At 46.6% G+C, this 62,062-nt stretch overlaps 1 pseudogene; it reads left to right on the forward strand.

The window, feature by feature from the left end:
* The first annotated feature begins 20,815 nt into the window (after positions 1–20,815).
* On the forward strand, positions 20,816–59,062 carry LOC141247951 (translation factor GUF1, mitochondrial-like; annotated as a pseudogene).
* The last annotated feature ends 3,000 nt before the right edge of the window (positions 59,063–62,062 follow it).

Raw genomic sequence — 62,062 nt, forward strand, 5'->3', positions numbered from 1 at the left:
AGTTGGACAGACGGGCCATCCATCTCTGCTCTAGGGCACCGAGTCTTGCCGTGTCCAGGTGTGTCAACGGGTTGTTATCCGTGTACACGGTGAACCGGGAAGAAGCGAGGTAGTGCTTAAAGCGTTCGGTGACTGCCCACACCACTGCCAGGAACTCTAGCTTAAATGAGCTGTAATTCTCAGGGTTTCTTTCGGTGGGTCGCAGTTTTCGGCTGGCGTAAGCGATTACTCGTTCTTTCCCCTGCTGGATCTGGGACAGTACGGCTCCTAGCCCGATGTTACTTGCGTCGGTGTAGAGGATAAAGGGCTGGCTGTAATCAGGGTACGCCAGGATTTCATCCCCCGTGAGGGCCATCTTCAGCTGGCGGAAGGACTCTTCTTTTAACTTCTCCCATCTGAAGGGTGGCTTCTGGTTCTTGGCCTTCCGGGACTGACCTATCAGGAGGTCCTGCATAGGAGCTGCCTTTTTGGTGAAACCGGGGATGAATCTGCGGTAATAGCCTACCAACCCGAGGAACTGCCGCACTTCCTTTACACTGGAGGGACTTGGCCATTCCTTAATTGCGGTGATCTTATCAGGGTCGGGAGCCACTCCATCAGCGCTCACCACGTGTCCCAGGTACTGCACCTTTGGTTTCAGGAGGTGACACTTGGAGGGTTTCACCTTTAGGCCGTAGCTTGCCAGAGCTTCGAACACTTCCGCCAGGTGTTTCAGGTGGTCCTCATACGTCTTGGAATATACGATGACATCGTCCAGGTACAACAGGACCGTCTCGAAGTTTCTGTGGCCCAGACAGCACTCCATTAATCGTTGGAAGGTTCCTGGTGCATTGCAGAGTCCGAACGGCATGCAGGTAAACTCGCTAAGTCCCATCGGGGTGGTGAATGCGGTCTTCTCCCGGTCCGCCTCTGCTACAGGAACCTGCCAGTACCCACTAGTGAGATCCAAGGTAGAGAAGAAGTTAGCAGATCTTAAAGCAGCCAAAGACTCCTCTATCCTTGGTAAGGGGTACGCATCCTTGTGTGTGATACGGTTGATTTTCCGGTAATCTACACACATCCTCATGGTGTTGTCTTTCTTTTTGACTAAGACTAGTGGAGCTGCCCAGGGGCTACAGCTATCCCTGATTACCCCAGCCTCCTTCATGTCTCTAAGCATCCCCTTGGCGTGTTGGTAGTATGCAGGGGGTACGGGTCGATACCTCTCTTTTATGGGAGGATGGTCTCCCGTGGGGATGCGGTGTTCTACCCCCTTGACTCGCCCGAAGTCTAACGGGTGTTTACTAAACACTCTCTCGTACTCTTGAACCACCCGATAGACTCCCTGTTTCTGGTGTGAGGGAGTGGAGTCAGTACCCAAATGTAGTTGCTGACACCAGTCCTCCATTGTTTTCTGAGAGCCGTTACCTTCCTCCGGGGAAGATGGAGGCAAGGGTTCTACGGACTGTATGGAATCTTGATTGATGGTATACAATTTGGCTAGCGTGGCATACCGGGGCAGGTACACTTCCCTCTTCCCGATATTTATTATGCGAACGGGCACCCTCCCATGGCGTACATTGACCACCCCCCCGTGCTGTCAAAATGGTGGGCCTACTGTCTGAGTAAACTGGTTCTACCATTGCCTGGTAATCTCTACCTCTCAGACCAATAGCTGCCCGGCACCAAATCATCATTTCACTTTTCGGGGGCATGGCAATAGGGAAAGGGTCACACATTCGCACGCTACCAATCTCACCACCGGAGAGTTCTAGCTGTTGCCGTCGCATCAGTGCCCGGATCTCTTTCTGGAGCACTCGCTGCTGGCCGGAGCTGGCGTTCTTGGCAACCTGCTGTAAAAGGAAAATCACCTCTGCAAGACAATTTTCAATTACATTAGTTCCTAGAGTTATCTTTGGGTGACTCTCGTGTTTGTCAATGTCTACAATGATCAGTCCCTGTGCTGCCAGTTCGACTCTACCGATTTTAATGGTCACCTCTTTAAATCCAATCTGTGGCACGGGCTGACCATTGCTGGCGATGATACTCAAGTCGTCGTCAGGGTAGCGGGTGATATCCGAGTCATTCCAGTACTGCTTGAAGAGCACGTACGGGATGGTGGTGACCTGTGACCCGGTGTCCAGTAGGGCACTCATAGGAATGCCATCCAGTACCACGGGTAAGACTGGACGTCCTCCCACATATTTGTCGCGCCAGTTCGATGGGCCTGGTGATCTTTTTCCTGGGGGTTGGCCCTCTACCCCAGGTTGTGCCAGTTTAAAGGACAGTACCTTGCCATATGTCCGGGTTGATTGCAGCGGCGGCAGATGGGTCGTCCGTCCTCGTTGTATCGGTCGCTGGGTCTTCCTCTGGCCGGTGGGGTCCTCCTTGGTCGACGCCACGGGATGTCCTCCGGTCCGGATGCCAGCTGGATCTTCCCTGGAGTGGAAACCTGTAAAGACTGCACAGTTCGGGTTAGCGCAGCAACGCTTTTAGCTAGCTCTTGGACCTGATGGTGCAGGTCTGGAGCCGGGTCATTGTTCAAAGCCTGCGCATCAGCTCCCACAGGCCCTGCCGACAAGGGCGCCGCCTCCTGGTGGTAAGTGGTAGTGGGGCGTCTGGGGGTCACAACGCCACCTGGTGCCGGTTCTCGAAGCACCCGGATGGCTCTGTCCTTGAACTGTGCAAATCCCAGATGAGGGTCCTGTAAGGCCATTGCCCGCAACTGGGTTCGGTGGGCATTGCAATATAAACCCTCTATAAATTGTTCAGTCAACAGCCTGTCCTCGTCTCCCACGCCGTCAGGGTCGGTCTGCTTAATGGCTCTCAGGGCCTCTTGTAGGTTCAGGGCATAGTCCCTTATACTCTCATGTGCCCGCTGTTTGCACCCGTAGAATCTAAGCTTGATCTCGGCTGAGGTGCGGGTATCAAAGGTGTCCCTCAGCCGGGTTAGTATCCCTGCGACAGTCCTCCCCCCAGGTGGCCAGGACTTTACCTCCCTTTGGGCTGCCCCGGTTAATTGGGCCACCAGGATGCTCACTTTTTGCTCCTCTGTGAGGGGGTACACCTGGAAGAGGCTATCCAGCTTTTCTCTAAAGTCATGCAGGGTATGTGACTCCCCTGAGTACTGGGGTAGCCAGGCTGCCCCCGGGATATAGGGCATGGTGAAAGGCATGACCGCAACAGCGGTGGCGCTGGCGGGGGTTGAAGCGGTGAAGCTCTCCTCCGTATCCGGCATCCTTCTCCCCCCTAGTGGACCGTGGCCTACCTTGCGATGATCCTCTTCCGTAGGCCGCGGCTCCGCAGTGGATCGTCAGGGTTGAGGACCTTCCGTCGCGCTCCTGTGACGTCGGCATCTGCTGGGCTCCTTCCAGGACCTTACGCAACGTCCGGACGTGAGGCGGGGCTTCAGTTCTCGCGCGCTTTCGGAGTCCACGCCCCTCTTCTTCCCGCGCGGCGTCCTCAAGATGGCGTCCAATGGCGGGAAAACTCCACGTATGGCGGGAAGAAGGCTGAAGATGGCGCCGGATGGCGGGAAAACTCCACCGATGGCGGGAAGGAAGCGGAAGATGGCGCCGGATGGCGGGAATCTTCACCACAGGTAAGTTTGAACAGTCTTTTTCAGGCACGCAGTACCCGGTGGTTGCGGGCATGAAATCCTGCCGACTACGCCAAAAGTTGACGCGCCCCTGGGCCTGTGTCGCACTGCGTTGCGCACGCGGGAGCTTACCCGGAGCCGGATCTTTTGAGGGTTGTAGTCTCGTGGCGGTGATCCGGTCCGTGCCCAGGGAGTCAGACTAAGTGGCGCTGTATTAGCGGTAGATGTTGGACGACTACGCCACCCGTTGAGTACAGCTAAGGAGCTGCTGCTGCAGGGCAGACCGCTGAGGCCGGTGGTAGGATTATGCAGCGTGATAGTATAACCCCCAACGGGAGGGGTATGGCCTCAGGGCAGCCGACGTGGATGATGGGGGTAGCAGGAACCACTCGGAGACGGTACGGTGTAGTTCAGGGTCTTTACTGGTGACAAAGATAGACCCTCCCGGAGTACTGGCTAGCGATTGGGGCCTGGTCAGTCCTTGAGCAGATGGGATCTCCCCTGGCCAGGCGGAGTTGTAGGCCTCCCAAACTAACGATACTCTTCTGGCTACCTTGCTAGAGGCGGGTATAAGTAGCCCACGTCCCTGAGTGTACCGTGTGGTGCTCACCCGTATGGCCGGTGACTCGGGGCCTTCTAGTAGCTTCCGCTCCACGACGGCGGTGCTGGTCCCACGCGTGTGACCGTGCCTTCGGGTTTCTGGGCCAGAGGACCTGCAATCCCCTGCCGGTCGGTTTCTGCTGTTGGATAGGAGTTAGTCCCCACAGCCTCGGACTCCGGGTCCGGTGATAACTTCTCAGTCAGGGCGAGCTCTGCAGCTGCCAGCCCCTGACTCCTTGTAGCACTGCTCCCACAGAGCTCCTGATGTTCTTTTCCTATATCTGCTTCTCTGTCTCTACTTCTTCTCTACTCACTAACCCTGCCTCAGCCCAGGTTTATATAGGGGAAGTTCTTCCCCTCCCAGGACTGGGCAGGAGGTGTGGCATACATAGGATTCCTGACCAAGAGACCTCCCACCTGCTCTCAGACATAACATTGCTGTTACTGTGGAAACCAGACCCCTGGGGTGCCACACAACGTTTATGGTTGTGGCCAAAAAGTTCAGTTTTGGTCTCATCACTCCAAATTACCTTGTTCCAGAAGTTTTGAGGCTTGTCTCTGTGCTGTTTGGCGTATTGTAGGTGAGATACTTTGTGGCATTTGCGCAGTAATGGCTTTCTTTTGGTAATGCAGCCCATTCTTCTTCAAGTGCCTCCTTATTGTGCATCTTGAAACCACCACACCGTGAGTTTTCAGAGATTCCTGAATTTCAGCTGATGTTATTTGTGGGTTTTTCTTTGCATCCCGAAAAATTTTCCAGGCAGTTGTGGCCGAAATTTTTGTTGGTCTACCTGTCCGTGGTTTGGTTTTTACAGAGCCCCTTATTTTCCATTTGTTAATCACAGTTTGAACGCTGCTGACTGGCATTATCAATTCCTTGGATATTTTTTTGTACCATTTCCTGTGTTATACAGTTCAACTACCTTTTCCCATAGATCCGTTGACAATTCTTTTGCTTTTCCCCATGACTCAAAATCCAGAAACGTCAGTGGCTGGATTAAGGATGCAAGAGTCTGTCTGGATCCCAGAAACTCACTCAGCTTTTATGCACACACACTGATTACAAGCAAACAGGTCACAGGTGAGGATGTTACCTTTAGTAGCCATTCAAACCCATGTGTGTCAAATTCTGTGCATGTTATCAGGCCAAAATCACCAGGGTATGTGAACTTTTGATCAGGGTCATTAGGATGTTTTTGGTTGTCATTAAGAGAAAACGCAGTAGTTTGACAATAAATGGCTTCACCCAACCAATAACCATGAGTGGAGAAAAGTTTTTTTTTGTTATCATTCATATTCTCTGAAACAAGGCCAAGAAAGCAAAAATTCTGCCGGTGTATGTAAACTTTTGAGCACAACTGTATATGGCTGAAATAATACAGTCGGCCTCTGATACAGGCTGCTCGATACATGAACAGAATGCATCAGCTGTCACGTTCCCTTTAAAGAAACAGGAGCCAGAATCATGTGGTGTATAATTATTTATTAATATATGTTAGGAGAGTAGACAGGTCCCTCCACAAAAAACAAAAAAAAAAAGTAGCATAAATTGCATGAAATCACCACCAACAAACAAGGCCCAAACCATTTACAAGCATCTCAAGTACTTTTACTTAAAGAGAATCTGTCAGCAGGTTTTTGCTATGTAATCAGAGCTGCATGATGTAGAGACAAAGACCCTGATTCCAGGTGTGTCATTTACTGGATTGCTTGGTGCAGTTTTGATAGAATCCCTTTTTTCTCTGCTTTACATGTAGCAGTGCTCAGAATGCTGAGCTAAACAACACCTGCAAACCCCGATTGGCAGTTTCCTGTATACACTATACATTGTCAACAAACGGCCAATCAGTGGTGAGGGTGTGTTTACACAGATTAGCTGGACTGGTTTATGTCCGGCAGTGATAATCTCCTGCTGATAAAACACTGATTGTATTGAAACTTATTAGCGCACAGCCTAATAAGCAACACATCCAAGAATCAGGGTATCTGCTCCCATCATGCTGCTCTCAGATTAAAAAGCAAGAACCTGCAAACTGATTCCCTTTAAAAGGTACTCTTTTACCATAAAATGAATGTTTAAACCAAGTAAAAGGCACTCTGTGCTCCACGGTAGGGACAATAATTTAAATACACTTTCCCACCTGCTTGGATTTTCTCTCTTTCTGTCCTTCTCTGGTTCTATGAAGCCAGAGCTGTCAAAGAAGAGGAAGGGTGGAGATAGATGAAAAACAAGCAGGTGGGAAGGTGCATTTAAAGGATTGGCCTTCGTCATGATGCCCCTAGTGGCGGGACTTTGTCAGCACAGGATGACTGTTCAAACGAAGTCCATTTAAGGGTATGTGCGCACGATCAGGATTTGAAGCAGAAATTTCTTGAGCATTTCTGCATCTCCTTGGCAGGAAAAACGCTGGGTGTTTTTGGTGCGTTTTTGAATGCGTTTTTTAAAGCGTTTTTTGTACATCAATGAATGCTTTTTGGAGCTAAATAAAGTTATATGGTGGGACATTGCTTAAACCTTAGATTACCATCAGAACTGTGGTGAGAATATTGGTTCATTTGAATGATTAAAGAATGTGTCTGTTGTAATTCAGATAAAGTGTTTACTCTGTGTCTGCTTGTGTATTTAAACTCTTTAATTAGGTTTGGTCATGAAAAGGTCTGATTGACACCTTGTCATAACCAAACAAAAGAGCAAGGTGTCAACTAGTCCCATTCACCCAATCTACATTAGCATTTCTAATCATGTAATTTATGCGGCTGCTGTGAGCTGGTATTTTTAGCCTGGGAAGGTACCATTTGCAAACATTTTCCCTGGCCATAATTAACATCTCACAGCTGGTTCGTTAGTCACTACTTCCCCATGAAGAGCAACAAATAGCACTTTGGACACAGCTTATTTTTGTTGTTGGTAAATGTGAATCCACCGCATATGACACTTCAATCAGTCAAAATCTGCAGCGGAGACTAGCGTGTCGGCTACAGAAATTGATGTGCTGTGGGCGAGTTTGGGTACGTGGCAACGGTCAGGAGCCACTGCAGGTTTGACGCTGCGTGGTTATACGGCGTCAAACCCGCAGTGTCCAGATGTTACAGTATAGTGGATGGAATCTCTAGAAATCCCATGTCCACTATGAATGCATCTGAGGCTGTGGATTACCCGTGGACACTGACATGCAGCACGTCTTTCTGGACCGCAGCATGTCAAATTCTCTTGTGGAGTCGCTAGTCTCCGAAACAGAAATTTGACAACTAGAAAGTATAGAATGCGGTAAATCCGCATTGTTCAGTGAACACATGTGGATTTACCTGCGTTCAATAGAATGCAAAGTTTTGGATGCAGCAAAAAAATATGAGTCCAAAGCGCTGCTACATCTGGATCGTGGGCACAGAGCCAAAATAAAAAAAAAAAAAAAAAAAAAGGCGTGTGCTCTCACGTCAATTTTATAACCAGCAGAGGGTAAGCCGACTGCTGGGGACTGATATTAGTAGCCAGGGAAGGGGCCATTAGCCAACAATGTTTACTGGCTATTAATATCAGCCCGCAGCTGTTTGTTTAGCCTTTACTGACTAAATTACAGGGGGACCCCAGAAAAAAATTGACGTGGGGTCCCCCTATAAAATCTAACCAGCAAAGGCTAAACTAGACAGCTGCGGGCTGATATTAATAGCCAGAGAAGGGGCCATGGATACTAGCCCCCTTCGTGGCTATTAATATCACCCCTCAGTAGTCCCAGAATTGGTGTCGCTGTACAGGGGAGTATAGAGGTTTATTTATTTTTTCTTTGATTTTTTACAGTGGGCACGTGGGCTGGGGAAGCAGACCACTGTTCCTCCCATCCACTCCGCTCTCGTTATCAGCGAGAGCGGCGATCGGATGAGAGGAGTTGTAGTCCTCCTCTCCCGACCCGGGTACCACCCGTAGCGCATTTCCAGCGCGAATTTGCGCCCATTGACTTACATTGAAACGCAGCATATTCGCATGTATAGATATTATACCTGCGGGTTTGCTGCGATTCAATGCAAGTCAATGGGCGCGAATTCGCGACGGAAACACCCAAACAACGATCATGCTGAGGTTTTTACTGCAATGTGAATCCGTAGAGGAAATTTCCGCATCATGTGCACAGCACATCCAGATTCACATTGCTATATCTGGCAGACCTATTAAGCATCAAAAATGCATGGTGTGAACTTAACCTAAAAGGGAACCTGTCAGCAAGAAACACATTGTTTACCTGCCATATAGGGAAAACAGATGGTAAATACGGTGTTAAAAAGGAATCTATCAACAGGTTATTGCTATATAATCTGATAGCAGAATGGTATAGGAACATAGACCCAGATTCCAGCAATGTGTCACTTACAGGGCTGCTGGTTTTATAAAAATCAGTTTTCTCTGCTGCAGATTTAGCATTGCTCAAAATGCTAAGCTCTGTAAAACCCTGTCCACACCACTGATTGGCAGCAAACTGTCAGTCAGTAGTGGGGGCAGGGTTACACAGAGCAATTGACTAGGAGGCATGAGGCAGCAGTCCTATAGTGATACTTTCCTGATTTTATTAACACACCACACAAGTGACATTGTGGAATCCGGGTCTTAGCCCCTACGTCATGTTGCTCTCAAATTACATAAGAAAACCTGCTGACAGATTCCCTTTAAATATATACCTTTTTAACTGGAAGTGCAACTTCAGAGAGAAAATTAAGTTATGTTCTCTCTGCAGCCGCTTGCTTCCAGCCTTCGAGGCGGCGCTGGAATGTGAACAGTTAGTGAGCGCACTGTAGTCACTGCTCCTGCTCACACGCTACAGAACAGTAGATCAGTCAAGGGGTATGGGGGAGTGATTACAGTGTGATCACTGTGTACTGAGCACTGACTTTACAGCCCTTATGATAGGAAGTGAGCTGTTTCAAGGAGAATAGATATTTCATTTTCTCCCTGCAACAGCACTTGCAATTACACTGCTACAGGTATTAAAAAAAACAAAACCAATACCTGTAGATTATCACTATGGCTGTAGGTAAATACATTTTGTTATATTAGTTAAACAAGCTCCCTTTAAATCCACTTGTATTTTTATCTATAATGTTGAAGATTTCCTGTCATTAGGTGAAAAGTAAACAGTTTTTGCTCTAATTTTATTCCCACTGCTCCCCTGAAGTATTCAGGGTTTTGTTTTTAATCCGTAGTACGGTTGCAAAGAAATAGGCTTTTATTTTATTTACGGTCTTTACAAGGGGTGTTTCTCACACGATTTTCAGGGACTTGCTTTAGCTTGCTTTGCATAATTCACTCAGCAGCGCCCCCCTTGTAAAGATGATAAAATCAGTACTAAATAATAAGCAGCATCTCTCTGGAACCACATAGCGCTTTTTAAAATAAAAATGCAATGAACCCGGAATCAAATCAGAGCAAAAATTGGAAACTTTGGTGACAGGTCCTCTTTAAGCTACAGTGAATTAAAAACTATGATCCCATATCAAAATAATTACATAAAAGCAAGAGTAGTGGAAACTGGAGAATATAAAATGTTCTTACCAAAAAAGTTTCAGAATTGAGCTCCTGTGCCTTTGTTAAGCCATTCATCCGTGGACTTGAGGGTTCATTATCAGACAAAACTATAGCATCTGGAGAGGGAACACTCTTTTATCTCTTCACTTCACTAAGATTAAGAAAATAACTAAACATTAGCATTTCCACCCAAAAACATTTAAAGTGATGATTCAGCATTGGCATCATAAGCTGCACTTTTAGGCAGTGAAACTTATTCCCTTTGCAATACATACAGTGTGAGCACAAGGGTCTGGAGTCTCAAACTGCTGAATTACCGGTTAAAGCAATAACAGATTCTATCAAATATCACGTAGGCAACGTTCACTTATACAGTGCTCTATGATGAGCACTACATCAAGGTCTTCATCTAAAGTACGGTCTACAACGCTTCTGTGTCCACCTAAATAAAGACGGACCCCGCCACCACTGGAGAGGAGGCCAAAGAGTAAAATGTGACTTCATCTGCTCAATTATCCTGAAGGTTTCTGCTAGGGTTTCATGTTATTGTAACCAATATAATCAGCTCTATTCTATTTATTTTTATACCGTTATACACATACATTTGTAGATGATCCTAAAGCTTTTCAGAGCTAAAGGTGTACAACCTGTATAGAGTCCAATAAAATTCCTGACCCCCATGAGTGCTAATCTCATTGAAAGAGAATGCAGAGTCAAATTCTCCCCAGCCTGGAGTGGCTGGAAAAAGATAATAGTTTATATTAAAAACAACAAAAAAAAAAATGGTGTCACCATTTATTGAGGTCCATAACTTAAATTTTCCTGTCAATGGAGTAGTGTGTTCGCACCTGTGCACATTTTTTATTGATATATGACATTTTGATCATTTTTAGTGTGGTGTGGAGGGGGGAGTGCAACGATCTGAAAAATGCAAATTCTGGGGCTTTGTTTTTTCATTTAGTTGTTTATTTGGGTATGGGATAGATATTTGGTAATGCCGCATGGTTACTCGTCCACACAATAAATATATATAAGTTTTGCTTTGTGCACTTCTACCAGTTACACTTGGGGAAGAGAGGTTAGGGGGGCAGGTGATTTCAAAACTAACATACACTGCTCAAAAAAATAAAGGGAACACTAAAATACCACATCATAGATATCACTGAATGAAATATTCCAGTTGCAAATCTTTATTCATTACATAGTGGAATGCGTTGTGAATAATAAAAATAAAAATGCTCAATGTAGATCAAAATTAATATCCCATAGAGGTCTGGATTTGGAATGATACTCAAAATCAAAGTGCAAAATCAAATTACAGGCTGATCCCACTTCAGTGGAAATGTCTCAAGACAAGGAAATGCTGCTCAGTATTGTGTGTGGCCTCCACGTGCCTGTATGACCTCCCTACAATGCCTGGGCATGCTCCTGATGAGACGGCAGATGTTCTCCTGAGCTATCTCCTCCCAGACCTGGATTAAAGCATCAGTCAACTCCTGTGGTGCAACATGGCGTTGGTGGATGGAACGAGACATGATGTCCCCAGATGATCTCGATTGGATTCAGGTCTGGGGAACAGCCAGGCCAGTCCAAAGCATAAATGCCTTCATCATGCAGGAACCGCTGACACTCCAGTCACATGAGGTCTGGCATTGTTCTGCATCAGAAGGAACTCAGGGCCCACTACACCTGCATATTGTCTCACAATGGGTCTGAGGATCTCATCCCAGTACCTAATCGCAGTCAGACTACCTCTGGCTAGCACATGTAGGGCTGTGCGGCCCTCCAAAGAAATGCCACCCCACACCATTACTCACCCACCGCCAAACCAGTCATGCTGAAGGATGTTGCAGGCAGAGGAATGTTCTCCACGGCATCTCCAGACTGTCTCACGTGCTCAGTGTGAACCTGCTCTCATCCGTTAAGAGCACAGGGCGCCAATGCTGAATCTGCCAATCTTGGTGTTTTCTGGCAAATGCCAATCACCCTGCACAGTATTGGGCTGTAAGCACCCATTTGTGGATGTCGGGCCCTCATACAACCCTCATGGAGTCTGTTCCTGACAGTTTGAGCAGACTCATGGATGTTAGTGGCCTTCTCTAGGTCATTTTGCAGGGCTCTGGCACAGCTACTTCTTGCACAAAGTTTCTGCTGCTGGGTTGTTGCCCTCCTACGGCCCCCTCCACATCTCCTGGGGTCTGCTCCGTGCTCTGGACACGGTGCTGACAGACACAGAAACGGTCTGTGGTCACCACCTGCAGAACCACTCCTTTAAAGGGATTGTCCTGCTAATTGCCTATCATTTCTACTTGTTGTCTGTTCCATTTGTACAACAGCAGGAGAAATTGATTAACAATCAGTGTTGCTTCATAACTGGACAGGTAGATTTCACAGAAGTATGATTGACTTGGAGTTACATTGTGTTGTTTAAGTTTTCCTTTATTTTTTGAGCAGTGCATATACATATATTTAAAAGTGTTTTCTTATTGCATGTTTTACTAGTCCAGGATCTTGAAATCGGCAATCTCTTGATCACTTAGGATTTTCACAATAGAAAAAAAAATAAAATACACTGATGTGTGAAACCGGCCTTTACTCAGGTGCCCGCTATGTAATGTAGCATGTGAGCCCACTTCATATAGTGATAGCACCTTCGCTAAGGGGTTAAATCACATCTAATACTCTACAGATAATAAATCAATAGGTCCAAAATCAATATGGTCATAAATAATCTATAAATCAAAAGAATGACACCCCTCTCCTAATCATAAGGGGGGCAATCAAACCAAGACCACAACCATTATCATTAAAATAAATATTTATTAATACAGAAAATTCATTTGTAAACAACGTTTAAAAAATATATATATGCAGTACCTCAAAAGTGAGGGATAGCGGATAGCACTGCCCAATAGCCACTGTATACTCAGAAAATCAAATTATGTCTAATTTGGAGAAGTTCAATATTGTAAAAAATGGTCTCAACCAGAAATCCATAATACAATAATCCAATAATTAGTACATAAAAAAGAAAACAAAATCACATATAAGGTAAAGAAATAATTATCAAACTCATAACAGGATCTGTGTCTTGGATAAAGTAAAGTGCCATGTGTGTGTGCTGCTAGTATAAAATGGAAAGCAATTCTAAGAATTAAAAAGGCTCTAATAATATGCAGCACACCAGGATAAAGTAACCTATCAAGATCTACCAGTATCCATGAATAATAAAGTGCAGTGTATGAGTGCTGCTAATATAAATTATGGAGCAATTCTCAAAATTAATAAGGCTCTAATAATATACAGCACTCCAAGATTAAGTAATCAAGATCTACCAGTATCCATAATAAGTAAATTGCAGTGTATGCGTGCTGCTATTAATTACCTGAAGTTGTGAAGGAGCTCTGTGTAGGGCATGCACGCGTCCCTCAACCCCAACGCGCGTTTCGTCAACACTTCCTCAGGGGGCATGGAGTAGAAGGAGACTTTCATTACTGTTGCCCCTTACTTCCTCCGTGCTGATAGGAAATGCCATGCTGTTTGCTTGTGTCCTGTGATTACAGCAGCCTGCAACAGTTTTCAAGCGTGCACTCCCCGGCTCAGGCATCAAGCAGTAAATGATAAAATTAAAACGCTACTATCCCTTTGTTAGTCACTTTTTTTATCTCCTTCCCCCTTCTACAAATGCTATAGTCCGTTATTCTAGAACTGCTCTGAAAATGGTTCTCTCTGAAGTGTTGGGATTTGGGTTTAGGGTGGGTTATGGGAATTGAAGTTCAGATACTTTGTTCATGTTTTATACTATGGAATTACTATGCCATGTATGTTATTTGAAAGATGGAAAATTTGTATTTGGAGTTTTTCAATAAAAATTATTTGATTAAAAAAAATTATGAAATTAAAATTCCTCTGTTCTTGAGAAAGAATAGGATTTTTACTAAGAGGTAAATTGCAAGTTCCTTGTGTTACAGGCACTTTACATTTTTGCTAGTTTTGTACGATTATACAACCCCTTTTAAAGGCCAGTGCCAGTTGTACATCTCTCCCTAAACTCTTGTTCAGCACTATATTTTATGCCAGTTTTATTATATGGTTTCTAGATGTTGTCTACCTTTGATAAATAATTAGTATTTATACTTTTGCTTTCAGATAGACTTGAAGAATGCAGATCCGGAGAGGGTGGAGAAACAAATTGAGAAGATGTTTGACATTCCCGCTAGTGACTGTGACGCGCCCCCTGGGCCGCGGTGTACCCGGATCCGGGCCTGTAGACGCTGGGGGTTGTAGTCACCGTGGCGGCGACCCGGTCCATGACCCAGGGCGGTCAAATCAAAGGTAGTCTATGTGTAAAGGTGTTTAATGTCCGACTACGCCACTTGTGGAATGCGGTCAATAGGAACCGCCGCTGCGGAACAGTCCTCTGAAGCTGGTGGTATAGCAGCTAAGGTAGTGTAACTCCCCACAGGAAGAGTGTATCTCCAGGGCAGCGAGTGTAGATGATGGTGGTTATGGTGCAGGTAGTCAGTAATGACACGGAGTCAGATAGTGCAGTCCCAGGGTCTTTACTCGTGGCAATTATACAGGCCCCAACGGGAGTACTGGCTAGTAATAAGGGTCCGGTCGGTCTGGGAGCAAGCATAGAGTCCCCCTGGGCAGGTGGAGTTGTAGGCCTGCCGTTCTCACTATACTCTTTTGGCTATTCTGCTTGAAGCTGTGTTGTAGCCCACGTCCCTGAGTGTAACGTGCTGTGCTCACCCATATGGCTAGCAACTCGGGCCTTGTGGATGTGTGGCACCCCAGGGGTCTGGTTGCCACAGTAATAGAAATATTATGTCTGAGAGCAAGTGGGAGGTTTCTCTGGTCAGGAGCCCTAAGCATGCAACACTGCCCGCCCAGACCTGGGAGGGGAGGAATCTGCCCTTATAAACTGGGTCTGGGGCGGGATTAGGTCAGACAGAGTCTGAGAGTCAGAGTCTGGAAAGGGAGAGTTACAACAGGAGCTCTGTAGGAGCAGGAGCGAGTGCCAGAGGCTGGAAGCTAGATAGCTCGCCTTGGCTGAAGACACTAAACCCGGACACGGAGTCCGAGGCTGTGGGGACATCCAGGTCCAGCAGCAGAATCCAACCGGCAGGGGATTCCATGTCCTCTGGCCATAGAAGCCCGGAGGCACGGTCACAAGCAAGGGACCAGCACTGCCATCGTGAAGCGGAGGCTAACGGAAGGCCCCAAGTCACCGGCCATACGGGTGAGCACCACATGGTATACTCAGGGACGTGGGCTACTTCTACCCGCACACAGCAAGGTAGCCAGGAAAGAGTGCAGAGAGACGGGGAGGACTACAACTCCACCTGGCCAGGGGGAGATCCTGCTAGCTCTCAGACTGACCAGGCCCCTACTGCTAACCAGTACTCCCGGGAGGGTCTGCCTTATACCTTCAGTAAAGACCCTGAACTGCACCACACGTCTCTGTGTTTCATCGCCGCACCAGCACCATCAGCACTGGGACGCTCACACCATCACTCCCATCATCCACACTAGCTGCCCTGAGGCAATACTTCTCCCGTGGGGAGTTATCCCATACTTGGCTGCGCATACAACATCAGCCTCAGCGGTCTGCAGCGCAGCGGCGGTCCCCACTGACCGCAATCCACGGGTGGCGTAGTCGGACATTTGTCACATTACTCAGACTGCCACTGGTTTGACCGCCCTGGGCACGGACCGGGTCACCGCCACGGAGGACTACAACTCCCAGCGATCTGGCTCCGGGTATCCCCTGAACAGCACTGGCCCAGGGGGCGCGTCAGATGCCTCGCTCCTCCGTGGCGGTGCTGGTCCCTCGGTGCTGCTGAGCCTCCGGGCGTCTGATGGGGCCAGGAGACCTGCAATCTCCTGCCCTGCGGTATCTGCTGCTGGGCCTGAAGGGTCCCACAGCCTCGGACTCCGGTGTCTGGTTCCTTGTGTAGTCCAGCTAGGACGAGCTATCTCCAGCTCCAGTCCCTAGCTCCTCTCTCTTCAGTGTCCTAAACTCGACTCCTCACACTGAACTCTACTAACCCCGCCTCCAGATCCAGTTGCCAAGGGGAGGAGCTCCCCTTGCTGGCCTGGAGCCAGGAAAGTGTTGCATGTATAGTGTTCCTGACCAGGAAACCCCCACTTGCCTCCAGACATGGTATTACCTCTTTTAAGGGAAGCAACACCACTGTGGTAACCAGACCCTCTGGGGTGCCACACTCCCCCCTAGTTAATCTCAGTACTCCGGGACTGAGCATATTTTACAAGGAATACAACAGGTAACAATAAAAATAACAAGGTACATTAGAATATTTACAAGGATTACAGTCTTTTACAGGTCACAGTATAGTCTGCAACCAGGTGTCCATTCCACTGAAACAAGGTGTACTTCTTGAGGGACCCGTCTCAAACCCTCCACGGAGGCCCTGGGGTGGCTGCAGGGCATTGATGATCCGGATGTTGGACCACGTCTTCAGCCACCTCCACAGGTTTTTGTTCTGTGGTCTGGCACAAAGGGGCACTTTTATAGGTGCAACTATTCACAGGCAAAGTTTTTGGTTATTCACTGTCCATAACCTAAAAGTCTTTTGGGCCCTTTTTTGGGTAACCGGAAAAAAAACAGGTTAAATGCACCCATATAAAACATATCAAATTTTCTATACTTTAAATTTCTGCAATTTTAAATTCTCCAACGGGCAGGGGGCTGACCTTTTGTATCTCTGGTAGATCTACGGAGTACACTATCTGTCAGTGTTCTATCCTGGTCCCTTGTGTCTACCCCTGGTGTGGTGGGTTCAGTGTGAACTGCATTTTGAGGTGACACTGGTAGGTTGGGCAACTTCCTACGGATTCTCTGGGTTACCGTGGGTAAGACAGGTTCGCTACTAGCAGAGGGTTGATTCTCCTGGTCTGCTGTTGATGAAACTTCTGCCTCCCGGGCCAATTGTTCTTACAACTCTTCTGGGACTTCTGCAGCTTCCTGAGGGGCTGGTTGGAGAAAGGTGAGGACTGGCACAACAATTGCATTGTTCACTTGGGTCCACGACCGGGGAAATTCTCCGAGTACCATTTTGACCATTTCTTCCACTTCCTCTGTGGGTTGAGGGCTATCTTGGTCTTCTTTAGGGTGTTGTAATTGCTCGGGACATTTCTTCAAGTGATCTCTTGCAACTGTTGCTAATGTTTCTCCTCCATCCTTACTAATGAGACACACTTTGGTGTTATCATGACTCGAGGGTAGGATGGTGTACGGCTCTATCTCCCACTGGTCATCCAATTTGTGGAGTTGTCTCTTTCTCTTAAGGACTAGCTCTCCAGGTGACAATGGAACAGCAGGTGCGTGTTGATTGTAAGTCTTCTCTTGCCTTTGTCTTGCTTGGGACAGACTTCTTTCAACACTCTCCTGCACTTTGCGGAACTGTAGCTGCCGCTCAGTGTCCCAGTCTGCATCTGGTGAGGCCGTCTCTGTTGTTAGGACTCCCATGTCCAGGTCGATGGGCAGCTTACCAGGTCTTGCTCTCATCAGGTAAGCAGGCGTGCAGTTGGTAGAGTTCACTGGGATATGGTTGTATAGGTCCACCAGATCCGGTAGCTTTTCTGGCCACAGGCTGCGTTCTTCCAGGGGCAACGTCTTCAACAGGTCTATCACCACCTGGTTCATCTTCTCACACAACCCGTTGGTCTGGGGGTGATAAGGCGTTGTCCTGATTTTCTTGCAGCCGTACAGGTTGCAGAATTCCTGGAACACCTCCGCTTCGAAGGCTGGACCTTGGTCAGTTAGCACACGTTCTGGGTAACCATGCAGGCGGCAGAAGTGCTGCTGGAAAGCTCTGGCTGCTGTCTGAGCCGTCTGGTCCTTTACTGGCACTACTATCAGGAACCGGGAGTAGTGGTCTACGATGGTGAGAGCGTAGACATAGCCTGACCTGCTTGGGGCTAGCTTCACGTGGTCCAAGGCTACCAGTTCAAGTGGCTGTTTGGTGATGATGGGCTGCAGAGGAGCCCTCTGGCTGTCACGGTCTATTCTTCTCAGGTTGCATGGTCCGCATTCTCGACACCACCTCTCGATTGCTTTCCTCATGCCAGCCCAATAGAACCGTTCACGTAGCAGGACTTCCAGCTTCTTCCATCCGAAGTGTCCTGCTCTATCGTGGTACGCTTCGAAGACCATTGACGCATCCCACCTCGGGACTACCACCTGCCAGACCAATTCATGTGTCCGGGAGTTGATGGCTCTTCGACACAGCTTCCCTTCATAGATGAAGAGCTTGCCCTTCTCCTTCCACAGCTGTTTGGTCTCCTCTGGAGCATCTGGATCAGGGTACGAGTCAGCTCGTGTCAGCAACTCCTTGACTAGGCGGACAGCTGGGTCACTATCTTGTGTTTCTGCCCATCCATGGTGGGGCAATGCATTAAATGTGGCCTCCCTGTTGGCAGAGCACCTGTTCTTCACACAATGTGAGCGCTGAGTTATCCCATGGCGGTGGAAAGCGGGGATCTCTATCTCTTCCAGCTCCTCCGGGTCTTCTCCCCCATCTGGCAAGTTAGGCATCCTGGACAGCGCATCAGCATTTGCATTCTTGCGCCCAGCCCGGTACTTGATGGTGAACTCATAATTAGACAGTCGGGCCATCCATCTTTGTTCCAGCGCACCAAGTTTTGCAGTGTCCAGGTGCGTCAGCGGGTTATTATCCGTGAAGACGGTGAATTTGGAGGAGGCGAGATAATGCTTGAAGCGCTCTGTCACAGCCCAAACTACGGCGAGGAACTCCAACTTGAAGGAGCTGTAGTTTTCGGGGTTCCTTTCTGTGGGGCGGAGCTTCCTGCTAGCATAGGCAATCACTCTTTCTCTGCCTTGCTGTATCTGGGACAGCACCGCTCCTAGCCCCACATTACTTGCGTCTTTATGGAGTATGAAGGGTTGGCCATAGTCAGGGTAGGCCAGTATCTCGTCTCCCGTGAGAGACATTTTCAGCCTGCTGAAGGATTCGTCTTCCAGCTTATCCCATTTGAATGGAGGCTTCGGGTTTTTGGCCTTCCTGGACTGGCCTACTAGGAGGTCCTGCATGGGTGCCGCCATCTTGGTGAAGCCTTGGATAAATCTTCGGTAGTAGCCCACCAACCCGAGGAACTGCTGCACTTCCTTGATAGTGGAGGGTCTTGGCCAGTCCTTGATTACTGTGACCTTGTCAGGGTCTGGTGCTACACCTTCAGCGCTTACCACATGACCTAGGTACTGCACCTTGGGCTTCAACAGGTGGCACTTTGACGGCTTCACCTTTAGGCCAAAACCAGCTAGGGCTTCAAACACCTCTGCCAGGTGCTTCAGGTGATCTTCATAGGACTTGGAGTATACGATGACGTCATCCAGGTAAAGCAGGACTATCTCGAAGTTCTTATGTCCTAGACAGCACTCCATCAACCGCTGGAAGGTTCCTGGGGCGTTGCAGAGCCCGAATGGTATGCAGTTGAACTCGCTGAGGCCCATCGGGGTTGTGAATGCGGTCTTTTCTTTATCTGCCACAGGAACCTGCCAATACCCACTAGTGAGATCCAAAGTAGAGAAATAATTAGCAGATCTTAATGCAGCTAGTGACTCCTCAATCCTGGGTAATGGGTATTCATCTTTGTGTGTGATGCGGTTAATTTGCCTGTAGTCTACACACATTCTCATTGTGCCATACTTTTTCTTTACAAGAACTAATGGAGCTGCCCAGGGGCTACAACTGTCTCTTGTCACCCCAGCCTCTTTCATCTCTCGTAACATCCCTTTGGTATTTTGGTAGTGTGCAGGGGGTACAGGCCGGTACCCCTCTTTAATGGGTGGGTGGTTTTCCGTGGGGATATGGTGTTGAACCCCTTTCACCTGCCCGAAGTCGAGCGGGTGTTTGCTGAAGACCCTTTCATACTCCTGCACCACCCGGTATACTCCATGTTTTTGGTGTTGAGGGGTTGAGTCAGTGCCCACATGCAGCTTCTGACACCAGTTCTCCATCTGTCCCTTGGAGCCATTATCCTCCGCCTGTTTGGATGGAGGCAAGGGTTCCACTGTCTTTATAGAATTGTGGCTGACAGTGAATAGTTTGGCCAGGGTAGCATACCGGGGCAAATGGACTTCTTTTTCCCCAATATTCAGGATGTGGACGGGCACCCTCCCATGGCGAACATCAACCACCCCCCTGGCTGTCAAAATGGTGGGCCTACTGTTGGAGTAGATGGGCTCTACCAGGGCCTGGTAATCTCTACACCGGAGACCGATTGCTGCCCGGCACCATATCAGCATTTCACTTCTTGGGGGCATGGCAATAGGGAATGGGTCACTCATCCTGACACTGCCAATTTCACCACCAGACAGTTCTACCTGTTGTCGTCTCATCAGGGCTCTGATCTCTCTCTGCAGAACCCGCTGCTGACTGGAACTGGAGGTTTCCGCAACCTTCTGTAACAAGACAATAATTTCTGAAAGACAATTTTCAATGACATTAGTGCCTAAGGTTATCATGGGATGACTTTCTCGGCGATCAATGTCAACAATTATCATTCCTTGCGCCGGCAATTCCACTTTGCCAACCTTTATGGTCACTTCTTTAAACCCCACTTGAGGTACGGGCTGACCATTGCTGGCATAGATGCTTAACCGTTCATCTGGATGGCGGGTAATGTCCGAATCAGTCCAGTATCATTTGTAAAGAATGTAGGTGATAGTGGTCACCTGGGATCCAGTGTCCAGCAACGCGCTCATTGGAATGCCATCGAGCACGACAGGTAGGACCGGTCGTCCCCCCACATACTTGTCTCGCCAGCTGTGTGGGCCTGGTGGTCTTACGCCTGGGGGTTGGCCCTCTGCCCCAGGTTTTGCTCGTTTAAATGACAGTACCTTGCATAATGTCCTGGCTGGTGACAGCGGCGGCAGATGGGTTGTCCGTCCTGGTCATAGCGGTCACTGTTCCTCCCTCTGGTTGGTGGAATCCTCCTCTGTTCCCGCCACGGGACGTCCTCCAGACTGGAAGCCAGCTGGATCTTCTCTTTGGGGGACACCTGCAAGGACTGCACAGTTTTTGTTAGCGCAGCTACACTTTTAGTCAGTTCTTGGACCTGAAGGTGCAGGTCTGTAGACGGGGCATTGTCCAGAGTCTGTGCATCAGCTCCTACAGGCTCTGGGGAAAAGGGTACCACCTCCTGGTGGTAGGTGATTGCTGGGTGCCGGTGAGATGTAGCGCCACCTGGTGTTGACTCTCGCAGCACCCGGATGGCTCTGTCTTTAAATTGTGCAAAGTCCAGATCAGGATTTTGCAGAGCCATTATGCGTAGCTGGGTTCGGTGGGCACTGAACAGTAGACCCTCAATAAACTGCTCAGTTAACAGTCTGTTCTCATCTCGCACACTGCCGGGGTCTACCTGTTTGATGGCCCTCAGCGCCTCCTGTAGGTTTAAAGCATAGTCCCGTACACTGTCCTGCGCCCGTTGTTTGCACCCATAAAACTTCATTTTTATCTCTTCTGTAGTACGGGTGTCAAAAGTGTCCTTTAGGCGGGCCAGTATCTCTTTCACAGTCCCTTTGTCTCTGGCTGACCAGGACTTCACTTCTCTCTGGGCTGCGCCAATTAACTGACCTATGAGGATGCTCACTTTCTGCTCCTCGGACAGGGGATACACTTTAAATAAGCTGCTCAGTCTATCTTTAAAGTCACTCAAGGTGTGTGACTCTCCTGAGCACTGGGGCAACCACGCCGCCACCGGCATGGAGATTGGCATTACCGCGGCAGCGGCCGCGCCTGCGGCTGAAGTTCCCTCCATATTGGGCGTCTTCCTCCTCCCTAGTGAACCATGGCCTACCTTCTTTCACTTTGCTTCCGTAGGCCGCAGTTCCGCAGGCGATGGTCTCCTTTGAGGACCTGGCGTCGCTTGATTCTGACGTCAGTGCTCGCTGGGGCTCCTTCCAGGACCTGGCGCTGCGTCAGTGCGTGAGGCGTGGCTTGGGCTTCGCGCGCTTCCAGCGGTTATGCCCCTCTTCTTCCCGCGTGGCGATCCGGAAATGGCGGCCAATGGCGGGAAACAGCGGTAATTGGCGGGAAAACTTCACCACGGTATGCAACACAGTACGTGAAGGGGCACAGTACCCGATGGTAACGGGCACGTAATCCTGCCGACTGCGCCAAAGTTGACTCGCCCCCTGGGCCATGGGGTACCCGGATCCGGGTCTGTAGACGCTGAGGGTTGTAGTCACCGTGGCGACGACCCGGTCCGTGACCCAGGGCGGTCAAACCAAGGGTAGTCTATGTGTAAAGGTGTTTAATGTTCGACTACGCCACCTGTGGAATGCGGTCAATAGGAACTGCCGCTGCGGAACACTCCTCTGAAGCTGGTGGTATAGCAGCTAAGGTAGTGTAACTCCCCACAGGAAGAGTGTAGCTCCAGGGCAGCGAGTGTAGATGAAGGTAGCTATGGTGCAGGTAGTCAGTAATGACACGGAGTCAGATAGTGCAGTCCCAGGGTCTTTACTCGTGGCAATTATACAGGCCCCAACGGGAGTACTGGCTAGTAATAAGGGTCCGGTCGGTCTGGGAGCAAGCATAGAGTCCCCTTGGCCAGGTGGAGTTGTAGGCCTGCCGTTCTCACTATACTCTTTTGGCTATTCTGCTTGAAGCTGTGTTGTAGCCCACGTCCCTGAGTGTAACGTGCTGTGCTCACCCGTATGGCTGGCAGCTCAGGCCTTGTGGATGCCTCGCTCCTCCGTGGCGGTGCTGGTCCCTCGGTGCTGCTGAGCCTCTGGGCGTCTGATGGGGCCAGGAGACCTGCAATCTCCTGCCCCGCGGTATCTGCTGCTGGGCCTGAAGGGTCCCACAGCCGCGGACTCCGGTGTCTGGTTCCTTGTGTAGTCCAGCTAGGACGAGCTATCTCCAGCTCCAGTCCCTAGCTCCTCTCTCTTCAGTGTCCTAAACTCGACTCCTCACACTGAACTCTACTAACCCCGCCTCCAGATCCAGTTGCCAAGGGGAGGAGCTCCCCTTGCTGGCCTGGAGCCAGGAAAGTGTTGCATGTATAGTGTTCCTGACCAGGAAACCCCCACTTGCCTCCAGACATGGTATTACCTCTTTTAAGGGAAGCAACACCACTGTGGCAACCAGACCCTCTGGGGTGCCACAACTGTATCTGGGTACGATGCGCTCCAGATCAATATCATTCCTGTAGGCAAATTTAACTCCGCTGTCTGTACCTTGTCTTTTATTTTTTTTCTACAAAATTTGGCTGGAAAAGGGGCAATGTAGCAAGGAACTTACATCAATTTTTGGTGTTAAAAAAACAAAAACAAAACTATTTTGTGACGCATCATTTTTGCGCAAAAAAATGTGCAGCTTCCTATTTTACACCACTCTTGCAACTTTTAGAAATTGGGCTTGGTAAGCTACATAGGTCTAAGAACGACGGGTGACGTTAAAAGTGGATAAAGATACACGGTGGCTCAGTGGTTAGCATTGTTGCTAACTGGGTTCAAATCCCACCAAGAACAACATCTGCAAGGAGTTTGTATGTTCTCCCCGTGTTTGTGTGGGTTTCCTCTGGGTTCTCCGTTTTTCTCCCACACTCTAAAGACATACTGATAGGGAATGTAGATTGTGAGCCCCGATGGGGACAGTGATGATAATTCCTCAGTGCTTTACAGACATTAATGGCGCTATATAAGTGAGTAAAATAAATAAATAAAGATAGATAGAAGTGCTACATAAACATTTATCAAACAACACTTTGATACATTTGGCACAAATAATGGTAACACAACCACAAGCAAAACTGACCTGAGAAAGTCCCTTTATGATACAATTTTCGGAAAGAATTTGAAAGATTTAAAGCATTAGAAATGAACAAGATTATCCAATATCACAGAAAAAGGAAAAGTCTCCAGATGTCTTTATGCCGGATGCCGGTCTGTGTCCACACCTAAAGAAGAGCTGTCAAAAGAATGGGAAAGGAATCCTTTAGTAACCATAAATATCCATAGGGGTTTTGAGTGTTAAAAAAAAATGATCATATGATCAGAGAGGAGTAGAGAAGGAGATCTTGTGAGGATTGGAGGTTGCGTGCGGGTATGTAGCGAGAGACTAGGTCAGAGATATATGGAGGAGACAGGTTGTGAATGGCTTTGTATGTCATGGCTAGGGTTTTGAACTGGAGTCTCTGGGCAATGGGGAGCCAGTGAAGAGACTGACAGAGAGGAGAGACGGGGAATAGCGGGGGGACAGGTGGATTAGTCGGGCAGCAGAGTTTAGGATGGATTGGAGGGGTGCGAGAGTGTTGGAAGGGAGGCCACAGAGCAGGAGGTTGCAGTAGTCGAGGCGGGAGATGATGAGGGCGTGCACTAGTGTTTTTGCAGATTCATGGTTGAGGAATGTGCGGATCCGGGAGATATTTTTGAGTTGGAGTCGGCAGGAAGTGGAAAGGGCTTGTATATGTGGTTTGAAGGAGAGTTCAGAGTCCATGGTTACGCCAAGGCAGCGAGCCTGAGGGACTGGGGAGAGTGGGCAGCCATTGACGTTGATAGATAGGTCAGTTGGGGGGGGTTGAATGAGATGGCGGAAAGATGATGAATTCTGTTTTGTTCATGTTAAGTTTTAGAAATCTAGCAGAGAAGAAGGATGAAATAGCCGACAGACATTGTGGGATTTTGGTTAGTAAGGAGGTGATATCAGGTCCAGAGAGGTAGATCTGTGTGTCATCAGCATAGAGGTGATAATGAAAGCCATGAGACTCTGAGCTGTCCCAGGCCTAAGGTGTAGATGGAGAAGAGCAGGGGTCCTAGAACTGAACCTTGGGGGACACCGACAGATAGGGGGCAAGATGAGGAGGTGGTGTGTGAGTGGGAGACACTGAATCTTCTGTCTGTTAGGTATGAGGAGATCCAGGATAGGGCCAAGTCTGTGATACCGAGAGATGAGAGAGTTTGTAGTAAGAGGGATTAGTCCACTGTGTCGAAGGTAGATGACAGGTCAAGGAGGAGGAGGACAGAGTAGTGTCACTTAGATTTGGCGGTTAGTAGGTCGTTGGTGACTTTAGTCAGTGCAGTTTCAGTAGAATGGTGCGGTCAGAGACCAGATTGTAGGCGGTCGAAGAGGGAGCAGGAGGAGAGGTGGGAGGACAGCTCAGAATGGACGTGTTGATCCAGTAGTTTTGAGGCATAGGGGAGAAGTGATATGGGGTGATAGCTAGACAGAGAGGATGGGTCAAGGGAGGGCTTTTTGAGGATGAGTGTGTTTGAGGCATGTTTGAAGCATGAGAGGAAGACACCAGTTGTTAGTGACAGGTTGAAGAGGTGGGCTAGGGGTGGGATGAAGATAATGGTAAGGTTTGGGATGAGGTGGGACGGGATTGGGTCAAGTTTACAGGTGGTGAGGTGTGATTTGGAGAGTAAAGAGGAAAGTTGATCTTCCGTAATGGTGGAGAAGGTAGTTTTGGAGGAGGAGGGTTGAGTAGGTGTGGGGAGGGGCAGTGGGGGCTTTAGGCAAAAGCTTTGTCTGATGGTGTCAATCTTCTGCTTGAAGAACGAGGCAAAGTCTTCTGCTGAAATAAGAGGAGAGGGAGAAGGCACTGGGGGACGGAGGAGAGAATTGAAGGTGTTGAATAGTTGTTTGGGGTTGTGAGACAGGGAGGATATGAGAGATGAGAAGTATGTTTGTATTGCTGCCGTGAGTGTGGACTTGAAGGTAGTGAGGGACTGTTTGAATGCGATGAAGTGCTCATTGGAGTGGGACCTTTTCCATCTACGCTCAGCAACCCTGGAGGCCCGTCGCAGTTCTTTAGTTAGGCCGGTGTGCCAGGGTTGCCTGTTGATTGTGCGAGCTTTGGTATGTGTGAGGGGGGCGACTGAATCGAGAGCTGCAGCTGTTGTGGTGTTGTATAAAGTGGCAGCAACATCTGCATCATGTAAGGAACTAATGTCTGTAAGAGGGAGAAAGGATTCAGAGAGTGAGTGTAGGTCAAGGTGTTTGAGATTTCTGCAAGGGTATGCAAGTTTGTGGAGTGGGGATTGTTGCCCTGGAGAGGAGAGGGTAGAGAATGTAAGTAGGTTGTGGTCAGAGAGAGGGAGAGGTGAGTTAGAGAGGTTAGATAGGGAACAGAGGCGGGTGAAGATGAGGTCCACTGTGTGGCCGTCTTTGTCGGTGGGTGTGGAAGACCACTGAGTAAGACCGAAGGAGGAAGTGAGGGATAGAAGCTTAGAGGCAGCTGAGAGGGAAGTGTCAATGGGGATGTTGAAGTCGCCCATGAGGATAGTGGGGATGTCAACGGAGAGGAAATGAAATAGCCAAGTGGTGAAGAGGTCAAAGAAAGTGGTGGTTGATCCTGGGGGGCGGTAGAGGACAGACAGTTGGAGGATGGAGGGGGAGTAGATGCGCACGCAGTGCACTTCAAAAGAGGGGAGAGTAATTGAGGGTGGCAGTGGGATATGCGTGAAGGAGCAGCTATCTGAGAGGAGGAAACCTATTCCTCCACCGTGTTTGCCGGTGGGGCGGGGGGTGTGGGAGAGGTGGAATCCGCCGTATGAAACTGCAGCAGGAGAGGCCGTGTCGGAGGGGGTGAGCCAGGTTTCAATGATGCTCTATCCATCTTCTCTTTATTAAAGTGAACCTGTCACCTTGGAAAATGTTATGTACCTGCAGGTATAGGGTTAATCTGCAGATAAATATTGTTACAATGTTGCCCGGCCGCCTTATTGATAGTGCAGGTACCGGGAGAAAATTAACCTCACTATATCACTATATATGGGGCGACGGCTGTAAACCCGGCCCGGATTTTGATTGACAGCTTGCTCTGCACAGATGCGCTGCAGAGCCACTTAGAATCTGAGTGAAGGAGAGTAGTATGTTCACAGATAGAGAATAGGGCTCATCCACGTGCAGATCCTCTCCACGTCCGATTATATATTTGTGGGAGAAACCCTAGTGACAGCCTCATATTTCTGACATGGATCCTCTAGCACTATTTGTGAAACTGCGGCTCCCAGCATAACTTGATGAGAGACCGTCAGCCTGCTGGGACCTGTAGTTTCACTACAGCAGGAGTGTCACAAGCTGCAGACCTCTACTCACTCCAGCATTGGTCGGCATTTTCAGCACGTGAATGTATGCTATGCTTTCCGGAGACACAAGGGTGTAGATAATTTTATCAAACTCTTGACTGTAAGTTTGCTGAACCCTAAGTGGATTCTATTGTTCCCACAGTTTCAGTTTTGGACCATTTAAGGGGAATTTAAAGGGTTCTGGCCACTGATTTTCCTTAAAGGGGATCAGTATCCCTGTATGTCTTTGTATATACTTGATAAAGACCTATAACAGGTCGAAACGTTATGTCATGGCGGAATAAACTTTGTCTTTTTGAATTCATCACCCTGGACTGAACGTGGTTTACTTACCTTTATACCCCTTAACAGGATGTCTTATTTTTGTGTTTTAGTGCCAAGATTGAAAAGGGCAGCCCTCTTAAAGCCCTGCTGTTTGACTCAACGTTTGATCAGTACAGAGGCGTCGTAGCCAGCATCGCCCTGTGTGGAGGCGACGTGTGTAAAGGCAATTCAATCGTGTCTGCCCACTCTGGCAAGTGCTATGAAGTCAATGAGGTTGGCATATTGACCCAAGGCGAAAAACTAAGTTTTTTTTTTATAATTTTATTAGCCTTTCCCTCTGTCTTCACCAATCAGCCCTCTGTATTGATGATAAGATCAAAGATCTAGACAGGGATTGTCTCACGCTGCATCTCCTTCCTGATTGTATCACTGAGAAGACAGAAGCTGCCCCATCCCATTCTCCAAGAAATGCAGAACCCAATGCATCTGCTGTCCGTGATCTGCTTATTGTCAGAGGACATCATTAGGGACTGCATTTTCTCATTGCTTAAGAAATTGTTGGGGGATCCTGCTAATCGCTGAATAATAAAACTGCAGCAACGCTCCATTTAAAGCAGTGTTTCCCAAACTCCAGTCCTCATGGCCCCCAACAGGTCAGGTTTTCCCCCCAACAGGTCATGTTTTCAGGATTTCCTCAGTATTACACATGTGATGAAAGTATCATCAAGAAATCAGGAATTCTCTCACCTGTGCAATACTATGGAAATCCTGAAAACATGACCTGTGGGGGGCCGTGAGGACTGGAGTTTGGGAAACACTGATTTTAAAGGGACTGTCAGCACAGACTGGCTGTTGAAACCAAGCACAAGCGCTCCGTGGATCACGGCGTTGGCCAATCATTTATATACACCTTCCCACCTGCTTGTTTTACCTCTGTCTCCTTCCTTCTCTGGTTCTATGAAGCCAGAGCTGTCAATCAAAGAAGAGGAGGGTGTGGATAGAGGGAAAACAAGCAGGTGGGAAGGTGTATATAAATGATTGGCGCCGCCATGAAGCAACTAGAGTTGGGACTTAGTTTGAACAGTCATTCTGTGCTGACAGTCCCTTTAGGTGGACGAGATCCAGATGCAGCTCATTTCACCGCGTAAGGCTGTGTGCCCACTGTGCGTTTTTAAGCTTTTCCGCAGCCGCAATTCCGCCGCAGAAACGCTTAAAAAACGCTTGGTAGAAGGTCTGCAATGTTCCCCAATGATGATCCGCATGTGCTGTGCACATGCTGCGGAAATTTCTGCTGCGGATTATCATTTCGGAAAAATCCGCAGCACTACCAATTATTTTGCGTAAGCGCGGCGTTTTTGCCGCCATTGACGTGCATTGAATCGCTTAATATCCGCATGACTACATGTGCACATGCGGATATTAAGCGATTCAATGTGTGGATGGTACCCGGGTCTGGTGAAGAGGAGACTCTCCTCCAGACCCGGGTACCATTAGTACCTGTAAAAAAAGAAAAAAGAATTTAAAATAAAAAATAAACCTTATACTCACCTTCTGATGGCCCCCGGTCTCCTTATTGATGCGTCTTGGCTCCCCAGCGGCTCGCGATGGTCTAAAAGGACCTTCCATGACGTCATTTAGTGATGTAACGGGTCACATCGGATAAGGAGACCGGGGGCCATCGGAAGGTAAGTATAATGTGTTTTTTTATTTTTTACCATTTTTATTCTTTTTTTTTAAACTAACTTGGTCACACTATAATAAAAGCCGGTTGCATGGATTTATATAGTGTGACCAAGTTGTCAAGCACTTTTCCAAGTGATGTTAAAATCGCTTGGAAAGCGCTTGATAACCCGCATGCGAAATCACATGTGCAAAACGCGTGAAAAACTCTTGTCCCTGGCCGAAAAAAACGTATGTAAAATCCGCGTGTGTTTTTTCTGCCAGGGAGATGCAGAAACGCTCAGGAAAAATCCGGAGCATTTCTGCATCGTGGGCACATAGCCTTAGAGTGCCGCTGTGCAGGCAAAGAAAGCATCCCCCTCTTTCTGAGAATAAGTGGGGTACGGCTCCCCATCAGTTATAAAGCCATGTCATATCATCAATCATATGAGTGTTATGTGGCAATGGCATTGTCTTGACAGCCAAGGATCCTACTGAAGGCCTCCATGTCTTCCATGATTGTACAATTATGAAGCCCATTCCATATCCGGATTTAATATCAGATTGGTAATTTTACTCTACACTGTAGCGGTAAAGCGATTGTATGTTTTCGGCGACCTGAGCCTGCAAAGTTAAATTCTCCCGTTACATCATTTTTGGCTTCTCCACATCTGTTTGTGTTAAAAGTAAAAAAAATATCTTGTATAAATCCAATCGTGTGGGTGATGGAATGAAAAAGATGAAACGGCAGAATCTCTGGATTTTTTTTTGTTCACTTTGCCTCACCAAGAAAAGTAATAAAAAGAGATCAGAAAATACTTATAAAAACTACAGCTCTAACTGCAAAAAAAAGCCCAGATACAGCAAATCTACTGGAAAAAAAAGAGATTAAAAAAATTGTAAAAGTGACGATTATCCCACATGCACTTTGTCACCCAAGGATCTGCATAAACTGCAGCCGGCCCATCTCAGCACCACTTCTTCTCTTTGTTCTTTTTTCTTATGGCATTCTGTGCCTTTTTAAAAGGGTTTTTTCATCATTTTTTTAAAGTAATTTTTTCCAAAGCATTTCAAATTGTGTATGACCCTGTGCAGGATATAATAGACATTTTAGCACACTAGGAATATTCTTTTAGTGCCACTAGATGGCACTCTAATCCTGCGTCCAGTAGTGACGCTCCTGTTGGTGCTGCTTTCTATGAAAATACATGTATGTTTGGTGCCCAGGAGAGTGCAGAGCGAAAAGGGGATTCTGTTATTAAAGCAAATAAAATGTCAATATTGTGTTATGGAAAGTTCTGAAAATTAAAATACAATTTTGTGTTTTTATTGCCATTCAATACAAATCTGTTGTGGCCGCACGATGGTTCTCAGCTTGTTACAGTGCGATTAGTAGAGCTCTCTGATGTGGTATTTAGGCTCTGGGAAGTTATCAACAAATATGTTGCTGGATCCAAATTAGTTTTAGATCCAAAATTCAGTGTTGACTAATCTCACAGCATTTCTGACTTAAATGAATGTAACTTGATGAAATACTATTTTGCTGCATGCAGCCACCACCAGGGGGAGCTGTTGACATGTGATTATGTACAGCTAATATTGGACCCAACCGCAGCAGTAGAAGTCTGTCTCCAGTGAGCGCCCTCTAGTGCCAGCTGTATATAGCTGTAGTGAACACATGCAGTGCTGGGTCCCAGAGCCGTTGCTACCTTCTTTTATGGTAGATTTGTACCTGATATTCAATGTAGAATTTGAATCTGCACTAATTGTGATGTTATATTACTCTCATTGTTTCCTAGATATGCTGAGCAAGTAGGTTATCTAATCGCTGGGATGAATGACGTACAGGAAGCACAAATAAGAGACACTGTGCATTTACTGAAGCAGCCAGTGGAGCCTCTGCCTGGCTTTAAGCCTGCGAAACCCATGGTGTTTGCAGGTGAGTTGAACCCTAATACAAATTAAATGGTCGCTGTACTTGATCTTATTCGATAGATAATGTGCAAAATCCCTTTATGAAGTTCAATTAAGTTGGAGTTACTTTTCAGGGGTTAGATAACATAAGTGTCGGCCGCTAGGGTCTCCCTTCTGTCCAAGTGTAATTTGTCTCTAGCAGCAGAAACCCCCCTATATGGATTACCGGAAGTGGGGCTTGGCCTTTGTCTCTCTGCTCCTCCCTGTCAAACTGTATATGCAGGCATAACAGAGATGCAGCCTTTCAGTTAATTGTAGGCATCTCATTAAGCAATGGCAGAAGCAATGCATGCTGAGTAATGAGAGAAAGGATGTCCCAGGACCTATAGTGCTGACAGAATGCTGATAATGAGGAATCGTCCACTCCAAAAGAGTGGATGGCTAGTTACAGAGCATGTGTATTGGTACTGTTCCAGGACCTACTGTTTTATCTACAGTCCATTTAGAATCAAAACTCTGTTCTACATAATATTGTACATGGAACAAAGTATTATGCCAATGTAACGGCAACACACATCGAAGTCAAAATCTAAGCAGAATTACACCTATAGCCCCCTCAGACTATGCAAAACACCAATTGAGCTTGAAGAACTTCAGCTCAAGTGCTCAAAAACTGTGTAACGGGGTCATAAAGCTATTGTACAGTATACAGTATATATTTTATTAGCGTAGTATTAAACCCTGTATTACAAGAGCACTTAGTTCAAGATTCAGCCTCCAGATGGAGTGACATCAGAGATTAGACACATCTGCAAGAGCGTCCTCAACAATGAATGTATAGTCAATCACATGGACTATACGTGTAATCTATTAGTACAACAGTATAATGAGTGTTGTGTAGAGATGAGCGAACCCGAACTGTAAAGTTTGGGATTCATACCGGACACCTAGTGTCCAATGCTGAACTCCGAACACTCACAAGTTCATTTTAAGAAAGAGAGACCCCTAGCTCTTACTACGACCATTTTACAGCAGCAAAGTTTGTGTCTCCATTGACTTCTATGGGGTTCGGGTTCAAGTTCTGGTACCCGAACCGAACTTTGGACTAAAGTTTGGTTGAAAACGAAAATCCACGGGGTTTGCTCATCCCTAGTGTAGTGTGAATTCTACATATTTTGTGCCTGAGTGCCAGTATTGAGGAGAGCCTTACCCATTATGTGCCTGCCACTCTCCTAAACACGCGTTTCACTTTTATAGCTTCTTCAGAGGGACACAGAGTATACCAAACACTGCCCCCCAGGCACCAGATGTAACCCACAGTATCAATTCCTTTAAGGCTAAAGTTACAGCTATAGAATAGATTGACCTTGACAATTCAAGTGCTTTCTCGTGGGAAGTATGTGCACCTCCCGATCATTTCAGTGGAGAGCGACCATTCCCAGCCACCTCTATTGAGAATCCATGACAGGCACAGGCGCTGTACCCTCGCCTATCACACTTTAGTAATGCTTCTAATTCCTTGTAACGGCCAGGAACGCCTCCACGATTGGATTAGGAACGGTGATCACAGAGTAGATAAATGCCAGAGAACATTTATTCTGCAGCCGCATTTTTCATCCCATTAGACTCAGCCTATTTTACAGAAGCCGAGATAATTGAGGAGAGATGTAAGGAAGGAACCTCACGATACACCAGGACTAGTCAGCTCAGAGCCGTGACGTGTGGGCAAGGTTTTTGCTACATTGTCGGGAATTTAGGGAGTGCTGCAGCAAGGGGGTTGGTAATGACACGCCACCGTGATACATAATGCATGGACTGTCTCCTCTCATTTGTTCTTTGAAGCTTGTTTTCCTCGTGAGTGATGCTCGGCGCATGAAAAAAGCCCAAACAATTAACATCAAATGGGTTTTCTGCGATTTGTAATAAATATAGCAGAGAGATGGGAATCTAGGAATGATTACATATGGAATAAAAAAATAAAAGACCTTCTCAATCTCTGCCCTTTGAAAATTGCGGCTCTCACGGTCCCTGCTCACTTCCTGCAGTGACCACATCCAGTATATCATTCATATGGACACTTAACCCCTTTCTGACCCAGGGCATATTAGTACGTATCTGTGCCCTGGGCCTTATGGGCCTGATACGTATTAATACTCCCTGGCGATTTCGCCCGCACACAAGCGGTGCGGGCGAGATTGCCGCCGGGGGTCAGCTGATTGTTACAGCTGACACCCTGTGCTATGTTATCCCAAAAAGGTCAAAAAGATTATTACCTCCAATCAAAATTTATCAACACAAAAACCTCAGGCTATAAACCCACGGTTATAAGGAAGCAAAAAGAGAAAAGACTCGTAAAATAAATAATTTATTTCAATATTTTTTAAAAATACTAGTAGAAGTTAAAAAACAGGAACCTTCAAAACAGCCCACAACAAACATACATCCCTCTTGGCTATTACAAAAAATTCAATCAACACCCTATTTAAAATAATAGTATATTACATCTGTAACTAATATTGCACATGCCTTTTTAGTAAAGTGCTATAGTTGCTGAACAAAGTGTGTATACACATTTAAGGAAGCCTTCAATAATTAAAGTGCCAATGTGCACATATACACATTTAGTAAGCAGAAAAAGTGCAAAAAAGTGTACATATAAGTAGAATTCAAGGCAGTGCAGACAAATACAATAATATATATACTCTATGCAGCCTATTCACTCAAGTAGTGAAGTTAAACCTGTAAGGCGGATGCATTAGAGTAGAGACTTTTTTTTTTTTTTTCCAAGGGTTACTTACATAATGTTTGCAAAAGAAAGAAATAGCCTGGGGGGATATGCCGTTGTAAACCCCGACGACGCCCTTTCGCCTTCAGCTGACACCCTGTGCTATGTGCAGGGAGTAGTCCCGCACCGCTCCCGGCACATTAACCCCCGAAATGCTGTGATCAAAATCGATCGAAGCATTCCGGTGACAAGAGGAGGTAAGCGCTATACTTGCCTTCTCTGCTGGCGTCCAGGGGCGTCTGAGTCCAGTGCCGGATGTTGCCATGGTGACCCGACGTCATCATGACAACATCCGGGTCACCAGGAGGCAGGAAGTTGCTTTGGTCATGCGCAGTGCACGACCAAAGTAACTTCTCCCTGTGCAGCGCTGACAGGCTGCATGGTATAGGGAGCTGCTGCTCTCTATGCCATGCAGGCGATCAGGCTACAAAAAGTGAAAGTCCCATAGTGGGACAATGTGAAACAATAAAAATGTCAGAAAGTAAAAAAAAAAAATTGTAAAAATATTTTTTTAAAAAATGAAAAAAATAATAAAATAAAAATAAAAATATATTGTACCCATAAATAAATAATCTTATGGGAAAAAAAAATAAACCAATAAAAGTACACATATTTGGTATTGCCGCGTCCGGAACGACCTGAGCTGTCCTGCTAGTTAACCCCTTTAGTGAACATGGTAAAAAAACCCAAAAAAACGAAACATAAAGCGATGTTTTATCATCATACCGCCAAACAAAAAATGGAATCAAAAAGACGAATGTAAATAAAAATTGTACCACTGAAAACGTCATCTTGTCCCGCAAAAAACAAGCTGCCATACAGCTCCAACAACCGAAAAATAAAAAAGTTATAGCTCTCAGAATAAAGCTATGCAAAAACAATTATTTTTTTCTATAAAATAGCTTTTATTGTGTAAAAGCGCCAAAATCTAAAAAAAATATATAAATGCAGTACCGCTGTAAATGTACTGACCCGAAGAATAAAGCTGCCTTATCAATTTTACCAGATGCAGAACGACATTAAAAACAAAAAACAAAAAATAATTCCTGAATTGTTGGTTTTTATTTATTCTGCCTTCTAAAAATCGGAATAGAAAGCGATCAAAAAATGTCACATGCCCGAAAATGGTACCAATAAAAACGTCAACTTGTCCCACAAAAAACAAGCCATCACATGACTCTGTCAGCCGAAATATGGAAAAATTATAGCTCTCAAAATATGGCGATGCAAAAACTAGTCTTTGCAAAAAAATGCGTCTTTTATTGTGTGACAGCTGTCAATCATAAGAACCCGATATGAATCTTGCATCGCTGTAATCGCACCGACCCAAAGAATAAAGACGTCTAATCACTTATACTGCACGAGGAACGGCGTAAAAAATAAACTTTAGGGTTAGGGTTGTGCTAGGGTTAGGGTTGTGCTAGGGTTAGGGTTGTGCTAGGGTTTGGGTTGGGGTTGGGATTTTTTCAGAAATAAAGAAAAAAAAATGATGACGATATGGCGACTAGTGAGTGCAAGTGCTCGCTACTTGAGTTTGCATCGGGTGCTTGCTTATGCACCGAGTATGGCGGGTGCGCGAGTGTCATGCTTGAGTCTCCGCCCCAAATGTTTTGCAGCTGTTATACAGCTAAAAAAACCTCGCGGGGATTGCCCGAGCATGATGCACGAGCTATCCCCGCATGTTTTTTTTTTGGGTGTCTAATAACCGTGAAACATGCGGGGCAGGGACTCGAGCATGTCACTTGAGCACCCGCGATACTTGGTGCATACCCGAGTACCTGATGAAAACTCAAGTAGCAAGCACTTGCACTCAAGACTTATGACAACTTATTCAATATGATGACCTAATGTTATCAAATTCTGTGTCGTACTTCTGGGTTCAAAATGTTCACTATACCCCTTGATAAAATCCTGGAGGGGTATAGTTTCCAAAAGGGAGTCACTGGGGAAAGGGAGGGGGTGGTTTCCACTATTTAGGCACATCAGGGACTCCACAAACGCAAATTTTACAAATCAAAAAGTCAAATGGCGCTCCTTCCCCTCTGAGCCCTGCCGTGCACCCAAACAGTGGTTTTCCCCCACATATTGGGTATCAGCTTACTCAGGAGAAATTGCACAACAAATTGCATGGTGCAATTTCTCCTGTTACCCTTATGAAAATGCAAAATTGGGGGATGAAAAACATTTTTGTTGGAAAAATGTGAAAATTTTATTTTTACTGCTCAATGTTATAAACTTCTGTAAAGCACCTGAGGGTTCAGGGTGCTCATCACACATCTAGATAAGTTCCCTAAGGGGTCTAGTTTCCAAAATGGGATCACTTGTGGGGGGTTTCCACTGTTTAGGCACATCAGGGGCTCTGCAAACGTAACATGGTGTCCGCTAATTATTCAAGCAAATTTTACATTCAAAAAGTCAAATGGCGCTCCTTCCCTTCCGAACCCTGCCGTGCGCCCAAACAGTGTTTTTTCCTCAGATATGGGGTATCTGCGTGCTCATGGGAAATTGCACAACAAATTTTGGGGTCCATTTTTTCCTGTTACCCCTGCAAAAATAAAAAAATTTGGGTCTAAGGCTGTGTGCCCACAATGCGTTTTTTAAGCGTTTCCGCAGCGGCAAAAATGCTGCAGAAACACATAAAAAACGCATGGTAGAAGGCCTGCCATGTTCCCCAATGATAATCCGCATGTGCTGTGCACATACTGCGGACATTTCCGCTGCGGATTATCATTGCGGAAAAAAACGCAGCACTACCAATTATTTTGTGGAAGTGCTGCGTTTTCGCCGCCATTGACTTGCATTAGAACGCATGCATTCCGCTTCACTAGATAAGGACATGCGGAATGCATGCGTTCTAATGTGCGGATGGTACCCAGGTCTAGAGGAGAGGTGACTCTCCTCCGGACCCGGGTATCATAGAAACTGTAAAAAAAAGAATAAAATAAAAAATAAAGATTATATTTACTTTCTGACGGCCCCAGCTGCACTCCTCCTCTCATGCCGACAGATCGCGGTACACTGAAGGACCTGCGCTGACGTCATAGTCATGTGACGGGTCACGCGACGCTGATGTCGACAGGTCCTTCAGTGTACCGCTGCCGGCAGCCAGGATGAGCGCAGCAAGACACCGGGGGCCATCAGAGGGTAAGTATAGATTTATTTTTTATTTTTTACCATTCTTTCGGTCACAGTATATAAATCCATGCCGTTTGCGTGGGTTTATATACTGTGACCAAGATGACAAGCACTTTCCAAGTGATGCTAAAATCGCTTGGAAAGCGCTTGTCAACCCGCATACGGAAATGCAAGTGAAGAACGCTTTACTTCCGCATGTCCCTGGCAGGAAAACGCAAGTGCAATCCGCATGCGTTTTTTTCTGCCAGGGAGATGCAGAAACGCTCAGGAAAAATCCTGAGCATTTCTGCATCGTGGGCGCATAGCCAAAGTAACATTTTTGTGAAAAAAAGTTAAATATTGATTTTTTTCTTCCAATTTCCAAAAATTCCTGTGAAGCACCTGAAGGGTTAATAAACTTCTTGAATGTGGTTTTGATGACCCTGAGGGGTGCAGTTTTTAAAATGGTGTCACTTTTGGGTTTTTTCTGTCATAAAGGCCCCTCAAGGTCACGTCAAATGTGATGTGGTCTCTAAAAAAAATGGTTTTGTAAATTTTGTTGTTAAAATGAGAAATCACTGGTCAACTTTTAACCCTTATATCTCCCTACTAAAAAAAAAATTTTGTTTCAAAATTGTGCTGATGTAAAGTAGACATGTGAGAAATGTTATTTATTAACTATTTTGTGTAACATATCTCTCTGATTTAAGTGCATAAAAATTAAAATTTGGAAAATTGCAAAATTTTCAAAATTTTCACCAAATTTCCGATTTTTTCACAAATAAACGCAAGTGATATCGAAGAAATTTTACCACTATCATGAAGTACAATATGTCACGAGAAAGCAATCTCAGAATCAGCGGGATCCGTTGAAGCGTTCCAGAGAAATTACCTCATAAAGTGACAGTGGTCAGAATTGTAAAAATTGGCCTGGTCATTAACGTGCAAACCACCCTCGGGGGTAAAGTGGTTAAAGTGTATCCATCGTTTTAATTTTTATTTCATAAATCAATAGTTTACATGAAAATAAGAAACTTTGTAATATATCTTATCAAAGAAATTTGCTTCTATATTTGCTAAAATTGATCAGTCATCATCAAGTCTCAATTCTGAGGATTTAAATTTGTATTCAGTGAAGACAGACTTTCCCATTACTGAGATAGGAGATGGCAGCTGCTTCTGATAAGGGGGAAAAGCTGTCTCAAGCTCCTCCCTCTTCCTGCCCACATAGAATTGTATCAGTAGCAGCTGCCATCTCCTATCTCAGTAATGGGAAAGTGTCTTCACTGAATACAGATTTTACCTCAGAGTTTCATAATGAATGATACATTTTGGCAGAGAATGAAGAAAATTACAATGTTGTTTAATTTCATGTGTACTATTGATTCATGAAATAACAATTAAAACGAGGGTTACTCTTTAAGATAATCGGGAGCCTTAAAGGTCATGTGCTGGAGATGTCGGCTTCACTGCTGAAGCCAGTACCTTAGTCACATGAATGATGTACGGAAAGTCTGCAGGAAGTAAGCGGAGACCAGTGCGGACTACCGGAGCAATAGTGATGGAGCCATGGGGGGAACAAAGAGGAGAGAATAGGGATTTTGAATTGAACACCTTTCCTGCTGTTTCCTGACTTTTTGGAAAACCATTTTAAGCTATGTGCACACGGCGTCTCTTAGATTTCGGCACCGCCACATAGATTTCCCAGACAAAAACGCTTCAGGAAGACCGCGACGGTCGTTTTCCTGAGGTGTCTTTTCCAGCGGCTTTGCAGCTTTTTCACTTTATACTGGTAACTATAGAGAGCAGGCGGCTTCCTAGCGAAAGACGCTCAAAGAATGAACCTGTTCCTTATTTTAACCACTTCAGTTTCCGAATCCTAAAGTGGTTAAAAGACATAAGACAGAAGATGTGCACAGCAATGTTGCTTTGACATTGCTGTGCATTATGTTCATATTATGGGGTGCTTTATCTGGCAGATTCTAGGCTGAAAAAGACGCCATGTGCACACACCCTTGGGGTAAGTTCACACACAGTATTTTGATGTGGATTTTTTTATGTGCATTTATTGAGTGGCCATACCCACTCCCAGTTGAGTTCTGACCACTTTTCAAAAACTTGGCAAAGTGGTCCTAGACGGGCGAAAAAACACACAAAATTTTAAGCAATTTTACACTAGAAAACAAACGTAAACTGCTGGATGAATCGGCCCCTTCTTTTTCTGAAGCAGTCAAAAAACTCAGTGTGAACATCCCCTAAATGTGGTTTTTGGAGCAGAATCCACTTCAGAATATTGTGGGAACATACCCTACTGGTTTCTTTTAGCTTTCTGTTCCAGGAGTGTTTCCAGTTGACCAATCCGAATACAGCAATTTGAAGAGTGCGCTGGAAAAGCTGACCTTGGACGATTCAAGTGGGTCTGTTAGTTGGGACAGCAGTGCAGCTCTGGGTGCTGGCTGGAGGTGCGTCTACTACTGCCATTATCTGACTTATTTTATATCACTATATATTTTATTTCAGTCATTTCCTATACTTATGATGAAAATATACCATGCGGGCATTAATGTGTCCTACAGTGATCATAAGAGCACAGTTATCACCTACTGGCCGATTAATTGAGCATTAGATAGACATTTCAATAACTTTAATTTCTGAAAAGGGGTCATTTGTGAAAGGTAATTATTGATTTAGTGTGTAAGGCTGAAAAAAAACATCTTCAGCTCAGAAAATTCTTCTGTAACAATGATCAGGAGGAAAGCAAAAAAACGTTACAAGGTAAAGGCCAATTTTTGGCAGAACAAACCACTGGCTCAACAATTCATCTTGGTAATGTGTTAACCACTTGTATATTATACTCACGAATGGTATCTAGTCCCCTAGTGAATTCAGCATTGTATCACGCAGAGAGTTGCACAGTCTCACGCTCTTACAGTAAAGAATCCTGGTCTTGGCCCTTTTGTTATAGATACGGTACTGAATATATTACACTAGGTCACTCCTTAGCATTTCTTTTTAACTAATAATTTAATAATAATTAATAATTTTAACTAATAATTAATTGTATTACTCTTTCCTTGTATTGCAGTCCACCTATTCCATCTTTACTTTAATTTCCCACCTTGTACTTGCTAGACTTCGGCTTTGTCTTTCTTGCACACTGGTGGCCAAATCTGTGCACCATGTTCCATATGGAGTCTGACTAGTGAAAATGTATTTTTCATTGTTAAATCACATTTGTCACTTCTCGGCCCAAACCTCCAGCTTATCCAGATATGTTTGTGACATATTATCCTGCAATTCCATAGGTAGGATTGTCATCAGTACAGTATTGTGTAGATCTGAATCCTCATATCCTCATCAATACACATGTACATGTACACATGAGCCTGCTGGACTTCCCATAGAGAAGTCAGAAATGGTTTATTATCACCTCTGCCTTCCTGATTGTTTCCTAAACAAGTGCTATAGTTTAGGAAGCTATGACGGTGATCATGTGAGTACCGGTTGCTGGCAGCATGCGTTGCTTGGTTAGCCCCAGATTGACTCAGCAGTTTGCAGGAAGTTGAATTTTGTCATGTTTTATTACTGAATTCCCCTGTAACTGGGCCTGGCATATAAGCCCCAGTTACAGGGGAATTCAGTAATGACAAAATGAAGACAAAAGTTATTTGGATGACTGAACCAGAGACATTTTTAGAGATCTTAAAATCCCATGTACGAAAAAGAAAAATTATGCCTGGTGATGATCAGAAATGATCTGGTCTTGAACTGGTTTGTAGTCCATTCTACGACCTGCCTTGTGTATAGTAGGCAGTGCAAATAGCCTGGTGTTTCTCTGTTATGATGGACACCGCGTTACTGGTATTTTCCAGACCAATTTCTATTAGAGTGGTGGATCCCTATCGAGCACTAAGTAGTTTCCCATTTTATTAACACTTTTGGTATATTTGCCTCTCTATATAAATTATAACTAACGTTCATGTCCTGCACAGGTTGGGCTTCCTGGGGCTTTTACACATGGAGGTGTTTAACCAGAGACTGGAACAGGAATACAATGCATCTGTCATAATGACGTCCCCTACAGTCCCATACAAGGCTGTGCTGTCCTCTCCAAAGCTGATTAAGGTACTTTCTGTCTATGGCTTCCATGATGCAGTAATGCCTTATACATGGATCTGGTGGATCATAGGCTGCAAAACGTAACCACTCTGCGCTGTATTGTGGGCCACTCTGATTTGTTGTGCCATACGCCAAAACTAACTATCAGGGTGTTTCATTACTTCTGGGGGAAACAAAATCAGTAAAATTGGACTTTGATGTTGAGATGTTGACATTTTTTGTTCAGTATTTGCAGTTAAAGTGGTTTTCTGCTACTGTAACATTAATGACCTAATCCCAGCACTGGTTATCAATGTCAGATCGGTGGAAGTCCCAACAACTGGCATCACCAACAATCTGCTGTGTGCAGCGGTGGCCAGATGGATCCACACCGCTCCAGCACGCTGGTCACTAGTCACTGCCGGGTTCTGCAGATCGGCTCCAATTGTATGATCCCATCTAATTTTCCACATTATTCCTTTAGGAATATGGAGAATCGGAGATTACTATTGTAAATCCATCTGAATTTCCTGACAAATCTGTAGTAAAGGAATATCTTGAAGCTATGATTTTGGGTACAATTATTTCACCAGATGACTATCTTGGAAAGATCATGTCACTGTGTCAGGTCAGTGACCATTGGATCACAAAGATTTGAGGTGATATTATTGGGAAATTATATCATAAACATTAATTTTGCAAACACATTATATGTGTTATCTTAAACTCTCCATATGTTAAAGGGGTTGTCCAAGACTTAGATATTGATGACTTAACCTTTGGATGGGTGGAGGTCCGCAGCAGCTCCCCCGGCAGCTGGGTGTGCACAGTATACGGAGGTGGAACACCTAAGCTCTGTACATTGTGTAGAGACCGTTATCAGGTTCTGCAGCTCTGCTCTTATTTACTTCAATGGGAGCTGAGCTGTAGTACCTGAGAATGTCCACTACGTGGTGTCCTGACTCCATACACTGTTCACTTTTGGGTGCCATGTGAGCTGCAAACAATGGATCAGTGGGGTGCCGAGTGTAAGAAGCCCCCTGATCTATCAAAGTCCTAGATAACCCCGTATTATACAAGGACGGCAGATTATAGGAAATGTCACCCTATTTTGGAGTAGATGTAGCAAAACTAATGTAGGAGCCAAGTGGAGCAGAGACACGTAGCAGGCAATTTGGTTTCTGACACCCTCCATTATATCAGGTTTCCACTCCCTTTTAATGTAGCGGTCAGTGGCGTACCGCCAATGGCGGCAGACCACGCGACTGCTATGGGGCCCGTGAGCCGGGGGGGCCCCATAGCAGTCCAGGGGTGGACATACCACCGCCAGTGCAGCTGCACCGGGTCCCCACCATGCAGCTGCACCAAGGGGCCCGCAAGGTCCTGCTGCTCCCTGCACGTGGCAGTCAGTGAGCGATCCTTGCAGCTCCGCTGCTGTCAGGAGGAGAATAGCAGCGGAGCTGGAGGGTTCATCCTCTGCTTCCTCCCTGACCCAGGTGCATGCAGCTTGATGACGTCATCATGCAGCGCGCCTAGGTCAGGAAGAAAGCTGCCGGCAACCAGGAGGATGCTGGAGGGGAGCGAGCTGAAGTAAGTTGTTTTTTTTTTCGTTTTTTTTTACTGAAATGCTGGGGAGGGGAGGTGGGGGAGAGCAATGATGGGATGGTGGGGCTGGGGAGAGCAATAATGGGGCTGATGGGGCTGGGGAGAGGAATGATGGGGCTGGGAAGAGCAATAATGGGGCTGATGGGACTGGGGAGAGGAATGATGGGGCTGGGGAGAGAAATATTGGGGCTGGGGAGAGGGCTGATGGGGCTGGGGAGAGCAATAATGGGGCTGATGGGGCTGGGGAGAGGAATGATGGGGCTGGGGAGAGGAATAATGGGACTGATGGGGCTGGGAAGAGCAATAATGGGACTGGGGAGAGGAATAATGGGGTTGATGGGGCTGGGGAGAGGAATAATGGTATGGTGGGGCTAGGGAGAGCAATGATGGGGCTGGGGAGAGGAATGATGGGGTTGGGGAGAGCAATGATGGGGATGGTAGGGCTGGGGAGAGCAATTATGGGATGGTGGGGCTGGGGTGAGCAATAATGGGGCTGATGGGGCTGGGGAGAGGAATAATGGAGTTGTTGGGGCTGGGGAGAGGAATGATGGGATGATGAGGCTGGGGAGAGCAATGATGGGGCTGGGGAGAGCAATGATGGGGCTGGGGAGAACAATGATGGGGCTGGGGAGAGCAATAATGGGCCTGGGGAGAGCAATAATGGGGCTGGGGAGAGGAATGATGGGGCTGGGGAGAGGAATGATGGGGCTGGGGAGAGCAATAAGGGGGCTGATGGGGCCAGGGAGAGGAATGATGGGGCTGATAGGTTTGAGAAGAGGAATGATGGGGCCGGGAAGAGCAATAATGGCGCTGATGGGGCTGGGAAGAGGAATAATGGGATGGTGGGGCTGGGGACAGCAATATTGGGGCTGATGGGGCTGGAGAGAGCAATGATAGGGCTGGGGAGAGCAATGATGGGGCTGATGGGGCTGGGGAGAGGAATAATGGCGTTGATGGGGCTGGGGAGAGGAATGATGGGATGATGGAGCTGGGGAGAGCAATAATGGGGCTGATGGGGCTGGGGAGAGGAATAATGGGGCTGGGGAGAGCAATAATAGGGCTGATGTGGCCGGGGAGAGGAATGATGGGGCTGATATGGCCGGGAAGAGGAATGATGGGGCGGATGGGGTTGGGGAGAGCAATAAAGGGGCTGATGGGGCTGGGGAGAGCAATAATGGGGCTGATGGGGCTGGGAAGAGCAATAATGGGGCTGATGGGGCTGGGGAGAGCAATGATGGGGCTGATGGGGCTTGGGAGAGCAATGATGGGACTGGGGAGAAGAATTATGGGGCTGATGGGTCTGGGAAGAGCAATAATGGGGCTGATGGGGCTAGGAAGAGGAATGATGGGGCTGGGAAGACCAATAATGAGGCTGATGGGGCTGGGGAGAGCAATGATTGGGCTGGGGAGAGGAATGATGGGGCTGGGGAGAGGAATGATGGGGCTGGGAAGAGCAATAATGGGGCTGATAGGGCTGGGGAGAGCAATGATGGGGATGGTGTGGAAGGGGAGAGCAATGACGGGGGTTCTGGGAGAGAGCAATGACGGGGGTGCTGGGAGAGAGCAATGATGGGGTGGTGGGAGAGAGCAATGATGGGGGTGCTGGGAGAGAGCAATGATGGGGGTGGTGGGAGAGAGCAATGATGGGGGTGCTGGGAGAAAGCAATGATGGGCGTGCTGGGAGAGAGCAATGATGGGGTGGGGAGAGAGCAATGATGGGGGCCTGGGAGAGAGCAATGATGGGGGGCTGGGAGAGAGCAATGATGTGGGTGCTGGGACAGAGTAATGATGGGGGTGCTGAGAGGAAATGATGGGGGTGCTGGGAGAGAGCAATGATGGGGGTGCTGGGAGAGAGCAACGATGAGGGTGCTGGGACAGAGCAACGATGGGGGTGCTGGGACAGAGCAATGATGGGGTGCTGGGAGAGAGCAATGTCAGGGGTGCTGGGAGAGAGCAATGATGGGGGTTCTGGGACAGAGCAATGATGGGGGTGCTGGGAGAGAGCAACGATGAGGGTGCTGGGACAGAGCAATGACGCGGGTGCTGGGACAGAGCAATGACAGGGGTGCTGGGAGAGAGTAATGATGGGGGTGCTGCGAGAGAGCAATGATGGAGGTGGTGGGAGAGAGCAATGATGGGGGTGCTGGGAGAGAGCAATTATGGGGGTTTCACTTTGCTTGTACTGTGAAGCCTTGTATGTTTTCTGTGTGCACATAGCCTTACAGTTAATTGGGGAGAGTCACAGAGACTGAAAAATTTATATTATTGGCTGGTGAAGATTATAGTTAATGGGGGGCACAGTGCTGCTTATCACTTAATATTTTGATTACTAAGTGGCTAATAGTATATTAATGGGGGGGGTACATATCTGTATTCAGGGGCGCAGAGCAGGGGAGACACATGTATGCATACAATATGTGACCTTGTTATTTTCTAGGCTGGAGATCATCGTGACAAGATGAGTCGTGGCTGGGGGATGTCGACATGAAGGTCTGACCAGATGGAGAAGAAGCAGCAGAAACCGACTCTGATCAGATGAGACGTCAGCGGTAAGTGCCTGGATGTAAATATTATTCTGTATCTGCACTGTGTGACTTGGAGTGATAATGTTCTCTGTAAAATCCCTTAGGCTGCATTCTCACATTTGTGTGAAATGCCTGTGTGCTGCCAGATTTTTTATCGGCTGGTCCACGGACTCGTACAGTTTTATAGATCCATTCACACATCCATGAAAATCATGGATCTGAGAATGAGATCTGTGAGGGTCAGAGAATGTCCTGTTCTGATCCGATTTTGAGGATTAGAATAGGACATGCTCAATGCGTCGGTAAAACAGGGCAGCACACCGACACTGCACACTGATACAGGAATGTAGTCTTATTATGTATAGCACAGTCCCTTAGTATATAGTGTATTCACTTATTATGTATAGCGCCATCCTTAGTTATATAGTTTCCTCTTTTATTATGTATAACACCCTCCCTTATTATGTACCATCCTCTCTAGCGGCTCACAGTTGGGGGATAATACTGTGTTGGGTTCAGCATAATTTACCCTGGGAGTTGAGGTGGGGTACAGTAGGGTCATTATACTGTGCATGTGGAGGAATTCACCATGGGGGTTTCATACTGTGTTTGGGGGGCCCTTTTATTGGCACCACACTTTATGGGGCAATGAAAGAGAGATCTAGGACTTCAGCTGGAGGAAAATCACTATGTAAAGGATGGAAAGTTGTGAGATCTGATCTTTGGTGACCCCGACAATTATTTAAATTTTTTTTTTGGGGGGGGGCCCAATTAGAGCTTCTGCTATGGGGCCCCATGATTCCTATGTACCCCCTTGGTAGTGGTAATGTATGTAGAAATAACGAAGACCGGATATACCAATTATAAGTCATTGGGACCCACAAGGATTCATTTTGTTTCATTTAGAAGACTGATCTCTTGGTTTATGGCTCCATGAGGAATGGCAGTCGTGATGCCAATGTGAACTACGTTCCAATAAAGCCAATTGCTTGTTTCCGCAGACCCGGTGAGCAGAGCAGAAGAGCTTTCTTTACATAGACGAACACCAGATCATGATGAAATATTTGTTCCCATTGAAGGAAGTTGTGGTTGATTTTTATGACAACTTAAAATCCTTATCTTCAGGATATGCAAGGCGAGACCTACAAAACCATGCAAAGCCTTCACCCCTTCCGCCCGGCCTTTGCTGTTCCCAAAACAAGATATATCTATATAGTCGAAAGATGGTACGATTGTTCTACATTTTCTTCTTACTCAACTCCAACTCCAAGAGACTGACAGTCTATTTGGTCAAGTTTGAGGCACATTATCACAAAAAGATCAGAATGCCCCATAAGGTAATCTCCTAGGGCCTCCTCTAGTGGTCTCGGACTCTTCGAGGAATAAGGGGCTTATGAGGTTTACCTTCTCCAGCAGCAATAAATGAGAGTACATAAAACCGTACACCATAGCAGGGTGTACATAATCGGGAAAGGAGAGCAAGAAACCAAATCCGTTCCAAGGTCTCAATCTTGACAGCGTTTAGCAACCTAAACCTTGTGAATCTCAGTGGTGCTAGGCCAGGAGTATCGAGCCAAGAAGCCCATAGGTCTTCACGTTTTTGCAGAGAGCCTGGAAGCTTTTGTTGATACGGAGATCACATGCACTGTGTTCATCATAAAATATTAAACTTTACAATTTACAAGATATAAAAGGAAATTGTATTTTCTACCAGCTTTACATAACTCAATAGAACAGGAGATTGTTAAAAAACAAAGCAAAACACCTTGTAATATATCTGATCAGAGAAATCTGCTTACTTATCCACTCCCCCTACCTCCTGAACTTGTCATAAAAAAAAAAATAACTCAAATCTAACTTGCTGAGAGAAGACGGACAGCAGGCTCACTGTGGTGTCGTGACGCTGCCCGTTATACTCTATGGAGAGTGGAAGGAGGAGTGAGACACAGACTGAGGAAAATGAGGACTGAGCTTCCTCTTAAGTGTTTTACCTTACATAAGAGCTGGATGCACAGCTACACAGCTCCGTACTGCTGTATAATGTTCTTCTGTCAACTTCCCCATTGCCCTGTATTTTATAAGCCCTTGAGGGCGGGGTCCTCTTCTCTGTACCAGTCTACTTGTTATATGTATATAACCCTGTTCACAAGTCCAGCACCCACAAATTAATGGTGCTTTAAAAAGAAATAATAATAATGTCCTCCATGCCTTTGCTTTGTCATCTATGTGCTAACTAGTGTTGAGCCACCCCCGTAGTGTTCGAGTTCGGTTCGGTTCGTCGAACACCCGTATGTTCGACGAACTGTTCATCGAACTGTTCGACGAACACCTTCGAACACCGTTAAAACCAATGGCAGGCAAACAAAAACACATAGCAACACATAGAAAACACATAGAAAACACTTCAAAGGTGTCCAAAAGCTGACAAACTGTTCAGAAGACACAACTAACACATGGAAAAGTGACAAGTACATATAGTCATGTGAAAAGAAAAGAGGTGGAGGAGTAAAAGGAGGGGAGACACAGATATAGGCATGTCATGCCCTTCTAAAACCAAAAAAGTGCGAAGCCGACATGGCCAGTCCGTTCCTGCCTGTGCGACCTCCGTGTCGCCGTGTTTGTGCCAGAGCTGCGTTGGACCCTGACGGCCAGCCCCCCTCTCCCAATACTGGTGCCTGTCCGCTGGTGGGTTGAGCGAGCCCCCCTGCGGTGGAGGCAGGTCTAAGCTTTTTCATTTAAATTGTCTCTCTAATTTGAATGAGTACACTTTAAATCCTTTTACAAGGATCTATTGGAGGGCAAGTCTGATGCCAGCAGCTGCTGGAATTCCAGCTCCAATAGCGTCCACTAAAGCTTCTGCAGTTAAAAAGCTTTTATAAGGATCGAGCTTGGCGGTCCACCGCAAGGCATCCTACCGTCAGTCCCAGCCCCTGTGCCTTGGGGTGCCTCCCGATGCTCTTCACTGAGTATCCTGGGGGCCCGAAGCATTTCCTTTGAAAAAATTAAGTGTCCAAACTACAGGTAGTGTAGCTTGCTTAACAGCTGGGATAATCCGCTGACTAGCAGACACTGCTACTAGGCACAAAGTATTTCCTGGGCTAGATGCAGTTAAAAATTTGTAATTAGATACTCTCGTTGGATGCTGAGAAAGCATTCCATAGAGTCTTCTGGCACGCCATATATTATTCTCTTAAAAAGCTTGGGGTAGGGGTCTAGGGGACCTTTTTATAGCCAAAATCACAGCCCTGTATCGCAATACATCACCTAGGCTGAAGATAAATGGAACTGTAGCACCCCGAGGGCTCGGTTGCTACAGAGGTATTGCACCTCACCCAGAGGTGTGATATCTCACTCTCAGGTAAGGATGGAGTGTGGATCAGGACCCCGACACCTGCATGCATTACACCACATTGCCGTGGGGCAGGGCGACCAATATGCCCCTGAGATGGGCACGACAGTCCCTGTCCCTGGCTGGAGTGGGGGGAGGGAACACCGAGGAAGGGGAACCCTGTAGTGCAGGAGCAGGGAGTAAGCAGTTCCTGGGTGCATTGAGAAGGGAGTATAAAAGGTGGGCACCATCTTAGTTCAGTGCAGAGAAGTCTGAGCAGAAGTGACAGGGAGCAGGGGCTCTGCATGAGCTCTGCTCCGGAGGCTGGCCTAGTAACAGAGGCCCAGGCCTGGAAGAGGGAGAAGGAAGGAAGAGGAGCGGAGAAAGCTCCAGGAACGAGGAACGAGGGGATCCCAGGGGTGCGGACTGGCGAGTCGCCACCGCACGCCCGAATCCACCTGCGTGGAGGGGTCAGGCCAAAGGGGGAGACCGGTCCCAGAAAGTAGTGGAGGCGGGAAACGACCCTCAGCTAGAAACTGGAGGCTGTGACATTTTATGTGGCGCAACCCCTCGCTACACCCGCTAGGAAGGCACCACATAGGGTCAGGGAAACTGGCGCCAATTTTACCAAGAGGAAGCCCAAGGCAGCCGGACAGAAGCGTGGTCACTGGTGGGGTAAGAAAGGCCAGAGAAAGCACACACAAAGGGGGTCCTGTGAAGCGCTCCAAAGTTATCTGGGAGTTGGCCGAGCCCCTCACTTGGTGAGCACAGTACGACGTGGGCAGCCGTTACCTGCAGATGTGGTCTGGATAATAAAAACTGTGAGTAAAGGCCCTGGACTGCATCACTGACTCTGTGTCGTTACTGCTGCTGCCCTGCACCATCACCCCCATCCTCCGCATACACTGCCCTGAGGCTATACTCCTCCCGTGGGGAGTTATACTATGCTCTGCTGCACCCACAACACCAGCCTCAGCGGTCTGCCCTGCAGCGGCGATTCACTCTGACCGCAATCCACGGGTGGCGTAGTCGGACATTTAAACATCAAGACCACATAAATAGTTCCGCCACTGGTTTGACCGCCCTGAGCAACGGAACCGGGTCGCAGCCACGGAGACTACAACCCCCAGCATCCACCAAAAAGGGTCCGGCTCCGGGTGTCCCAAGGCCCAGGGGGCGCGTCAGAACATTTTCATCACCTTTCATAATCACCAATGGGACAAGGCAGGGATGTCCTCTGTCCCCTCTCTTATACATCCTAGTGACGGAGCACCTGCTCTCATCAATTCGCCATAACCCCAATATTAGGTGGATTGAGGTGGGAGGCACCGAGTACAAGTGCTCTGCATTTGCTGATGATGTTCTAGTATATATCACTCAATCACATATATCCATCCCTGCTGTTATGGCTGAAATAGATCACTTTGTTACATGGTCAAATTTTAAAATCAATGCAGCGAAGTCTGAGGCCCTCGATCCCTCCCCAAATCCATACAGGATTCCATCCAGTCCAACTTTCCCTTTGCCTGGCCCTCACAGGGTATCAAATACTTAGGAATTCGTATTCATAGAGACCTCTACCGTCTATGTTATCTTAATTTTGGGCCCTTTATTGAACAACTCCATACAGACCATGGTTGGCAAGTTAGAACTGTAAGATTCACTACATGAACCACTGGTGTTTTGTGGAAAAGCACATGAACACTGTGTTCCAAATTATTATGCAAAAAGTGTTTAGGAGTGATAAGGGAAGAATTTTTTTGTTTGTCAGTTAAACTTATTGATGGTGATGTGTGTCAGGGCTCTTTATATCACTGTAAGCAATTGCAGACACCTGTGCTAATTAGTTTGGCAGGTGTGTCCAATGAAAGGCAAGACTACTTAAGAAGGCTGTCCCACATTATTAAGCAGCCTACATTTTCTGCCAAAATGGGAAAGAAAAAGGATGTGTCGGCTGCTGAGAAGCAACAAATTGTGGAGTGTTTAGGTCAAGTACAAACAACATTGCCAAGACACTTCATCATGATCATCGCACAATCAAGAAGTATGTAGCTGATTTACAGTACACACGTGTGCGTGCTGATAAGGGAAAATTGAGGACTCTTTCCTACAGGCAATTACGTCAGGTTAAAAGAGCGGCGGCAAAAAAGCCTTGTCATAGCAGCAGACAAGTTTTTGAAGCTGCTGGTGCCTCCAACGTCCCCCGAACAACAAGATGCAGGGTCCTTCAGAGGTTTGCAGCTGTGCAAACCTCTGAAGGACCTCCTCTATCCACTGTACACAAGCAGAAACGGCTCCAGTGGGCCAAACAATACATGAAGACTGACTTCAAAACTGTTTTGTTCACCGATGAGTGCCGTGCAACGCTCGATGGTCCAGATGGATGGAGTGGAGGATGGCTGATTGATGGACACCCCATGCAAACACGGCTACGGTGCCAACAAGGAGGAGGTGGAGTAATCTTTTGGGCTGGAATCATGGGGAGAGAGATTGTCGGCCCCTTAAGGATCCCTGAAGGGGTAAAGATGAACTCCATAATGTATGTGGAGTTTCTCAAACAGCACTTCCTGCCAAGGTTCAAGAAGAAGAACCGTGTGTTCCGCAGCAAGATCATTTTCATGCATGATAATGCACCGTCTCATGCTGCTCATAACACATCTGCATCTCTGACTGATATGGGCATAAAAGGGGACAAACTTATGGTGTGACCCCAATGCTCCCCTGACCTCAACCCCATTGAGAACCTTTGGAGCATCGTGAAAAGGAGTGTCTATGATGGCAGGAGGCAGTTCACATCTAAGCAACAGCTCTGGGAGGGTATTCTGTCCTCATGCAAAACAATTGAAGCCGAAACCATCCAAAACCTGACAAATTCAATGGAAGAGAGAGTTCAGAAGCTCCTTTCGAACAAGGGGTCCTATGTGCAAATGTAACATCACCTAGAATAAAGTTTTGAGTTGAAAACTGTTTGATTTCAGTTTCTAATAACCTGCTAATGCTTATAATTTCAAAAATGACCATTTTTTTGTTCTTTATTAAAATGAAAAGGTTGATCGAAGAGTGTGGGGGATCTAAGAGTGTGGCAACCCAGTAGTCAGGATTATTTCGAATTTTGACAATCTGAGGGTCATGTTGCAGGTAGTGCAGCAAGAAGGCACTCATGTGTCTTGCACATCTAGGAGCCCCAAAATTATTTTCCAGGCTAGATGCAGCTAAAAATTATTATTAATTTGAAAGCTGGTGGAGCTTAGTATAGATGGCCTAATAGAATCAGTACTGCAAACTGCTACAAGGCCCAAATTATTTTCCAGCCAAGATACAGATAAACATGGTTAGTAATTTTAAATCTGGTGGAGTTTAGTATAGATTGCCTAATAGAATCAGTACTGCACACTGCTACAAGGCCCAAATTATACTCCAGCCAAGATACAGATAAACATGATTAGTAATTTGAAAGCTTAAAACGGTTGGTGAGGTGATTTTAACAAATCATCAAGCTTTTACTCTCCCCAGGATGACACAGTGGTAGAAAAGTCGTTTTGGATCCATGATTTGTTCATCTTTATGAACGTGAGTCTGTCTACATTATCAGTGGAGAGCCGCGTGCGCTTATCTGTCAGCACACCACCAGCAGCGCTGAACATACGTTCAGACAGAACTCTGGCTGCGGGGCATGACAAGATCTCCAAGGCGTAAGTGGCGAGCTCCGGCCATTTATCCAGATTGAAAGCCCAAAAAGAGCAAGGGTCCAGTGACACAGTCATGGCTTCAATGTTTACTTGGAGATACTCCTGTACCATCGTCTCTAGGCGTTGACTATGTGTCAGACTTCTTGTCTCCTGTGGCCTTGCAAAGGATGGGCTAAAAAAGTGGTGAATTGATTCCGCAAAATTGATGTTACCAGCAGATACTGTGTTTCTGTTACGGTTTGAGTGCTGAACACTCGACGGTCTCATGGTTGGCAAGTTGGAACTGTGAGATTCACTACGTGCACCACTGGTGTTTTGTGGAAAAGCACATGTAAGATTCTGCAACAGTCTCTGCTGATACTCCTGCATGCGTGCATCCCTTTCTATGGCAGGAATAATTTCTGCAAATTTACTTTTGTACCGGGGATCTAACAGTGTGGCAACCCAGTAGTCAGGATTATTTCTAATTCTCACAATTCGAGGGTCATGTTGCAGGTAGTGCAGCAAGAAGGCACTCATGTGTCTTGCGCATCCAGGAGCACCAAGTCCCTGTTGTGTTGGTGGCGAGGTAACAATCATGCTTCCTTCCTCTGTCCTCTCCCCCCAACCTCGCACAACAGAAATGTGATCAAGGTCTCCCTCATCTGATGAGTCTTCCATCAGTTCATCCTCCACTTCTTCCTGGGCTCCTGCACCTTCCTCACTAGTTTGGCTGCTACCATGCGCCCTGGTAAAACCTTCTCCCCCACCCTCACATGCCTGCCCGCCTTGGTGCTGCCGATCGTCTGGACCTTGCAGATGTTAGCCCTTCCACATACAACTCCTCCTCCTCTACTTCCTCCACCTCTTCTTGTGCCACCACCTGACTCTGAATTCTGTTTAACATGTGCTCCAGCATGTAAATCACCGGAATAGTCATGCTGATAATGGCATCGTCAGCACTAAACATCTTCGTCGCCATTTCAAAACTGTGCAGAAGGGTGCATAGGTCCCTGATCTGAGACCACTCCTCCAGCGTGATTTGCCCCACTTCTGGATCTCGTTGTCCCAGGCTATACGTCAGAACGTATTGCACCAGGGCTTGTCGGTGCTGTCACAGTCGCTGCAACATGTGCAGAGTTGAATTTCACCAGGTAGGCACATCGCATTTTAGCCGTTGAAGTGGCAGGCCCAACGACTTCTGTAGAGATGTAAGTCGCTGAGCTGCGGGATGCGAACGGCGGAAGTGAGCACACAGCGACCGTGCCCTCTGCAGAAGGCCATCTAGTCCGGGATAGTGGCCTAAAAATTGCTGGACAACCAGGTTCAACACGTGAGCCATACAAGGCACGTGTGTGACATTGCCCCGGTGAAGGGCCGCACCCAGGTTGCAGCATTGTCGCACACGGCCTTCCCTGGTTTCAGGTCCAGTGGAGACAACCATTTATGAAACTGGTTCTCCAGAGCTGACCACAACTCCTCAGCTGTGTGACTCACATTTCCCAGACATTTCAAAGTAAAAACCACCTGATGACGTTGAGCCCTGCTGCCAGCATAGTAAGGAGGTGTGCAGTATCACTTCTGCGCAGTTAGAAAGCTTGTGACATGACCAGACAGGCTTTGGTTGCAGGTGGAGGACCGAGAGGAGGTTGAGGAGGCAGAAGCAGTGGAGGAACTTTGAGATAAAGAGGATTGACGCACAACTCGTGGGGACGGCAAGACTTGGACAGCAGCCCCTTGTCCTGCTGTCACTATAGTTACCCAGTGCCCAGTCAGCAACATGTAACGCCCCTGTCCATGCCTACTCGTCCTAGTGTCTGTGGTGAAATGCACCCTGTCACACACAGAGTTTCTCAAAGAAGCGGTGATGTTGTGTGCGACATGCTGGTGGAGCTCAGGAACACCTTTCTTTGAGAAGTAGTGCCGACTGGGCATCTGGTACTGGGGCACTGCGACGGACATAAGGTCTCGAAAATCCTCTGTGTCCACAAGGCAGAAAGGCAGCATTTCTGTAGCCAAGAGCTTGCAGATGGTGAAATTCAACCTCTTAGCTTTCTCATGGCTAGGAGGAAATGGTCTTTTACTTGTCCACATCTGAGGGACCGAGGGCTGGCTGTTGTGCTTAGACGGGGTTGAAAAGGGTGTCCCCAGCAAACTACCGGTCTGTGAGGAAGATGCAGGCGGACATATTAGGCTGCCTTGATCCAAAGGTGGTGCTATCGATGTCGGACGGCGCTGAACACCAGCTGGTGTTTCCACCTCCATAGAAAATGATGACCTGCCAATCACGCTGGCTGTTGCGGGTAAAGAGGTAGAATCATAGAATCATAGAATCATAGAATGGTAGAGTTGGAAGGGACCTCCTGGGTCATCTGGTCCAACCCCCTGCTCAAAGCAGGATTCACTAAATCATCTCAGACAGATGTCTGTCCAGCCTCTGTTTGAAGGCGTCCATTGAAGGGGAACTCACCACCTCTCGTGGCAGCCTGTTCCACTCATTAATCACCCTAACTGTCAAAAAGTTTTTTCTAATATCTAATCTGTGTCTCCTCCCATTTAGTTTCATCCCATTGCTTCTAGTCTTTCCTTGTGCAAATGAGAATAAAGATGATCCTTCTACAATGTGACAGCCCTTGACATATTTGTAGACAGCTATTAAGTCTGGCAGGTCTGCGTCCCAAAACAGGTGTGACTGCTGTCCCCCCAGTCACAGAGGATGAAGAGGCCGCGGATGCACAAGATGTGGCAGACGGTGGTTGGCCCGGCCGGCTAGGCCGCATTTTAGCACAGTGAGCTTCCCACTGCAACTTATACTTCATATCCATGTGCCGTTTCATGCATGAAGTACTCAAACTATGTATTTTTTGGCCTCTACTTAGCTTTTGCTGACAAATGTTACAGATAACACGAGTTGGGTCATCTTTATCGATCTGAAAAAATGCCCAGGCTATGTAAGGCTTAGCACCCATGCGACCTGAAGAGCCACCCCGACTTGTGGTCAGAGGCAGAGTTTTGTTTGAGGATGCAGTTGTTGACGTGCTTCCAGTACTACATCTCTGTCCAGGAAGGCGCAACCTGACCTTGTCGTCACTAGCATCCTCCTCCACCTCCTCTGCTGACCTCATCGACTGGCTGACTGTGGGTTGACAGTAAGTGGGATCTCCAACCTCGTCATCATCACCCTGTGTGTTATCACACCCGTCGTCCTCAGAGCCAACCTCTTCCTGCCCTGACAAAAAACTAAAGTTGTCGCTACAATCAGGTATTTGAGTCTCATCATCGTCTTCCTCATTGTCTCCACCAACAGGAGTTACAGTTTGGGAACTTGGGTCGACATTATGGTCAGAACCTTCTGCATCTGGTCCTGGATCCGACTCATAAAGATTCTGGGCATCAGTGCAGATCATTTCCTCGTCTGGATTCACAGAAGCTCTGGAGCCAACCTCTGATTCCCAGGCTATAGTATGAGTAAACAGCTCTGCAGACTCAACCATCTGTTCTACCCCATACTCAGATGGGCAGCTGGAGACTTGGGAGCTGTGAGGAAGCAAGTGCGATTGGGGTGACACCTCTGAGGACTGGAGTATTTGTGATGTTGAAGTTGAGGTGGAGGAGAGCCCACTTAAAGGAGCACTTGATATCCGTTGAAGCACCTGCTGTTTTTGTGCCTCATCTGGAATTTGTAGCGATTGGCGTGGCCGTAAGAAAGGGATCTTATCACATTGTCCGCTAAAAGAAGTAGACATCTTAGTTTGGCTGGAACATGGTCTTTCTTCTGCAGATGTTACTGTTGCTTTAACACCTACCCCACGGACACAACCTTTTTTTCCCTTCCCAACATGCCTATTCCCCTTTCCACCAGCAGCAGGCCTTTTTCCACTCATTTTGGTGGTTAACTAATTCACAACTCTGGAGTTGTTAGCACAAAAAACAATGGATGGGAACCGAGCAGAGCTGAGTGGCCAAACTGAGATATTAGCCCAAAAGTATTGGCTGGGTTAGATGTAGATAAAAATTATTTTGAATTTGCAACCTGGTGGAGGTTAGTATAGATGGACTAATAGAACAAGTCCCACACACTGCTACAAGCCGAAATATTTTTTCAGAGCTAGATGCAGATAAAAATTATATTGAATTTGCAACCTGGTGGCGGTTAGTATAGATGGACTAATAGAACAAGTCCCACACACTGCTACAAGTCGAACTATTTTTTCAGAGCTAGATGCAGAAAAAAATTATATTGAATTTGCAACCTGGTGGAGGTTAGTATAGATGGACTAATAGAACAAGTCCCACACACTGCTACAAGCCGAAATATTTTTTCAGAGCTAGATGCAGACAAAAATTATATTGAATTTGCAACCTGGTGGAGGTTAGTATAGATGGACTAATAGAACAAGTCCCACACACTGCTACAAGCCGAAATATTTTTTCAGAGCTAGATGCAGAAAAAAATTATATTGAATTTGCAACCTGGTGGAGGTTAGTATAGATGGACTAATAGAACAAGTCCCACACACTGCTACAAGCCGAAATATTTTTTCAGAGCTAGATGCAGATAAAAATGATATTGAATTTGCAACCTGGTGGAAGTTAGTATAGATGGACAAATAGAACAAGTCCCACACACTGCTACAAGCCGAAATATTTTTTCAGAGCTAGATGCAGAAAAAAATTATATTGAATTTTCAACCTGGTGGAGGTCAGTATAGCTGGACTAATAGAACAAGTCCCACACACTGCTACAAGCCGAAATATTTTTTCAGAGCTAGATGCAGATAAAAATTATATTGAATTTGCAACCTGGTGGAGGTTAGTATAGATGGACTAATAGAACAAGTCCCACACACTGCTACAAGCCGAAATATTTTTTCAGAGCTAGATGCAGAAAAAAATTATATTGAATTTGCAACCTGATGGAGGATAGTATAGATGGACTAATAGAACAAGTCCCACACACTGCTACAAGCCGAAATATTTTTTCAGAGCTAGATGCAGATAAAAATTATATTGAATTTGCAACCTGGTGGAGGTTAGTATAGATGGACTAATAGAATGATGCTATGCCCAAAAGGTTTTAGTTCACTAGGTGCAGTAATAAAATTGGTATTCTATACACAGGTGGTGTAGCTTGCAACACAGATAGACTACTCCACTGACTAACACACACTGCAAGAGGCCAAAAAGGATTTGCTTTGGTAGATTTAGCCAAATGCTGTGAAAAAAGCTTGCACAGCACTGGCACAGACCTGCCTGGCAAAAACTGATAGGAACTGATGTAACTTAGACCTGAAATGGACTGCAATTACAATTAGTCTTTACTCCCAACCTATCTATTTAAGAGCACAGACCTGCCTGATAAAAGTCATAGGAAATGATGTAACCTAGTCCTTAAAAGGACTGCAATCACAACTATTCCCTACTCCCAAGCTATCTGTAGATTTGTGCGAAAATTGGCTTGAAATTAACAAAGTATAGCGCACACAGCAACAGCGGTGCCGTCTAACACACAGCTGCAGCAGTGAGAAAATGGTGGCGACGGGGAAAATGGCTGGACATGTGACATACACTGCCAATGGCACATGCCATTGCTTGTGTGAAAAAAAGCACTTCGCTCCGTGTGTGCGCTGCTGATAGGCTGACAGATTGCACCTCCCCACTGTAAATGCGGGAAAGAGAAAAAAAATGGAGATCTTCATTATTTCTGCAGAGATCCATCCCCTGCCCCGCTGTACACTCAAACTGCGCATTAACATTAATTTTCAGCATTACTGAGAAAAAATCCAGTTATGATTTTGGTGCACGAACAGTTATCGAACATAGCCTCGAACAGCCGAATTTTTTTCAAATCGTTCGTGTTCGCCGAACAGTTCGATTCGAACACCGCTCATCTCTAGTGCTAACTAAGGAATAAAGAGCAAGAATCCCTCTGTAGCTGCCAGGAGTCTCCTCCCTCCAGCTCAGCATCTGTTGAAAATTAAGAGATAAAGCCTGCAGAGGGGAAAACTGGTGACTATCCAGAAAAACAAGTCCTATAATGGCCAGAAAGTGTTATACCTTACGCACAAACACAAGACTGGTTATTCGTAAACGTTACTTGAAAGTACAACTACAAAAAAAAAAAAAATTGAAGTTAAGTATTGCACCACCTGGTGTTCAAAGTGTGTTTCAATTTGCATGTCCATCTAATAAGCTGAATGCTAATGGACCTATGTCCCCCCATCCTGTCCTCTGCACAGTTATCCTCTGTTCACTGTGAAGGACCAATGGGAATAGCTTTCTGTGCACAGACACAGAGATCTGGCTGTGCGGAGACTGAGCATGTGTGTCCTCTAGCACTTAGCTCAGTAGACGGACCTGACGTTGCTGTACAAATTAAACAACAGGTGGCGCCATATTATGTAAATGTCAGAACTCCTTCCTGGATTGTTTTTTTTTTTTTTCACGTAAATGTCAAATATTGCTTAATTTTCATGATCTACACCATGGATGTAATGGCAGAACCATCCGATTTATATGTTAATATATCTGTTTGGGTCTACCTACTTTCCATGGACTTGATGTATTAGAACATCTGCAATTTTTGATTAGTGTAAGAACATTTCTAATGGACGAATACATATGTTATTATGATATATAGCTTTGACTATGAAGACGCGGGATACTAACCTGCTGATCTGGTGAAAATGAATATTTTATTGAATGGTTGGCCGGTGGAAGAACTAGTGACTATTGCACATAAGTAAGTGTTGTGGCCATGAAACCTAATGAATTATTTTAAGGGGAAAATGGAAGATTACATATGTAATAGTAAATTGTATGTAGCCCCTAGAGCTGGAATTTAAGGGAGGGGTGACTGGTTGGGGTCCCTAGAAAGGTTCTCCTTTGATTCGGAGGGCTGGTCTATTATTGGGTGACATGCCACTTTCTCCTGTCCTGAATGTTAAATCTGCCTATTTATGTGCTTCTTCCCCATGTTTGAGGGAAACTGGGTAATAACATCTATGGCAGGTTGATGGGTGCCTATATAGACTGGAAGCCACTATATAGAAATTATTGGTACTTGGTAGATGAGGACTCGTTAAAGGGCTTCTTTATACTCGTTATTGTAGAGGATATGTTCTTCGTTAGAGATGGGCTTTACAAAGGTGAATAAACCCCAATTAACAAGAAATTGAGTTACATGTGATTTTTAATGAGCTCACGCTTTAACTTAGGGAAAAGGCGTATGAAGTGGGTAAAGCAATGTGTGAACGGTTACGTGACTCCATACCAAGAGAGCTGTTTGAGATAGCAGTTCCATCGGTAGCAGGATAATTGCTCGAGAAACGTAAGTATTAATTACTACCTTTGTCTGGTGTGTCCAATGTAGTGAATAAAGGAGGATCTAGGCCAGGAAACCTGGATGTTCGTCTCCTTCCATTAAAATAAAGTAGAAAAGCATGGCATTCTTTAAAAAAAAAACGATCCGTGTTAAACTACCCTCATGTGGTTTTTCACACTATAATTTTCAGTGTTTTTTTATATTTATGCTATAAAATCCTATGCTACTGGAAAGTGAAAAGGGTATCCCAACAAGAGACGCAGTCTATAGATTTGTCATGTATGACACTTTATGGGATATTCCTATTAAAGGAAACCTGTCATGTCCTCCAAGTCTCCCAAACTGCTATTATCCTTCATTATGATGCAGGAATCAAAAGTTGATTGCTATGTGCAGTAAAAACATTTCTTACATCGCTGCTAGCAATAGGCAAATTGGCTGGGACTAGTCCGGGGGGGGTCTATTGGCTGGGACTAGTTCAGAGGGGGGGATCTATTGGCTGGGACTAGTCCAGAGGGGGGGGATCTATTGGCTGGGACTAGTCTGGAGGGGGGAGCTGCGGCATCTATTGTCTGGGACTAGTCCAGAGGGGGAAGTGGGGGTGCGCAATGTATTGGCCGCCAATACTAGTCCAGAGGGGGGTGGGCATCTATTGTCCGGGACTAGTTCGGAGGGGGGCGGCTTTATCTATTGGCCAGGACTAGTCCGGCCTCATGTGCTATAATCATGCCCCCTCTTTGTGACTGAAGAAGAGATCAATGTCCCTGTCATAGTTTTAGTGTAGGACGTCACTCACTTCCCAAAATTTCCTGCACCGAGGCTGTGATGGGAACAATAAGGAAACATCCGATTCTAGTCACCTGAGCGCTGCTGCCAATCACAGGCTTGAGCAGTTGGGTCCTCCAAACGGAGCAGGCAGCACAGACCTCAGAGCGAACTGCGTTGGATTTATTTTTTTAAATATATATTTTTTAAGAGCATCCTTGTCTTAAAAGAAATTCTCAAATCTGCACAGATATTTTTCCTTTATAAACACAAATTCTGTACTGAACTTTATTGCAGATATTGATGGTGAATCCTCAATAATTACACCACATGTAAACATATTGTAGTCTTACAATAGTGAGAGCATTAAAAGGTGTTGGAGCAAGTAACTGTTCTTCTTGTGCTTATTACCCTTAAGATCATTCAATACAGAATAGAATATTAAGTCTTTACAGCAGACGGCAACTTGGGGCCCATATTTCCAGGTCATAACCTAATTCATTGGGTTACACTGTAAGGCTGAGTTCACACGATGCGTTTTTCATGCGTTTCCGCGGCGTTTTTGCAGTTGCGTAAACGCTGCGGAAGCGCATGAAAAACGCATGGTAGAAGGGCAGCAATGTTCCCCAATTGAAATCCGCATGCATGTCAATTAATTTTGCGGAAACGCTGCTCTTTTGCCGCCATTGACTTGCATTAGACCGCATGGAATCCGCATCACTGTATATGTTGATGTGCTTTTCATGCGGTCTAATGTGCGGATGGTACCCGGGTGTGGATGAGAGGACTCTCATCCAGACCCAGGTACCATTAAAAAAAAAAGAATAAAATAAAAAATATATATATTCTCACCTCCTGACGGCCCGTGCAGCCCTCCTGCTTGATTCCCCGCACTTCGCGGTTGAATGAAGAAGGACCTTCGCTGACGTCAGAGTCATGTGACCGGTCACGTGACGCTGACGTCAGAGTCATGTGACCGGTCACGTGACGCTGACGTCGGAAGGTTCTAAAGTCTTCACTGCCGGCAGCCGGGACCGAGCGAAGCAGGACACCGGGGGCCATCAGAGGGTAAAGTATATATTTATTTTTTATTTTTTGACATTCACACACTATATAAATCCATGCCGGTTGCATGTGTGACACCCCAGGGGTCTGGTTGCCACAGTAATAGAGATATTATGTCTGAGAGCAAGTGGGAGGTTTCTCTGGTCAGGAGCCCTAAGCATGCAACACTGCCCACCCAGACCTGGGAGGGGAGGAATCTGCCCTTATAAGCTGGGTCTGGGGCGGGATTAGGTTAGACAGAGACAGAGCCTGCAGAACAAGCAGAGCAGTCAGAGCCTGGAGAGGGAAAGTGAGAACAGGAGCTCTGTAGGAGCAGCAGCTGAAGGCCAGGGGCTGTGAGCAGAGATATAGCTCGACCTGGCTGAAGTTACTAAAACCGGACACAGGAGTCCGAGGCTGTGGGACTGATATATACCCAGCAGCAGAAACCAACCGGCAGGGGATTCCAGGTCCTCTGGCCATAGAAGCCCGGAGGCTCAGTCACAAAGAAGGGACCAGCGCCGCCATCCAGGAGCGGAGGCTAACAGAAGGCCCCAAGTCACCAGCCATATGGGTGAGCACCACACGGTATACTCAGGGATGTGGGTTACTTGTAACCACTGACAGCAAGGTAGCCAGGAAGAGTGCAGATAAACGGGGAGGCCTACAACTCCACCTGGCCAGGGGAACTCCTGCTTGCTTGCAGACTGACCAGGCCCCTTATACTAGCCAGTACTCCCGGGAGGGTCTGCCTTGTACCATCAGTAAAGACCCTGAACTGCACCTCACGTCTCTGTGATTCCTTGCCGCACCAGCACCATTAGCACTGGGACCCTCACACCATCACTCCCATCATCTCTCGCATTAGCTGCCCTGAGGCATTACTTCTCCCGTGGGGAGTTATCCCATACTCGGCTGCGCAATCAACATCAGCCTCAGCGGTCGGCAGCGCAGCGGCGGTCCCCACTGACCGCAATCCACGGGTGGCGTAGTCGGACATTTGCTATACATTAAGACTGCCACTGGTTTGACCACCCTGGGCACGGACCGGGTCACCGCCACACGGAGACTACAACCCCCAGCATTCTACAACAGGCCCGGTTCCGGGTTCCCCTGCACAACACAGGCCCAGGGGGCGCGTCAACTTTGGCGTAGTCGGCAGGATTTCGTGCCCGCAACCACCGGGTACTGCGTGCC

This window comes from Phyllobates terribilis, unplaced genomic scaffold, assembly GCF_046119375.1.
Source record: "Phyllobates terribilis strain yellow unplaced genomic scaffold, ASM4611937v1 Scaffold_3445__1_contigs__length_78522, whole genome shotgun sequence".
Lineage (NCBI taxonomy): Eukaryota > Metazoa > Chordata > Amphibia > Anura > Dendrobatidae > Phyllobates > Phyllobates terribilis.